The sequence below is a fragment of the Electrona antarctica genome (genome assembly GCF_951216825.1).
Source record: "Electrona antarctica genome assembly, chromosome: 12".
Classification (NCBI taxonomy): Eukaryota; Metazoa; Chordata; class Actinopteri; order Myctophiformes; family Myctophidae; genus Electrona; species Electrona antarctica.
Window position 1 is genome coordinate 33,870,638 of NC_136793.1, and position 61,709 is coordinate 33,932,346.

The window sequence follows — 61,709 nt, forward strand, 5'->3', positions numbered from 1 at the left end:
CACACACACACACACACACACACAAGTAAGCAAACATACAAACATAGTGCTAGATCTATTTATTACAATTAGGAAGGTGGATTTGATCAGATTTGATCAAAATATCACACAAGTGATCTTTATAGTCATGTAATCACGCCAGATCTGTCATTTAATGTATGCATTTTTTTTAAAACACAGCATGCATTCATCTTTATAACATTACTAAGCATTATGAATATACTGTTACGTCACAAACGATCATATCCTGGTGGAGACCTGTGTCCCGAGGGGCACTTTTTCTAGTTGTTTCTCTTTCCTAGTGATCTACTACGGGCGGCTACATACGCTATGAGTAGCGTAAGAGTCTAATCCTAGATTATTGATGTTACCATTGAACAATGTAAGCAGGTTGGTTGGTTGGTCTACAATCAGGCTTTGTCAGAAAGACAGACATTTGAACTTTTGTCAATCAGTAAATGTGTGCGACGTGAACTTGTGATAGAAGTTTGTTCTGATAGGGCTAGACTTGACCTCACCCAGACTGCAACTTTGACCCCACTACATTAGCAGCTAAGTAGCAGATTGAGAAATTGAGGGAAGTATTTATATCGACACAACTCAACACACTAGTTTATCTTATTATTACATTATGCTTAATACCTGTAACCCCCAAAACAATTAATGCAACACAACTTGGAATACTGAAACACTGAACTTTTGGCATGTTTTATAGTACAAAACAAACAATATTGTATCAATTATGTTGTAATGTTGTTTACTGACATCTATTGCAAAATATCCACCTTAATGAGATTCTGCTTGGAAGAATATAGTGCTGATTTTAGTAACTGAACCTTTTACAATCAAAAGTTTTTATTTTCCTGACCATTATCCATTCCTTAGACGGTGTGAAATGTGCTGCTTTATTGGCATGGCCAGCTGTAAAATGAGTAACTGTCAGAGCAGGGCAGAGACTAACCTTTGAAGACCAAGAGAGAGAAACAGAGAGACGGAGAGGGGAGAGAGTAGTTTGTTAGAGGAGAGAGATATTGGACTTCAGACAGTAAACAGGAGGCAGCCAGCAGTCCAGAAACACACCACAGCTTTGTCATCTCAGGCAGCACACTGACATTATTTCACTTTCACACACTCGCACATATGGTATAACACGCACAAAACACAAACATACACACATGCAGGCATAAACAGTGCACACACAAACACCGATATTGATCAGCTAAAATCTCTCTCACACACACACACTCTCTCTGTGCACATTCAGCGTGCCCTGAATTGACTCTTTTCGACTGATAACGATACCATTTCTGGTCCATGCTCCTTGTGTCTATCTGTTACTGTATATGTCACACTGTTAGACCGTGTCTGTTCCCAACTGCTCTCAGCTCTGAGACACTTGCAGAGCCAGCCTCCCTCTGTGGATATTTATTGGAATGCAATGGCTCCTTTAACCTATTCTATCGACCACTGAGTGGCTCCCATTAAGGCAGGCTGGGACATCCCCGGGGACATGCAGTCAGTCCCTCACTGCCTGCATGTGTATAGGCAGTGTGTGTATGTGTTTATCGAAGGAAATCTTTAGGGGCACTGTCTCTTGTGGTTCTTAGGGTGCTTGTGGGTGTTTTGTGTGTATTCTTGTGTTGGACAGGGCACTGTGTATACTGTATGTGTACATGTTGTAGGATGAGCGCAGTGTTAATACGTGTGCTGTGTTCGAAAAGGTCTATGTATGTATATGTCTGTTTCTTTTGTGTGCTTCATTTATGCTTGTCACTTGACACACACTGCAATATGTGTGTGTGTGTGTGTCTGTGCATGCTCAACCTTTCGTTCATGTGTGCATCTATGTTCTGCAAGTACAGTATGTCTCTCCGTCCCTGTTGTGGCCCTCAAGAGACCATCTCACTTCTAGCAGTGTCTTCCAGGGCCCTGCTGGCTCGGGCCCTTTTATTTGGTGTAAATATCAGCTCATTACTGCTCAGCAGACAAGTGCAGCACTGGCACATGCCTCAGTGGCTGGGGGGTGGGAGTGTGTCTCAGGGGGTCCCATCAACCTGACAGGAGTTCAAGGGGACACTTAAGTTTGATGATGTAAAATGTTTGGTTGCACATACTCCAGCTATGGGAACACACAAGGCAGAGACACCTCGAATGTACACACTACTGTAACTCTTTCACTGTCACACATGGCCCCCTGGTGGTGAATACCTGTTAGCAGTGACAGTGAGTTAGAGGGGAGACAGATGTTGAGGCAGTTTTCTCTAGTCAGCCGTTTACTGAAGTTGTGTGTTTCATCTGCCTTCACCATACTCTACACAGCACACATAGGCTATCATAGCTCCATTTGTCGTGGCTGACACCAACGACATTTGTGTCTTCAGTCTTCACTGACCTCTCTCTTCCTCTCAAATTCTCCATCTGTGCTTTTCATTGTCATTACTTGCGCACTGCTGCAGACAAGACTACCAATCTTTACTTGAAAAGTACTTTATTGTATGTCAGTTTTATACTCATTTACATAAAAACCCAAATAGGTCTGGCTTCAGTTCACCGATCGTCTATCCCAACACGATAACTTAATTTCTCTATAAAATGAAACATAAAAAAGTAAAAAATAAAATAAAATATAAAGTTAACCTGAGTCAATTTCAATGTTGATTAAAGGCTATTAATATTGTATAACTGTCTTTTACATTACATTAATGCATTCCTAAACCACATTATTCAATAGAAAATATTCTATGCTGATCAATTGTATGAACTAGTTCCCGATTTTCAACAGTAGTACATGACTAACTGCAACTCTGGTGAACTCATGTTGTTGATATATAACATCATCCTCTCATCCCTGAATCACTTGCAAGGACAGAAGGGGCAGGCCTGGCTTTTACTGGTCTGGAGCCAAACGCTGATGCAGTCCCTGTGGACAATGTGAGGGCAACTCAGTGGATGCTGGCTCTCTGCCTCCACCTGGTTCTGGCACACTAGACATAGCTTTCTGCTAGTGGTGGAGGCTTGCTGAGGGGAGGGAGGCGGAGAGGAGGCGTACACAGGCTTGTTGTGGAGGGTCTGAGGTGGGTGTGGGGGCCTCTGAATGGGCCCAGGGGGGTGCTGGGGTGGTCCAGAGAAGCCCCTGACTGCTGCAGTGGCACTGGCAGTAGGCCTGCTGATGGGGCCCGGTGCCGGTTTGTCAGCCAGTTTGAGCCCCACCTGCTCAACGACCTCGTCCATAGACAGACCCGCCATCGTGCCACGAGAGCTCTTGATCTGCTGGAGCGCAGACATGAGCTGGGCCCGGGTGTATTGTGGGAAGTTCACCCCCAGTTTTTCCAGGAGCTTGTCCAGTTTTCCAGCAGAGGCGGGTGGGACTGTGGAGGAGGATGATATGGAGGTGGGTGCAGGGTGGAGGGTTTGGGTGGGGGACTGGGTAGATGGAAGTGTGGGTGATGGAGTAGTAGGGTGGAGGGTTTGGACAGGAGAGGAAGAGAGTTTGGGTGGTGGGGTCACTCTCATCTGGGGTCTGAATTGTAGATGTTGTTGTTGTTGTTGTAGTTGTTGTTGGTATGAGTGGGCCTGGTTTGGTTGTGGCTGGTTTGGGTTGGGTAGGTTTGGGTGTTGCTGGTTCGGGTGGTGGGGCTGCTGATTTGGGTGTGTGGGGGGCTGGTTTGGGTGCTGGGGCTGCTGATTTGGGTGTGTGGGGGGCTGGTTTGGGTGCTGGGGCTGCTGATTTGGGTGTGTGTGCGGCTGCTGGTTCGGGTGTGGCTGTTGGTTTGGGTGGGGCTGGTTCAGGTGCGGGTTAGGCTGGTTCAGGTGTGGGTGGTTCGGGTATGGGTAGCGCTGGGTGGGGTGTGGATAAGGTTGGTGTGGGTGGGGATACGGTTGGTATGGATAAGGTTGGTGTGGGAAGGGAGGACGTTGCCGAGGCATGAACCCCATGTTAGCCATATTAGGAGGCGGAGGCCCCATTTGATAGGGCAGGAACGGGGGACGGGGCATTGGCTGCGGCCGCATCTGGCTGATTATCAGATCCACCTATGAGAGGAGAGGAGGTGGATGGATTATTTATGCATTTACTCGGACTCAGTCTTGTATCACAATTATCATTCGTTGTCATTGCAACCACATTTTTGTAAATAACACATAAAAATCCTATTTACCTCACAATTTCTCACATTTCGAATGCCATCAATGTATTGAAAAGGACAAAATCACATTTAATCAGAGCATTCAATGCTCCAGTAGACGCGTCTACTGACCTACCAGAGTTCAGTAGACTGCATTCTGTGCGGTTGATCACATCTACCAGCGACAACGCACATTGTCAACTGACTAGTGGCCGGTTAAAACTGTTATGAGGCTAGGGGACTTACATGGCTGGTTAAAACTGATATGAGGTTAGGGGACTTACATGGATGGTTAAAACCGATATGAGGTTAGGGGACTTAAATGGATGGTTAAAACTGATATGAGCTTAGGGGACTTACATGGCCGGTTAAGACTGAGGTTAGGGTGAGATTTAGTGTTTGTAATGTCAGACAATGCACGTCACCGATGTCAAAACAGTAGTGATCAACGCAGAATGCAGCCTACTGAATTTCTCCAAAACGTCATAATATAACGATTTGTGCCTAAATATAACGTTTTGCGTCTACTGGAGCATTGAATGCTCCCTTCCAATGCATTGATGGCATTTGAATCCCCAGGGGGTTTGCAACCCCTAGTTTAATAATTTAATAATGTTGTAGAAGATTGTAGTCAAAACATTTTAACATATTTGTGGTCTTTTGATGTATTATTTATAACTGTATGAAGTTACCATGGGAGTCTGCGGCAGAGTAGGTACTTTAATCTTGGATTCAACCTCGTTGCCCTGTCGGAGCTGCTGCAGGACTTCTTGGAAGGTAACCTGGAGCTGGCCCCGACTGTTCCTGACCAGGCTCTCATGTTTCTCCCATTCCTGTCTCAAATGGCGCTGCGGTGGTGAGGGGTCCATCTTCAGAACACTCAGATACTGACCCACCTGCAACAATATCAGCCACATTTTCTCACAGTGTTGCCTGTAAAGCACTATGAATTGCTGAAAATGTGACTTTGATAGACAAACGGACACATGGTGTGTCTGTTTCCATCCAGTTGTTTCATAAATTAAACAATGTTAACTTGTTGGCCTGTTTGCCGTTGAATCGTACCTCTTTGAGCCAGGCATCGATGCGAGCCATGGTCACCTCTCTGTTTTTTTCCACTGCAGTGATCTCGTCCTGCAAGGCAAGTGTCTCAGCATCCTTCGCATCCTTCTGCACCCTCTCCATCTCCTTCCTCAGCTCCTCCAACTCCTTCTCCCATGAGTGCTTCTCCTCAGCCTGCTCCTCCTCAAGGAGCACCAGCCTTTTATCGCTTTCTTCTAGCTCCTTCGACAGCCTGGCAGCAGGAGAAGAGAATTTTAACCAGATAAACCAGTATCTATATACTTGGCATGTAGGTGAACATTCAGCAAAAATAGCTGATTTACATGCTCACGCTTTGTGAGCTTACAGACTGCGTCCCCGTTTTTACTACCCCGTTTCGCACCAGTAAGAGGAGGGAGGGGCGGGGGGCAAGGCGACCCTAGTTAGTTAGTTATCGTCAAAACTCCTAGATTTGATCATCCATTTATTCCATGAGATTTAGACCATTTTATGGTTTTATCAAAACATTCCCTGAGGTAAATGAGTTAGTGTACATGTCCCATAATAGCCACTATAATGTTTTACTTAATATGCTACTGGCTGTATTATTCTTGGAAAAATATACTCCTATGGAAAGGCTATATTATTTTACTTATATTGACCGTTGTGAATTAGCAAACTGGACATTGTGACTGAATGTTTCCTTTATCCTCGTGTTGGGCTTATGTTTTTGCCAAAGGTTTTATTTGTGTTTCAGCCATAAGCGCAGGTCCGTTGTGCATCACGTTCCACAGCCGTCTGCCTTGACTTCTGTGTTCGCTGACTGCAGCGGGTACGGTGTGGGCTAGCCCCTCCCTCCCCTCACTGGTGCAAAACGGGGTAGTAAAAACGGGGAAGCTTACAGACCAGGTATTTTCATCTAAAGTCGCATTCACACCTCTACTTAGGTAGACTTGATGCGAATGGGTGGACAAGTTGCATCATTCTTGCATTTTTAATTTCCTGCGTTTGCCTTCACACTGGCTGTGTAAACCGCACCAAGGAAACGCAGCAGGGAACGTTATCAATGTGTTCAATTCATAAACTACACAGTGAAATATATGGTGTTAAAAATATACTTTGAGTAATAGTTAGGACTTGAGGGTAACATGGTTGGTTAGCTTATTTCTGGCAACACTGGCAACAACCTTGTGATTGGCTGCTTCTAGCCAATAGGGCGGCAAAGCGGCCTCTGGGCAATGGGAAGCATAGATATATATTATATATGATGGGAAGGGCCCAAGGGGAGAGACATATATCCCTGGCAGCCACGCAGTCTGCAGACTAACACACTGTCTGAGACAGTGCAGACTCACAAGTCGCAACGCAGCAGACAAGCATGATCCCTCACGGCTTGACGGGGAAGACATGTTTGCAATGTCAGAACGTCACTCCATATAACTTCAAACCAAACGCGGCTGCATACACGTTATTAATATAATAATATAAAAATCATACAAATATGAGGGGGAGAACACAACGGAGACAGCGCACACAAACGGCCGCGAGGCGCGAGATTGCGACACACAAACACAAACATACACGATTACACGCTACTATTTAACAATATAGGCTTAGGCTATATCAACTGTTCTGTTCGCATGCACACATGTAGGTGCATGCACGTGTGCGGCACTGTGCGCGCGTGACGCACCACTGCTAAAACAATAATCATACTAATATGGGGGGGGAGTTTCACATTCTCGACTATGCATTTGCTGGTTGTTGAGGTATATTCACAATGGGCAGGATGAGTCTGCCACCATTTTTATTTTGAGCGGCAGAATTCAATAAGTCAACTATTGAAGTACCAGTGTCCAGTCTGGAGCCATGTGGAGCTCCATGCAGAACAGCAGAACTCAATACTCATCATCAAGGTACTTGTAGGGCTGTCACGATTATGACATTTGACAATTAATTGTCAGACAATAATTGATTGTCGTTGAACACTGGGAACATTATGAATAGAATTTATTTCTGCTTGGCTTTTAGACTTAAGTATGCCAGGGGCAGATATGACATAACCAAAGAAATTAGTTGACCGACATTTAATAACTTTATACTTTCAAGAAAGTATATAGTGGAAATAGCCGCAGCTCACAACTGGTTGAATCGCAAGGGGTTGTGAGCTTGTAGATCTGCCATTTTTATAGAATTTTCACCATTGAAACGATTACGACGATTATGCAAAATAATTGTGATTATCTCAAATAATTTAATTAGGCAATTATGTAATGATTGTGACGGGCCTAGGTAATTTACTTGGAGACCAGTATTTGACGTCAGTGATTCATGACATATGCAGTCCAGACAGATACACAGACAGTTTAGAAGGGGGGTAGCCTGCATGGTCAATGGTGATATTATGTCAGGAGTCCAATCTGTTATTTTTGCTCGTTTACCAGAGAAGCTTATAATAATGAGAAACCAAGAAAACACGGACCCCCTCACATATTTTAACAACACTGGGAGGACTAGAGAAGTAATGTCCACTTCTCAGATGAACGAAAAACAGAATAAGATCAGAATTATCATAGACCTGCAATCCTGCATAGAAAAAAACCCACACAAAAAACAACCTTGACATATCGTTGATCGAGTGTTTACCTGTTCCTCTCCTCCTCTGCTTTGGTCTTCTCTATGCTCAACTCCTCTTTCTTCGCTAGGAAGTTCTTCCTGCTGGCCTTGGAGTTATTAAGCTGGAGCTTAACACGTACAGAGTCTAGTTTATCCATCAGGACCTTGGAACAGAGTTGCAACATGTTAGTGTCTCCTCTGGATGCTAACTTGCCGCAGCATGTATGGCAATGGCATGCACATGACAATATGTGTGTGAGAGAGAGAATGGCGTGATCCGTACATGTTGCTGGCGTTTTCCTTCCTCCTTCTTCTGCTCAAGTTGAAGTTTTGTTTTCTGGTACTCTGCCTCCTCCTGCTCCTGCTGTGTGAGCAGTGTGCTGTGCTGTTTCTCCAGGCCGACCCCATACTCCTCCATGGCTTTTATCTGTGCCTCCCAGTCCTCGTCGGTGTTTACACCTCTCTCTAACATTAGGCCATTGACATGGCCATCCTCAGAACCAGGCTCTAGGTGGGGAAATTAAGGAGAGCAAAAATCAAACTACGCCAAGTTGTCACAAATAGTTGAAAGTCATTCGCACATCATCTGCTAAGCCAAGTGATTAACGTCTAAACTTCACACTAGCCGCAGAGGAACATCTTTCACACTTAACGGTATCTCGAAAATACAGCTCCATATGGAACCTCTCCCTCCATTATGTAGCTCCGAGATGAGTTTCCAATGCCCCGGGTACCAGCAGAGCGGAACACCGGTGAATATTTGCCACGATGCTCAATTCTTACCTTTTTTCGCACATCATATCTAAAAAGTAAAGCTCTGGGTACCCCATAGCCCGTCTCCGGACCCCCCGGGTTGAGCTCCTTTGGACCTACCGCGTAGGGTCCGGTCTCACCGGCTTCAAGCGACATGGGATGCAATCTGATTTACCCTGACTTAGCCCTGTGCTGCGGTGTGGGTGTCACGCTGACATATTCCAAAAGAACCATATGAACGCTATAGGAGACAACGAACCTTCTGACCCCCCCCACGAACGGCTCAGAAGCCGTTAAGTATTTTTAATGTTTGTACGACCGTTTTGGCAGCTCTGAAATTCTCTCTTGTTGACATCCCATTGTACCGCCTCCAGCAGCTCGGTTGGCTAGCTGCGCCTCCCTACGCGCCTCGTAGGCGCAGCTAGCCAACCGAGATGTCAACAAGGAGGGACCGAAGAGAGAATTTCAGAGCTGCCAAACGGTCGTACAAACATTAAAAATACTTAACGGCTTCTGTGCCGTTCGGGGGGGGGGTGAGAGGGTTCGTTGTATCCTATAGCGTGCATATGCTTCTTTTGGAATATGTCAGCGTGACACCCACACCGCAGCACAGGGGTAAGTCAGGGGAAATCAGATTGCATCCCATGTCGCTTGAATCCGGTGAGAAGGAACCCTACATAAAGTCATCAAAATGTCAGAAACTTTAACGTAGGGTTCCGAAAGGAGCTAGGTACCCCACTACTTACCCCTTTACTTTTTGGATATGATGTGCAGAAAAAGCAAAGAATTGTGCATTGTGGCAAATATTCACCAGTGTTCAGCTCTGCCGGTACCCAGGGCAGTGGAACCTCATCTCGGACCTACATAGCGGAGGGAGAGGTTCCATATGGAGCTATGGAAAATACAAGGATATGACAAGTGTATCTGGCAAAACTTAGTATGGTACTATGGTGATGCTGCTACAGTACAATGGTTAATGGTTCATTTTACAGCCGCCTGGTCAGGACCTGAATAGAAACAAGACTGCAAGGACTTTTTTCAGTGATCCCTTTGGACATGTTTTTGACTGTACCCTGTACTGATTACATTAATGCCAATAAAGTATTAAATCAATCAATAAAGTCTGTTTCATGAATGGGCTGTGTTAATGGAGGGTGTTGCAACTTATAAACGTAGCTTGGTGCTAGCCTGTACCAGTACCAATGATATATAAATGAACAATAACCTACCAAGTGCCACGTCTCTTGTTCAATAAGCAACGTTGCGTCAAAGTGAATCAAAGGGCCTCCCCATTAAACAAAACGCAGCACGGTGACGTGCATGCAGGCGATTAAACCAACCCATCACATCACATCAGCTCCAAATGCAGCAGTGGTCTGGAGCCAACATGGCGGCCATGACAAACCAAATTCCTTATTTAATTTAATATTACCTTGTAGTCGATTCCCAAGGTTTGGGGCAGAATCGTGTCCATTTCCTGAAGTCATCGCTGTGCCCAGCTCACCAACACCGTCCATACCAGCCTGGTTGAACCGAAACGAAAAGTTATATCAACACAAGAATGGTGATTTGATGTTACCCCCGGTGTAAATTTTAAATCACTCACTCGCCTCACCGAAGTTATCATTTCAGGAACAAGGCCTCAGCGTTCTTCCACGTAGCGTTATTATTTTATTTGTCCGTCGTCTTATAATAACTACTACTATTATTATAATAACACTGTGTATAATCAACTGTGTCGCTACTAGCACGAACAACATATGGAACGGGTCGGGTTTGACACGGAAATGGTTGAAACAGGCGGAACACGGTCCTCCAATCACAACTCAACGCAACTGTTTAAATCCCATAGCCCAGAGTGACATCCGCGCTGTCATTGGCTAGTTTACTGTCACGTCTAATATAACAATGGGATCATATATGATGATCACCACATTTGTTATGCACATTATATTCTGTAGAAAAGTACTAACAACAATAATATTATTATTATAATAACAACAATATTAACAATACAACAACAAAAATAATAACAATAGTAATATATACATATAGCGCTTTTCTACGTGCTCAAACACGTCTTACAAAAACAAAATTAATAATTCAAAGTAAACTAAATTTCTATCACAGCGTGGCTGTCCCTTCGGACACTGGGATCTACACTTTAACCTCCTTCGTCTTCCTGTGAGAAGTCACATGACAGCAGTGGGAGAACCTCCTGACTCCCTCTGCTGCTCTCCTCTCTTCTCTCTCTGTCTGTCTCTATCGACTGTTTTCTCGATCGGGATATATTATTGTTATTAAGCCCAGGCAGGGAGTGAAGATGGCGGACACGGCCAGGGATCCTCCACCGGAGCAGACCGACTTCCAGGAACTGGAAGACGGGGAAGATCTTTTTCCAGAGCCGGCCACAACACAAGAGGTGAGGAGGGGGTGCATGGGTGATGCGAGGCCGAGGAGGGGACCACTCCACTGGGCGTGATGCTTTCATCTGACACATAAACACACTGAAATCCCTTTAACTCTGAGAGTTAACATAATTATACAACCAAATTAACATGGAGGTTCCATTTACCGGTAGTTACATTTATACACCCTCAGAGTTACAAAATGGATAAAATAACACTGGGGGCGTTATACTGTGCAGTGTACGGTCGGTGCACACTGTAATTCTAGCTAAGACTAGCTCAGTGTTTTCATGAAGCTCAGTGTTTTCATGAAGTGCATACTTGCGCATTAAAACGCAGACTGTGTGTATATTTTGCCCTCTTCCGGGTTGCTCAGTGTCAGGTCAGGTGACAGTCAGTCACAGGTAGCCATGCAGGCAGAGAGCCAGCCAGGCAGTCTTCTTACCTCATGTGAACTGGTTTTAAACTCAACAGTCTGTCTGGGCCCAGACTACAGACCCCTGATTATCTCAGAAGGAGAGGGACCCTCCCCAAATTCCTTTTGTCCACAAATTCATGCTCAAGAGTCGAAACAAATACATGCTACGTACCCTGAGAGGCTGAGACCAAGACTATCCAAGTATGAAGTTTAACATAAGCCTGAGAAAAGGGTTAGAATGGTATGAACCTAAAACTAAAATGAGCTTAATACATTTCAGAACACCACAAAATCATATTTTGGTCAGTGTCAAAACAAATACACAAGCAGCTCTCTGGTTATGCAAATATTAAATAAGCATCATATTCATAGCAAAGCAGAAAAAAGTAAAAAATGCAACTTCTCTGTCCTGGACTCCTGAGATAAGTATCGTTTGTGCACAAGTGGCATTGTGCCCCTTTAACCCATTAAATCCGGGAACGCATTCTGTGTCATTTTAGATTTTAACTTCCCGGATATATAGCACATTGATTGGCTATTACAAATAGCAGATATACAAGCTCACAGGCTTGTAGATTTTTGAAAAACATTTGTGATTTTGTTTTACTCAAATCTTCGCTTCTGGAACAAAATATTTTGAGATGGGGGTTCGTGGCCAAATAGGACTATATTGTCCTGAAAAAGTTTATACTTTTATAACAACATACGTTTTTCACATACGGTTTTCAGAAAACTTTTAGGATTTAGAAGACATTTGTAGAGTCAGACAGTTTTAATGGGTTAAAGTACAACTGTATATATATTTTTTGACTTTTTTGTTTTGTTAGAGAATATCTGCAGTCATGCTAGGCAAGTTGGAGACATAGTTAACTAGAAACTGGTGCTCAGCGGAGCACATGTCTCCGCCAGGTTGGTTGTGTCTCGTGACGTCTAGAGTTCTCAATGGGCTGTAAAAGTAAAGCCTGGCCCAGCCTGAATGATTTGAAGCCTGAGTCTGACCCAAGCCCAATCATATCGTACATTTATGAGCCCGACCCATGCCCAGAAAAAAAGAGAGAGAAAACAGAGATGGTTAATGCCAGAAACGGCTGAACGAGCCAACAACTGATCCATTCATTTGTAGTTCATCTTCCCCAACAGCGTCATGGCAGCCTTCAGTAACTAAACTTCCTGGAACTGGCAGCGGAACTTAAAAATACAACTCGCAATGATTGTGCAACTCGAACCCAACTTGCATAAATTGTTGTCTGTAGCCAGCTGAAATTGAGAACTCTAGTCTGGTTTGGAGGTTTCAAAGCTGTGTGCAGTTCCCAACCCCATTGCTGTATAGCGGAGACGTGCACAGCTGCCTTTTTAACTAGCAAATTAAATGCCCTGTACCATTTCAGGTCATCTTTAACAGCAGATACCTATCTGCTGTTAAAATTAAAACATAGGATAGGCTACAGAGTAGTGGTGTGTTTGTTTTCTCTGTTCATTAGTGGACATTGTGGGCACCTACTGCCACCACCATGTGTCTAGACTATACACGGCAGAGATTAAGATTTAAAGCTACAATACAGGAATTATTTAAATTCTTAAACATATTAAACTAGAAAAAGTGCCCCTCTGGGCACAGGTCTCCACCAGGGCAGGTCAGGTTGTAGGTGGCCTCCTGGTGGCGCTATAATAGGCCAATGTGAAAAGGGTGCCATTTCTGAAAAATCCACCTTTTGGTGGTGCTATAACAGGCCAATGTGAAAAGGGTGGGATATATTCATTAGGAAAGTCTGTGAAAAATCTCACGTAAATTGCACGCTGCAGCTTTTTGTTCAAAACGGGCTAATCCTGCAAACTTTGAAAGCCAATGTTAGCCAATAAGGATGGAATATGAAATATCGGACAGATCCGGCTGTTCAAGCCGGATACACACTATCTCTATAGTCGTGTTCAACGACTATAGAGATGGTGTGTAACGATTTGCAGGATCTTTGGAGAGTATTATCCAAAAATGTGTTTTTCAAAAGTCGGCCTCCTGGTGGCGCTATAACAGGCCGTTCAGGAAAATTAGGGGCAGAGGTTCATCGTTGGCATCCAGGGAGTGTGTGCAAAATTTGGCATCGACCGGGTTAATGGTGCCGGAGGTTAGCTGTACACAGACGGACGGACACACACACACGAACCCACACACACGGACAAAGTGCAAAACTTACTCTCTCCCCATGCCTTCGGCCTGGTGGAGACAATTATTAATCAATCTGTAATACTATATAATACAGTACACTGCAGCAGTGGTTGCAGGTGGTCTCCCCCTAGTCTTCAAATTCAATTGAGAGAGATTTTGACCCTGTCAGGTAGGACAGCTGCAGGTTGAAAATGTCAATGAAGTTATTTGAAGAACAGCGGACACTAGATGTGCCACCATTTATTATTGTAGATTTGACATCATTGTAATGATCTTTTATCCTTCGGGAGAGGGAGACAACGGCAATGGAGACAACATCGGTGTAGCTGTTGTTAATGGTAACACACCTTGTAACTAATATACTATCAAAAGCAGAATTCATGTAGTGGTTGCCTAGTCATGGTCATGGCTCCGATCATTGTATCCTGTGCAGTACTGTGCTGTGTTGCTCAGTGGCTAATTACTGATTTATGTGGATGGAAATGACGCTCGCGCGCGGCTGCAACTTGACGCGTCAGCAAAAAAACCACGGAAACGCTTTGCAGACGCGTCAAGTTGAAGCCGCGTACAAGTGCAATTTCCATCTACCAGCTGTTTAAAAACCAGGAAGAGACGCCTGCTCTAGGCGCTTTATTACAGCTTCTTGACCTGTATGTTTGGGTGTACCCTCGTAGATGTGTCGTTCTACTATGACGGAAGCACATTCCACCAGTTCTGGCCTGTGTATTGTGGCAATGAAGATTCTTGTTCTGCCTTTTCCATTCTCTCCCCTTCCTTACTGCCCACTCTGCTTTTCCTCTTTTTGTGCACTGTGCAGATATGTTATGGAAAATAATCATATTGTCCATGCAGAAGGTGAATGCCAAGTCTGCAATCATAGACATGGCCATATCTTTGGATGATGTATGTCACGCTGTGGTCTAGATGTGGAAATATTTGTAGTGCCATGTCCTCTTCTGTACAACTTTCCCCCTCTTCCACAAACACTCTGACAGGTACTGTATGTGTACCTGTCAGAGTGAGACAGGCAAGCTTGAAAAGGCCATATCCATGTTTGGACGTCGTCGTGCAACCTGCTCAGTGTAGGTTTGTGGATTTTAAATGAGCCAGCATTGAACGTTTTGCAATGGGATGCGTGAATGAAAATAATATTGTCCAATATCGCCATAACAGATCCCATAAATATAAAACACAAAATAACAATTTACAATTTAGGTATTTAGCAGACGCTCTTGATCCAGAGCGACTTACAATAAGCAAGAACAGAAAAAGCATGGCAATACATCACATACATAAAAGTTATCTTGAAACATGCGTAAGCTAAGAAAGTAACAGTGGAATATCTATATAATGAAACTATAAGCTATACATACTATACTATATATACTATAAAGTGCTATGACTACATAAAATGCAATTCTAGTGCTGTCTACATAACATGCTATAAGTCTGAAATAAAAGTCTTAAAGTGCATTTGTTTGTAGTCGGGGAGAGGCTGGCCTGGCCTATTCTGATAAGAAAGGCAGGGATGTGAGTTAATCAACATCTCTCTTACTTGCACACACACACACACACACACACACACAAACACATACTGTACACACACAAAGCCTTTTTTTAAGAACGTGTATGTGTGTGTGTGTTCCTGCTTGTGAATGCATACACAGGCAAGATTATGTGTGTGCACTTTGTGTGAGTGTGTGCCAGTGTTTGTATCTCTGTCGTTTGTCAGTGGTGTCATTGGGTCTGTCATCCTCCTTCCTTGTGATCAGCGGAGTGAGTCTGGGCTTTTATAGTTAGGACGCTCCCTTGACTGTGTCCAATAAACACAGAATACATTGGACCGGCACGTGAACTCCTATGACCTTGAAGACCTTCTACAGTCTACCTATACAATACATACAGATGCTGTATGGTGGACTGTTGTACTAAGTGGAGTTTTGCCTACACAGATCTGTAGCGTTAATTTATCGCCAAAGTTAAAGTAACAGCACAGATTTCAGTCTCTGGCTTTAACCTGCCACCTTTCCTCCATGGTCTGCAGCCTGTGCACTGTGTGCAGTGATTTTGACAGATAAATGGAATTTCAGACAGTCTGCTATGTCAGTTAGAGAACTAAAGTGATGGCGGTTCATTGGCAGCTCTGAGGGACAGATGATTATTATTATTTTTTTACGATTTCAGTTTTGGGACCATTCTTCTACTCGCCGCCAAGCCATTCACTTTTCAGTTTGTTTTTCTGTGGGTAGTGTTCACATTAGTGTTAATTTAGTTTATGTAGAAAAAAATCATGTGGCACTGGGCACAAGCTGGTCATCACAATCTAGGGATGCATGAATCAGATATTGCAATTTTGACTGATTTTGACCTGTTATACGGTAACTCTGTACCAAATATGCAGACTTCTAAAAAACAAGCACTGCATTCTTATTACCTGTTTGTTTAGATCGGGTAGAGCGGCCTCTGGTTCCCAGTTCGATCCCGGGCTACCCCAGAGTTTAGTGCCGAAGCAATCTGGGAACCCATTGGCAAAACCCCTTAATTGCTCGCGATGAGCAGGTTGGTGCATGGTTTCCTCCTCCATCGGTGTATGAATTTGTGTGTTAATGGATCTATGTAAAACTAAAAAGCGCCTTGGATAAGGGTGCTATATAAATGCACCATTTACCAATTTGTTTGCTATTATTCATTTTATTTGTTCTACAACAGACCATTTTGAGAGCTTGCCTGGAAAACAGTGATTGAATCTGCAGCCTTCAATCATTACAAAAGGCCTTTTCAGCTTTACATTCAAACACAAATATCGTATTATAAAATAAAATATCGGCTAACAGGATTCTTTTGCCAATGCTGATTTGCCGATAATAATGCATTTTAATTAGTAAATATTGGCCAATACCGATGAACTATGAATTGTGCACCCTTAAATCTATGCCTAGAGTGTAGTACAAACGGTAACCGACTGAGCCACTCTTGAGTCTTGACACTTACCGGTATGTTGCGTTCACATGGGTAGATAGATACAGTGTACCGTTCATTTTCAATGGAAGCCAGCGACGTGGAGCTACAAAGCAAATCCGACGTTTTTAGCTGCTACAAAAGATACTAAGCTACAAATAAGTTGGACTTGCTTCAACTTTAGCTACAAAGATTTGAAATGAGAAATATGCTGTGAATCTTTGTATCTTTGCATCTGCCCGTGTGAACACGCAACATTACACGGTCTGTAAAACCGTCTGCTGCTAGCTGACCAATGATACTAAACTGACCTGAGAGAGTGTGTCCAACGGCCTGTGGTGTCCCTTTCTTGCTCTAGCATACCTGTGGACTCTCATGTTTCTCCTCCTATCGCCTCGCTCTTACATGGTTTTGCTAGGATACCAGGAATACTTCTGAGTACAATGTACTACACAATGGCACCTTCCTGGTTATCTGATATGAGATTTACTGGAAATTCATGCTTGCAGAAGAGATGCACAATTCATTACATATAATACAAACATTATAATCATAGAATATCGTTTTGTCTGCATTATCGAAAGTCCAAAAATGCATTCATGATTTGATTCGTCTGTGATCACAATATCTTGCACATAATTATCATGTTGGACAATCAGTCATCAACAATCCATCACTAATGTGGGCTACACACACACACACACACACACACACACACACACACACACACACACACACTCTCACAGTACACACACCTTCTTTTGCTGAGTAAGGAAGGAGGAAGCGACTCTTTATCATCACTCGCATCCTCTCATTTCCTGGCTACTCATTCCTCAACTCCTCACATCCTTCTCCATTCATGCTTTTCTTTTATTCTGTCCTCTCAGCTAATTCTTCTTTCCTTTCCTCTCCACAGCACCATGTCTTCCTTCCTAACTGTTTACCCCAGGCCAGTTCAACCCGTTCTGACTACTGGAATCCTTATATGAACCCAAGTATTTGGTCATAGGTCACACAACAAAGAAGCAAGGAAACCGAAGCAAGGCATTCCGTTATCCATCCATCTTCAACCGCTTATCCATAGTCTGGTCGCGGGTCGCATTCCGTTATTACATCCTAAAATATCAGAACTACACTAGATCTGCTATTTTCACTATCTTTCTTTGCTTTTGATATAGTGATCTCGGGCAAATATTTGAAATAATCACGATGATTTGAAGTCATATCGCCCAGCCCTACTATCTACGGGTGAAACATAATTGATCATTTTAACTAAGTTGAGTTAAATGTGACGCTCAGAATTATAGTGAGTGTACATTTCTCTTGTAGTGTTTGAACTGTGGTCTGCACCATGGATGTTCTGTGGAAGAGAAGATCAGACGGGCCGATTGTGTTTCCTGTATCTATTAGCTGTCAGGAAGAGTGCCATGATCTGTGGTTAAGTCAGGACGATGAGACATGGCCCGTAGGGAGGGAGAGCATTTCACTGGAATATGCACAATCCAGATGTGGTTGTTGTGCAACTTCTTCTTTTTATTGTGTGACCTGCCTGCACTGACAGTCAAGTTTTTTTTATTTTTATGAAAGTAATAATAACAATCTTCAAACTAGTTTTTGTGTCATATTTCCTGGCACTTCTCTCTTAATTCCTAGAACGATGGTCCTGACCTTTGTATTCTTTACTATTTTGTTGCTGGTGCTGCATTAGAATGTGTTAGTTGGTACAATTCTATAACTTTGGTTTGACTAACCAGGAGGATGCAATTATCCTGTGGTTTTTGGTTACTATCTATCCTAAATCTAAGCTTTTTCCTCAAGCACAGTGTTTTGTTTTGAGTCCAAAACTATTCTAGGATCAAGAAGATCATTTTTTAATGAGATGCCCATATTTGAATTTGGTGGAGGTCATTTGTGTCTGTCCAAAGACTTACAGTTGTGTGTGTGTGCGCGTGCGTGTGTGTGTGCGTGTGTGTGTGCGCGTGTGTGTGTGTGTGTGTGTGTGTGTGTTAGGAGTCAGAGTCTGAGCCTGCCAGTCTACCAGCGGAGGATGACAGTAGCAACTCTAATGGACCCAAACAGGATGCACTCTTTGATGATGACCCCGAAGACCTGTTTGCAGGTGCACTCACTCACTCACTCACGCACTCACTCACGCACTCACTCAGCTATTGACTTAGCTAATATTGGAGAAATTATGTTAAAATGTAACAATACAATACACACTACTTCACAATTAAATACACACTACTTCACAATTAAATAAGTACTGGTAAAACAAACTAGAAGTCCTGGAAGTAAAATAGTATATAACTGTAAATAACATGCATAGCAACAACACAGCAGCCTAGAATTGTGCATATCGTAGTTGAAGTTGAACCACGTTTGGCATCTTCCAATGGACAAACATTCATATGTGACATACATTCAGGGCAGACACACAGAGGGACAGTAGCTTCACACTCGACTAATAAAACCATAAAAGACCAAACCTGATAATTCCAAAAGTAAAATGAGAAATCAGACTGTAAATATTTGTTTTCAGAAGTGATTTAAAAGATGTATAGTCTAACACTGCTTTCTTAAAAGTATTTTGTCTAACTTAAAGTCATCCTATCTGTTTGTGAAATGCCATGTCACTCGCTTCGAGTGATTGCCAATGATGACACTTTGTAACTTCCTCATTCCATCACAGACTCGACTAGACTAAACACACACACCAAAAATGACAGTTGAATATTACTTTTAAAACACAACGTGTGTCAGGCAGATTCAGTTGCCTTCGCCTCCCTCATAGCGAGGCGCCGCATTTTGCTTCACTGGAAAAATCCTAGCCCCCCTGCCACGACATCCTGGCTTAAAGACCTGTTATCCTTTATTCACCTAGAAAATGTTTAATTCTCAACTAGAGGCTCATTGAATAACGTCTCTAGAACCCGGGACCCTTTTCTTTTATATATTAATTCTTTAACTGCAATTGATACATTTCCCTCTCTCTTCTTTAGCTTCTTTTTTATGGTCATTTCTTACCTACAAGTTTCTTTCCCAATTATTTTTTGTAAGTATTATCGTACATTTTTCTACAAGTCTATTCTCCCCTCAGGGCTAGCGGGTGGGTGGGTGGGTATGCGTTATTGTTGGTTTTGTTTTGTCATAGATGTTGTTGTTTTTTGTTTTTGTTTTTTGTTGTGTACCATGTTCCTTGTATGTCTTGTATTTTAAAAATGAAAAAAACAAAACAATAAAACATTATAAAAAAAAAAAAAAAACACATCGAAAGTCAAATTTATATAATTTTAATATACAATATTTTAGCCTAATATGCAGTAAACTGCATATTAAAAAAAATCGAATATTCCTTCAAATATGGAATATTTGTTTGCAGCACTACTGTACACCTTGGCGCATGAACACACATACTCAGGTGTGTGTGTGTGTGTGTGTGTGTGTGTGTGTGTGTGTGTGTGTGTGTGTGTGTGTGTGTGTGTGTGTGTGTGTGTGTGTGTGTGTGTGTGTGTGTGTGTGTGTGTGTGTGTGTGTGTGTGTGTGTGTGTGTGTGTGTGTGTGTGTGTGTGTGTGTGTGTGTGTGTGTGTGTGTGTGTGTGTGTGTGTGTGTGTGTGTGTGTGTGTGGTAGAAGCAACAGAAGAAGTATCTTTGGACAGTCCAGAGAGGGATGTCCTCCTGTCTGATGGCCCCTCCCCTGCTATTACTCCCATAACCCCGCCCATCTCTGTGATCACGCCACGTCTTACGCTGGATCACGATGACCTGTTTACACACACGTCCTTTGATGAGGTACACATACAAACACACGTTGAGATGCTCGTACACTTCTTTTCACAAAGACAGTGGGCCTCTTTCACTAAGCTCGAGTTCCCACATCATTTGTACTCTGATTCGTCAATCTTTTTATTTGTCTGTTGATTTGGACGGACGTACACTCAAACTCAGGACGTCAGAAGTAGAATTACGAGACGAAAGCTTTGCTTACTTGTCATTAGAATGCCTTATACTTCATGCAAAATCAATTACAATTGTGCCAAACCTCAAATAAAATATTTATGTGCCCAACATTTGTCATCACATTATAAAAGATAAAAGATGTCAAAAGATATGCTTGAATGCAAACTGTATTCTAGGCTAGACATGATACACATTCAAACCCATTCTTATTTATTCATCACTTCACGCATTTAGAGCTGAATTATTAGGTGTTTGCCAGTGTGGCCACCCTTTTGTGATAATAATAGTCTATCATGCCTTAATGTCACAGGAGCCAACAGACACACCACCCTATTCATTAATAATATATTTATCACATACACATGAATGCAACACAATAGCCTAATAAGTCTTGCTATCTGATGAGCATACAGTATGGATGAAATATAGCTACAGTTGGGTGCCACCGATATTGTCCCTTATCATTTGACCCATTTAGGCCTGACCTCAAAATTCCTTCTAAATCCTCCAGTTTTCTGAAATAAATATTTTCACGATTTTTCAAAAATAGCAGACCTACAAGCTCGTAGCGCGCCACTCGGTGGCGCGCTATGAGCTTGTAGATCTGCTATTTTTAAATAGCTAAATTATAACATAATGTTTAAAACACCAAAAGGGGTTCCCGCCCAAAATGGGTTAACTGTCCTTTTGCGCAGATCACGCATACCTCAGCAAAAAGAAAAGGACAATATCGATGGCCTCCAACTGTATGTCCAGATTCCCCATACCAGCATAGGACAGTGTGGATGGGATATGTTAATCCAAAAGACAGATTTCTCCCTCAGTAATCAATAAAGCTCTGGTCTATAATCTATGGATAGCAGCATTCCAGTATGCTCTGGATCCCAGCATCATCTTTTTACCTCAGCAAAGGTGAGCAGTGTTCAGTAGAAAAGGCTTAATAGTAATAATATTAATAATAGTGATAGCTCAAATTTATTTAGCGCTTTTCTAAGTACCCAAAGTCGCTTTACATAATATCCTTTCCACGTTGCATTAGCCTATTAGTCCTATTTGGTTCTGGGGTTAAACTTTGCAAACTTCTTATTCTCATTACACGTGAGAGCATTACTTTATGAACGTTCAGCTGGTCCCTCTGGCAATCGAGAGACTTGCTTCTAGACAGAACAGATGGTCAACTTGTCAAAGCGGTGCGACTTCTCATGTTTTACGAGAGACGAAGTTGAATTGGGCATTGGATTTTTCCTGTCTTTTATGGTATTAAATGGGGCGTGGAGCAAATGATCTCCACGGAAACGTGCTTGTTATATGCGATTAGCTAGGAGTCGTGCGGATTCATCATGACATACACCTGTGATCCGCACAAATCAATCGAACTTGAACATGGGCATTGACCATTACCATATGAACACAGTGAGCGAGCCTGTATTTCACTTTCACCAAATTTTAGCTCTTTTTTTAGCATCTTTGTGTAAACAGCAGATAGTCCCTGCACATGCGCGGCCACAGGCTATGGGCTCTGTTGTCATGGTTACAGTCCGCGGAGCCTATGGGATCAGTAGCCGCTAGGTGGACTTAGGTGGTCTTTAGACGAGAACGGTGTTCATAGGAAATGGCAAAATAAAGTATCGTTTGCTGGTAGACGAGAACGTTTCCTCCAGTCTCCGTGTAAACAGGCAAAACGGTGAATCCGCAAAACTCATGACATCATGGCTCACGTTGGCTCACAACGCATATGTTTATTACATTGATGCAGAGCCATATATGATATCCTACAATGAACAAGCCTCCCTACAAAGCGCCGCTCATCAGTGATGGTGAATGTAAAACCATGATGTACTGTAAATAAAATGCCTTGATAGGCGGCAGCAGCGTTTATGTAGCCTAATGTATTATAAAATATATATAACCATCCCGTGGCGTGCTCTGCCTGCATGCTCTGGGCTGCCTGTCAGCCTGTGTGTCACTCGATGCGTTATAGAAAGCAGGCAGCGAGCGACGGCCACAACCACGTTGTGGTCTGAAGCGTCATTCAAAACCCCAATAGGGTTGCGTGAAGGGGGAGTTCTTCTTCTCGTACATGGGTGACTGGTCTATTTGGCAGCCCGTTACCACCACCTAGCGACATTATAGCGTTTTCATAAAGTGTGCGTTCTCGTATAAAAAATGTGAACGCAACAGGACTTTGCCGTTTTATCTGGAGACCGTCTCCGTCTAAAAGAGGCCTTAGCTTTGGGGCTGACAGTATATACACACACACACGCCGATCACACAACTGCAACAGATATCGTTACAAAGATATAACGGTCATCCTTTTATAGGCTGAGGGCCGCTTTAGATGTCCACGATTCAACACCAGGTCATAAACACACCACACCAATGACCACACTCCCAACAGGATGAAATGAACACCTCACCAAAAGTGTAACCAGCCATACCGAGTGCACAACCCAAAAGCCTGTATCTAGTTTTGGAGCACACAATCTTTGGGTATAGATTTGTGTATCTATAATAAACATTTCTTTAACCCAGCACACCCAGCTAGGTATATAATATTTTAAAGGTTTAGGAACGTTGTGTCTCGTGCTAAGCTGAGGTTTATTATCCATTAATTAATAAATCAAAGTAATATGCTGTTATTGTTCTGTGTAGATTGAAGAGGAAGAAATTGGGGACTTGATTGACATGCACATAGTAGTGTCAGACCCAGAGAAAGTCGGTGAGTACACTGGACGATATCCACACTTACAAACTACTTAGCCCCTCTACATACGTATACTGTACATATTACATACATGCATACAAGCATTATGTCTGAGCAATAGGCTATATTCTATCTAGAATCTCCCCTAAGGAGTCTAGTAATCTATGAAATAGTAATGTTTAATTTTGAATCTTAATTACCCAGTGAGATTTGAGTTGCATGGCTCCGGACCCTGAATCTCTACTCTGATTAATATTATGCTATTATCCTATTTGAGTATAACCACCAATTTGTATGTAACATTGTGTATTTGAGTCATATGTGTAGGCTGTGTATGTGTGTGTGTTTACGCAAGAGTAAGATAAACAAGTTGAAGTGTCAATGTTATTTCAATGAAAATAAAAAATGGGGTGGTTTATGTGTGTGTATCTTCCAGGTGACGGGATGAATGCTTACATGGCCTACAAAGTATCTACCAGGGTAAGCTAATGCTTGATTGTGGTGTCCTGTGTAGGATGTCGGAGCAAAAACTACTCTTAACAATGCTATAATAATGACTTGATATAATGGAACTATTCATAGCAGAAAAAATAAACTCCATATTATCTTTTTTGTTCTCACTTAACCGTATCTACCTGTTGACATTGTATGATAATATAGTAAATTTAATAAAATCTATTATGTAATTTAGATTTAAAATGTAACCCTTTCCCCTCCGTCTCTTTGTCTGCATATCTCTGTTTCTATCTCTCTCTCTCCCTCTGTTGCTCAGACTTCTATGTCTATGTTCAAGCAAAATGAGTTCATGGTGAAGAGACGTTTCAGTGACTTTCTGGGCCTTCACAGCAAACTGGCATCCAAATACTTGCACATAGGATACATAGTCCCTCCTGCCCCGGAGAAAAGCATTGTGGGTAAGTCAACATTGTTCATTTTACCTGTATTTTACTTCCTTAAAGCTATTATAATAATATTTAAAAAAAAGTAAAGATAAGAAAAACAGGAAGAAAAACAGGCCAAGTGAAACCTATGGCTGTCCCATTTTTTGGCATTCGGCATTCAGATTTTAGAGGGATGGTCAGTGGCAAAACATTACCCTTTTGGAGGATTAACATCAAACACTAGTTCGGATTGACGCCAAACACTGGTGCTTCGTACATGACAAAACAAAGAAATTGGTTCTGTGGTCAGTATATCACCCCATGATAACACATGTTTATTGGGTGAAAATACCAAGGGGGAATGTCCTATGTTTCAGCTTAATTGACCCTGTACTGTAGATGGACAGCGTACATGCTTAATATGCATTTTAATTAGACATGCTTCTCTGCCTTATGTTAATTCTTTATGTTAATTTGTCTCTAGGAATGACCAAGGTGAAAGTCGGGAAGGAAGACCAGTCTTCTAATGACTTTGTGGAGAAAAGAAGATCTGCCTTAGAAAGGTAATTAAGTCACAATATAAGTGCTGTGATTCTCCAGCTGCAATAGGCTAAGATTTTGCATTAGAGGGGAAGGGGGTGCTCCAGATGGACAAAAATGGATGTTGTGTGGAATCTCTGGCTGATGCAAATTGAAAGTGACTGTATGATGTAGTATTTCCATGTCAAACATAGAAGAGAAAGTTATCACTTCTTAGGGGTCTCTGTGACGTGTTTCTTGGATATGAAAATATGAAGTCTCAACATGAGGTCCGGGGACTCCAGGGTAAAGAACCCCTTGGGTCCCCGGACCTCATGTTGAGACTTCATATTTTCAGCTGAGTATTTGGTAATAAGAACCAAATGTACGTATAGCGTGGGCCTGTAGCTCTGAGAGCAACGATAACTTAATTAGTATTGCTACTGCAACCTTAACACTAAAATAAAATGGAGACAACCTAGCTAAAGTCCCTTAACTGTGTTTATGCAGTTTTAACCCATTCTGGGCGGGAACCCCTTTTGGTGTTTTAAACATTATGTTATAATTTAGCTATTGAAAAATAGCAGATCTACAAGCTCATAGCGCGCCACCGAGTGGCGCGCTATGAACTTGTAGGTCTGCTATTTTTGAAAAATCGTTAAAATGTACCTCAAATCTTTCCGAAAATTGTCATGATTTAGAAAAAAATTTTTTTAAATTTCGACGTCAGGCCTGAATGGGTTAAGGACAACATTCTATCAGGATATTTATCTATTCACCCGTCTAGCTCTTTTTCTCAGATACATGCAGTCTCTTTCTCCCTCTCAGGCTTCCTTTCACTAACACACCTTCCCTCTCCCCGTCTTGGCGTTAGAGGCTAGTTAGAGTGCTGTGTTGTCAGGTTGTCAGCAATAAAGTAGGAGGTGAGATCCTCAGCACCGGAAAGATCAGGCCTGTTCAGATCTTTACTGCTTCAAAGGTTAAACCACAAATATTAGGTACATCATTATCACAACACACACTGCCACCGCAAGGCTGTCAGCGATATACTGACACATACAGTACACACAAAATAATCCATGTGTACACATAATGAGACACACACACACACACGGTGTTTGTTGTGTGTGTTGATATGTTTGTAAACAGCACCCCACTTTTGTGTGTCCGAGGTGTGTGCATTTATCCGCGAGGGGGGGTCCGGTGTGTGTGTGTGTGTGTGTGTGTGTGTGTGTGTGTGTGTGTGTGTGTGTGTGTGTGTGTGTGTGTGTGTGTGTGTGTGTGTGTGTGTGTGTGTGTGTGTGTGTGTGTGTGTGTGTGTGTGTGTGTGTGTGTGTGTGTGTGTGTGTGTGTGTGTGTGTGTGTGTGTGTGTGTGTGTGTGTGTGTCCAGCTTTTGCCCTCCTGATGGATTGAATAAAGATGAGGTGAGGGCTAAAGAGGGCGGGGCTGACATTCTGCTGCCCTTTTCTACGGCAGCAGTGATTGACAGGAAGGTCAGCCAGTCTCCTGAGCCCAGTGACAGCTGATGGGCCTCAGAGCTGGAGAACTGCAGCCTGATGGATGCGGCTGTGCTCACAGATGCACACTGTAAAAAAAATTCACCAACTGTAATGTCAAACATTACACAGTTCATTGTAATAATGAATGTTAAAGTCTTCCTCTCTGGGGTTCTGTTAACGCTGAATGGGCTATTTGCACACAGAATAACTCTTCCTACTTCCGGGCCGCTTCCCTACTTCTTTCACAGGTGTTACCGAATACCAATGATACTAATTAAGGCTCAGTCTGTTCCATATAGTGTGCAGTGGTGCTCAAACTTTTTATTTTTATTTCAAAGGCCCCCATACCTCTGAAATGGAACCAAATGAACCCGTAAGGGTCCATTTGGTTTAATTTACACACTCAGAGTTACACATTCATACAGGGCCATTTGGAACACACTCAAGGACACTTTGAGAATTGAGATTGCCGCAGAATGTTTCCAACACACACAATAGCAGCACCCTGACTCTGTTTGACCAGAATGGAACAGCCTTCATTAGTACCAGGCAGCGGTAACACCTGTGAAGGAAGTAGGGAAGGGGCCCAAATTATTTCCAAAATGGCGTGTGCATAGAGCCCACTGCTTGCTCGGGTATTATGGTTGTGGTGTTGATGTTAGTAAGCCTTGCCGGGCCCTGAGGCCCGTAGGTATTATGGTTGTGGTGTTGATGTTGGTAAGCCTTGCCGGGTCCTGAGGCCCGTAGGGCACGTATTATGGTTGTGGTGTTGATGTTAGTAAGCCTTGCCGGGCCCTGAGGCCCGTAGGGCAGGAGCCTATCTCCTGTTTCCTTAGCGTGAGGCAGCTTGATATACAAAAGTACATGCATGACGCTAGTATGTCGCTGGGTATTGATGGCCTCTCTACCCACTGAGCTACGAGTCTACGACTACCCCTAAATCCTCTAGTATGTCGCTGGGTATTGATGGCCTCTCTACCCACTGAGCTACGAGTCTACGACTACCCCTAAATCCTCTAGTGTGTGTGCCGTTTGGCCGCGTGCTCCAATGGACACAACTAGAGGGAAGCCAGAGTGGGATATCTAGTATATCACTGCATGAGTGACTCCTACAGTTTTGTCAGGCGCCTGTTCAGTGGCGAGCTGAACTGACGTGCGTTGCGTCCTCCCTGTGAAACTCATCACTGTGAGTTGAAAAGAACTGACCTACAGTACAAAGAGGGAATTGGCATAATGACCAATGAAAAATAATTAATAATTTGCCATTCAGTCTGTTCAACCCAACAAGCTGCAGTAAATATAACTTTAGAGCGAGTTAACAAGAGTTACTGTGATTGTCATAAAGGTGCTTTTTCCTTCATCACAATTCACAAACATTACGAGCAACCAGTAGTATGTCTTACAAGGGCCAGAGATTTACTATACAACTCAACATTCATGTCAAGTTAGAAGGTCAGATAAGTGGAAAGTGGGTGTGCCAGATAAGAGATTAGGGGCCCTATTTTGCATGTCTTAAGTACCAGGTCTTATGACTTAACTTAAGACCTGGAGGCGTGGTCAATGCTGTTTGGCCACTCAGAATAGCCAAATGGCATTGATCACGCCTCCAGGTCTTAAGTTAAGTAATAAGACCTGGTACTTAAGACACGCATAATAGGGCCCTAGGTTTACTTTAAAGTGATTGTATTTGGTTGCTAAGATTTTGTTCTGGATGAATAGAAAACCTGAGTATTGTCTCCATCTTGTGTCCCGTCTACCAGATATCTGATGAGAACAGTGAAGCACCCTGTCCTGCTGAAGGACCCAGATGTTCTGCAGTTTCTGGAGAGTTCAGAGGTAGAAACCAGATGTTTTTACTCAGAAAAGTATCTGTGCTGGACTGGTTATGCTGTCATGATATATTGATAGATTGAGCCGGCCAGCAACTCTACATCTGACCTCAAACCCTTAGATCTCCATATATGGAGCCTACCTGTTCTGACATTCCGTATGTTGATCCTTCCCCACCCGTCCTTCCTCTTCGATGTCTCCCTTTTGACTGATACCTGTCCATTCAATCTCTAGATGGGCCCGCCCCAAAGTTATTAGCGCAGCTGCGCCCGGCAGCCGGTGAAAGCTAGAGTTCTCACCAGGCCCGAAAATGAAGGCCCGGCCCTACCTGCGCCCTAACTGGGCTGGCCCGAAGCCCTGTCTGGCCTTAGTAATTAGAACACATTTTATACTATGCTAAATATTATCATTATCTTCTTGCTATTTTGTATTGTTGTATTAGTGCAGTCTTTGTGGAACATGTCCCACCAACATTTTGCTGCTCGTACCTGTTAGTGTGTGACAAATAAACCGCTCATTATTCTTGATTCTACTGTCCGTTTGAACTGTAAAGGTAAAAACACTCCAAACATACGGAAAGATTCACAGAATAGTCCTTGTTTGAGAAAAGAAAACACTAGGAGAAGAATCCGTTTCAGTTTTTCAGTGGGCTTGAACCCTCACTTCATTTACCCGTAACTGGGAGCTGCAAACTTTCCAACAGGGGCAAACAAACAAACAAGGGCCGCTGTTAATGGCTAAAAACTAACTGGTTTTGTTGGCTTCCCAGCTATTTTCTGCCTCATTTTATTGCCGGCCATCGTTTCAACAAACTCTCTCTAATTCTTTGTTATCAGGCCTCCGTTCTCCATTTAAACCATGTAGGGGGGATTAGGTTTAAAGCCAGCCCAGTGTCATTTGGGTCCCAGAATAAATGGCCCGGTGTCACAGCTTTAAACAGATGTATCGGTTGGCCGCCTGACCGAGCGTGTCCTTTCATCCATCTGTCCGTCTGTCTATCCCCTCTTAATGAAATGCAACTAGAGAACCAAGGAGGGGACAAATGGGACCACTCTCAATTGAAAGCTATTTTTGCCCTCCTCCCTCCTCCCCCCTCTGTCACCTCTCCTGAGGGTCCCAGCGCTGTGGTTTTCCCCAGGCTGCGGCCTGCTCTATTAAATGAGATTGTACTGGTCTTTGGAGGGAATTTACTAGTACTGTCAGCTCAGAGGAAAAACCTAGTATCTCCACTCTAAGTAAACTTGGCTAGAATGGACGAAAGGCAAACTTGTTTTTAGAGCTGTTTTGGAGCTGAAGGTTGTCTTTTGTGGGAAGTGGGTGATTGTGAGTTATAGAGTTACACGTTGTTTTGTTTTTTTAAATTAAAGCATTCATGAAAATTGATGGGTGAGAAAACCCAACAATTGGTGCTAGTAGCAGCTACAAAGACAAAGGAAATGATGAAGCGTTAACAGGAGCTGGATTACAGAAACATTGTAAGACCTTGATGATGTGAACAGAGACAATCGGAGAGTATAACAGATTTAGAGCAAGACAGACACATAATTGGTGAGAAACCAAGTTAAAGATTGCAAGACAGAGAAAAACAAACAAAAGCTTAAAGACAAAGACAAATGTGGAAAAAAGGACAGAGACAGAGAGAACCAGACAGAGAATTGAGAAAACTATGCGAGAGAAACTAGAACAAAATAGAACAAAAGAGAAATGGAGAAAAACAAAATGAGAAGTGAAAAGAGAAATGTGGGGTGTGTTGTATCGTAGGATACACTCCATGTTTTTTCCTCTCTCTTTTTTGCCTACTAACCAGTTTGTTTGTATCTGCTAAAACGTTTGTTGGCCCCCATTTGTCTTGGTTTCCAAGCTGCCGCGGGCCGTTAGCACCCAGGCACTGAGTGGAGCGGGACTCCTTCGTATGGTCAACAAAGCTGCGGATGCTGTCAACAAGATGACCATCAAGATGAACGAATCTGACGCTGTAAGAGAAATTAATTAATTAATTAAGAACAACATGATCACTAAAGATGAATGAATAAGATGCTGTTGGAGAGGAACGAATGAATTAATGAAATAATTTACAAGATGGCATTAAGATTAACAAATCAGATGCCCTAAGAAAGATATGGGGAGCGAAGAATGAGTGAATGAATGATTTGGGGGAGGGAGAGATGGGGTGTATGGAGGAGGTGGGTGAGGTTTGGCGGAGATAAGATATGAGGAGAGGAGAAGGTGGAGAAACCTAGCCTCGCATACCCAGCCTTCATCGGCCTTTGCAATACATATTACCCCAGGCAGATTAATCTGGCCCCTCTCAATTGTGGGAGGGCTTCACGGCCAAAGTGGTGACAAGCCAACCAGATTCGTCTGGAACCAGCCTATAACCAACCAGGGCCCAGTATTCAAATATGGGACGGGACATTGCAAAAGAAAATCTAATACTGAGACTAATATCCACGCAGTGATATTCGTATCGCAAGGCTAGGAGAAACCTGGTAGAAGGAGAGATGGATAGAGGGGTGGAGGAAGGGATTGATGAAGGTGGAGATTTGAGACGAGAGGATAGAGGGAGGAGAGAGAGGCAAGAGAGAATGATAACGGGTGTGAGGAGTTCATCAAATCAATTTGTGTGTGTGTGTGTGTGTGTGTGTGTGTGTGTGTGTGTGTGTGTGTGTGTGTGTGTGTGTGTGTGTGTGTGTGTGTGTGTGTGTGTGTGTGTGTGTGTGTGTGTGTGTGTGTGTGTGTGTGTGTGTGTGTGTGTGTGTGTGTGTGTGTGTGTGTGTGTGTGTGTGTGTGTGTGTGTCAGTGGTTTGAAGAGAAGCAGCAGCAGTTTGAGAATTTGGACATTCAACTGAGGAAGCTTCATGCCAGTGTGGAGTCACTGGTCTGTCACCGTAAAGGTAGATAATGTGTGTGTGGCTGTTTTATACCCACCACGGGGACTCCCCGGGTGTTCATCTGTGGATGTCCTATCACCAGTATGGTAGCAGAAAATGCAAGCAGCTGTCAGTTGATAATCCAGCACACATTCATTTCATGCATGCTTTCAATCTAACAATATTTTCCTCTCCTCTCCAGAGTTGTCGGTGAACACGGCGCTGTTTGCCAAGTCGGCGGCCATGTTGGGTAACAGTGAGGACCACACAGCTCTGTCGCGGGCGCTATCCCAGCTGGCGGAGGTCGAGGAGAAGATAGACCAGCTCCATCAGGAACAGGCCAATGCAGACTTCCACCTCTTCTCTGAACTTTTGGGGGACTACGTACGCCTTATCACTGCTGTCAAGGTAAAATTACCGCCAGTTCATTGTGCTCAAAAACAGAGCAGAGTAGAATTTGTAAATTAGACTGCTAAATAGTTATAGGGAAGCTCTCCCTAAAACGTCCAGGACAACGCTCCACACGTCCCAGACTCTTCTCCCTTCTATCTCCCAGACTGTGGAACAAACTCCCCATTGCAGTTAGAACTGCAGACCCACTCCCAATCTTCCACCGTAATCTTCAGACTCACCTCTTCAGACTCTACATTAGCCCGTAGCACTTGCTGTAGCACTAGCACTTGCTCTAGCCTTGACGACCCTGTCCTGCAGGTGATACCAATGTTCTTTACGGCAGCATCCACTGGTTGAGTGTACCCCATGAGTAGTTTTTGGTACCTGATCCCTACCCTGCGAAATATAGCAAGTAGCTCAGTTTGCCTGACAGTTTGAAGTACAGTATGAATGATGATGTATTGACCCACATGACGTCACAGGGGCCTACAACGGTTATACGGAATTAACGGTTTATACAGTATAAAGCCTTTGACAACCACTCTAAATAGAAAGATGCAATTCTGGGAAATTGCAAACGTAGTTGCGATTACAGTAAGTACAGTATGCTGACTACGTCTGATGATGTATTGACCTACATGACGTCCCTAAAATGTTTATACGCAATAATAAATAAATAAAGTCGGACAATTACTAATTACTAACTAGAACTGCACTCTGTCGAGTGCCAATATTAATAATTAATGAAATACTAAAACAACAAATCTTTAAATAAATCCGACATTAATATAAATTGTTTTGTTTAAAACATTGAGAGCCCACGCAAAACTGCCCAAAATCACTTTCACCTAGAAAATCCATTCACATTTTTTATAATTCAGCTGACTGTGGAGACACATGCTGGAACTTTTTACTTTGAAATGTTTTATAGTTTCTGAGTTATTTAATTTAAACGCCAAATGCATTCTCAATGGCGAAAACACAAACTTTGGCACCACGTGTTAAAAAAAAAAAAAAAGTGTTTTGATTTTTCAGATTTTTTTTTAATAAAAAAGAAATCAAAATAAAATAAAATATATATATATATATATATATATATTAATTTTTTTCAAAGACGTCCACAGACGTCTTGGGCTATGCACGTGCGGTAATACCCAGGACGTCCACAGACGTTTTGGGCACAAAATGTGTTTTAAAACAGTTTGTTTTACTTTAGAGAGAAAAAAAATCTTTTTAAAATGATATCTCTCCTCTTCAAAATAATTAAAGAAACAGTAAAGATATCAATATTTTACTTATTTGTCTCTTGAAGTAACTTCTGAAAACCTCCTGAACGATACAAAATAATTAAATACCGTAAATCCTCAAATACATTCCTTCCTTCAATAAAAAGCCGCCCCCCTATTAATTACCTGGGGGTGGCGTTGAATTAAGTATATAAAAAACGTTCTTTTAGCTGGGGGTTTTTTTTTTTTAAGTGCCGTATCTGTTACCTTCGCTGCCCTGGCTGGCTGGCTGTCACTAGTGTCCAAATGCCGGTGGTCGCATTGCTCGCGCTCGTGCACAACGCAACAAACTAACAAACAAACTCCGGGAGAGAACGCCACTATAAGCACTTTTCATGGCCACGGACAATAAAACTAACGAGAGCACTCAGCACAGAGCAGCAGTCTAACTGCAGAGGGAGGAACATGACACAAAACCAAGCAAGTGAGAGCTGTTTCTGTTTGTGACATGAAGTGCTGCGAGCTCGCAGATCTACGCTTCATGCAACGAATGGGGGCCCCCCAAACGGTAGCGGATCTACCCTTTTATAGAACGAACGTACCGATATGCTGTGAGCTTAGCCTGTTGCTAACGTGACCCCCCTCCTCTCTCTTTCTCTCTCTCTCGCGTCTCTCTCTCTAACGCAACTCTCTAACGCGTCTCTCTCTCCCCCGTTGAAGTTGGATCACTGCAGTGTTGCACTGTTCATATTAGCTGCTTTGATATTATAGGAAATGGCCTACCATACATTTTATTTTTATGTTATTATTTGCATCTAAACTGCAGTAAATAGTACTGTGACCAGATTTGACTGGGTGGATAAAGGGTAATGTCTGTATGTGTATACATGTATGTGATCTGAAACCTGTCTTAATTACGTCACCATCAACAGCCAGTTATAACCCGACATTGAAACATATCTTAATTACGTCACCATCAACAGCCAGTTATAACCCGACATTGAAACATATCTTAACTAGAAAAAGTGCCCTTCTGGGCACAGGTCTCCACCAGGAGGATAGGAGTGTGTGTGTGATGCTTGGCAAAATGTTTAGGAGCAATATAAACGTGTGTGTGTGTGTGTGTGTGTGTGTGTGTGTGTGTGTGTGTGTGTGTGTGTGTGTGTGTGTGTGTGTGTGTGTGTGTGTGTGTGTGTGTGTGTGTGTGTGTGTGTGTGTGTGTGTGTGTGTGTGTGTGTGTGTGTGTGTGTGTGTGTGTGTGTGTGTGTGTGACGCGGCTTGGCCTGTTGTAGCGCCACCATGAGGCTGATTTGAAAACTGTCAAGTGGCATTTCTTCCAAAGCCTAGTGGGAATATGCATGCACAGTTTCACCTCACCGGACGCTGCGTTTAGTAGTTGTGGCGATTTGTACAAAACAGGTACAAGGCGGGCTACTCCTGAAAAGTTTAGAAGCCAATTGTAGCCAATGAGGGTGGATTATGAGAAATCAAACAAACCCGTCTTGATCACATGACTATGGAGAGCATGTGTACCGATTTGCGTGAAATTTGGATAAAATCTGAAGGAGTAATATTAGAAAATGTGTTTAACATATGTCGGCCTCCTGGTGGCGCTATAAAGAGCAGATGTGAAAAATTCCAGGCAAAGGTTTTTCCTTGGCTTCTAGGGAGTTGGCATACAAAGTTATCCACAGATCCGTGCAGTTAGAGGTAAAACACTTTTTGGCCAGTTATAGCGCCACCATGAGGCTGAGTTGAAAATGTTCATGTGGCATTTCTTCCTCGGCCTAGTGGGAATGTGCGTGCACAATTTCACGGATATCACACGATGTGTTCATGATTTGCAGCATTTTGTTTGAAACTGAGCACTCCTGCGAACTTTGGAAGCCAATCTTAGCCAATCAGGATGGAGTCTGAGAAATCTGAAACACCCGTTTCGTTGAATGGCTCTAGAGAGACTGTGTACCAATTTGCGTGATGTTTGGACCAAATCTGTAGGTGTACTGTCCAAAAACTTGTTTTGCACAAAGCGGCCTCCTGGTGGTGCTATAACAGGCCGTTCTGGAAATTTTGGGGCAGAGGTTCATCGTTGGCATCCAGGGAGTGTGTGTGCAAAATGTGGCATCGACCGGGTTAACGGTGCCGGAGATTAGCTGTTCACAGACGGATGGACGGACGGACACACACACACACACACGGACACACGGACGGACGGACGGACGGAGTGCAAAACATGCCTTCGGCCTGGTGGAGACAATTACGTCACTATCAACATCCAGTATATATACCCACCATGCATACCATACATACATTCGTCCAGCCGACCACAATATTTGCGTGCTCTGCTTGCGCAAGTAATAATAATTGATTGGCATGTGGTTAGACGGTGGTCAGTCACCACAAATGGTGATGTAATTCTCTGTTCGGCGCTACTATAATCTAAATCTAGATGTGAAGGGCCTGAACATCTATTACAGTAGATGACATATACAGTATGTGTATAGTATATTTCAAGCGTAGCGTTAGTTCATTGCGGCACGGAAGGCAGATGGTTTATATATGTGTGTACTTAGTTCCCCCTCATTCATTCCCCTTAGTGATCTATACTGCTTCTTTAAATCCGCTGCCTCTCCAGGCCACGCCCTCATTCCCACAGTGCAATTCAGGGGGCTACTTAAGCAGCTTCAGCTCACTTCTTTCTCCATGTTGATCTGTCAAGCAGCTCGTGCGGCGTCTGCGTGAAAATTTCCCCCACCTCCCCGGCCTCCTCCCTGTAGTTCTTAGTCCACAGGTTATGGGATATTATTGTATTGTTTGCGATCGTGTAGATCCATTGTGTTGAATCATGTGTTGATGTGTTATTTCTGTGTATTGTTCATGGAATATTGTATCTTTGGCTCTGCTCTGGGGGGTTGTTGATATCAGAGCTGTGTCTTGGTGCACAGATAATCGGAGATATCAAATGTGATATCAGACCTGTGTCTCGGTACGCAGATCATCTGATATCACATGAGCAGAGCCACACCGCCATACTAACATGCAATAGCTTTGCAATAAATGGTCTATGGTCAATCTGAGCTGTGTCTCAATGAAATACAAATACATTATGTTGTTTGTGATGTTATATCACAAACGTAACATGCCAGGGTTTCCTGCACAATGTTATTGGCATGGACCTGCGCCATGCTTGAAATAAATCGCACCATGCTTAGCTGCAAAAAAAAAAAAAGTTTTCTTTCTTTTTTTTGAGAGGGCTAGTGAACCATGGTGTGTGATATGAAATGTCCAGTACCTCCCCAGTGCCTCCCCCAGTGCCACCCCAGTGCCTCCCCAGTGTCCGCCAAGTGCCTCCCCAGTGCCTTCCCAGTACCTCCCCAGTGTCCCCCTGAGTGCCTCCCCAGTGTCCCCCTGAGTGCCTCCCCAGTGTCCCCCTGAGTGCCTCCCCAGTGTCCCCCTGAGTGCCTCCCCAGTGTCCCCCTGAGTGCCTCCCCAGTGTCCCCCTGAGTGCCTCCCCAGTGTCCCCCTGAGTGCCTCCCCAGTGTCCCCCTGAGTGCCTCCCCAGTGTCCCCCCAGTGCCTCCCCAGTGTCTCCCCAGTGGCTGCAGTTTCTCCCCAGTGTCTCCCCAGTGGCTGCAGTTTCTCCCCAGTGCCTCCCCAGTGTCTGCCCAGTGTCTCCCCAGTGTCTCCCCAGTGTCCCCCTGAGTGTCTCCCCAGTGTCTCCCCAGTGTCTCCCCAGTGCCTTCCCAGTGTCTCCCCAGTGTCTTCCCAGTGCCTCCCCAGTACCTGCCCAGTGCCTCCCCAGTGTCCCCCAGTGCCTCCCCATGCAGTGCCTCCCCAGTGTCCCCCAAGTGCCTCCCCAGTGTCTCCAATAGCAATACAAGAGCAATAATACAGATTAATCTTAATTTAATAATCAAATTAATTAATTAATCAAATTAATTCATTAATTAATCAAAATGTTCGCCGCAGGTCCCCCCGTGCCCAGCTCCATGCCAAAGCTTTTTCCTACAGGAAACACTGCAAGCCCATATGGCAACGCTTGAAATTGATTTTCAGGCTGCTTTACATCCTGAGAATTTTGTATTTCTAAAAGTATAAAATATACAGTATATGAGGGCCGATCTGTCCAGTGGTTTGCAAGATTAGCTCTGGATACACTCATCATTGACGGCTACCATAGAGCCACACCTGGTCCCATTCATGCCACATTATAACACATCTCACTACACCATAGCGCCATTGTCTAGTAGTCTCTATTCTATTGGCTCTGTTGTTGCATTTGGCTTTTTAGAGCTAGGTTAGTTGCATTATGTGAGTATAGAGTAGAATAATGCCCCCTGTACTGCTGACTTACCCATCTACCACCCTCTTGTTTAAGCTGCTGGATATATAACACCAAAGTCCAGGTAGGATTGACTCAGTGAAAGATAAAAGACGGGTCTGAGCACAAGACGAGGCTGAGCAACTGGACCAGAGTAGAGCGTAACTAACAATGATAATATATCCTAACTATATTTGCACACTATACCTTGTGCAAACTTACATCCTTGCACCAGGCCTAACATATAGTCAGCCTTATCTAGGGAAATGCACAATTTATTTCTACAAAAAGCATTTCAATACATTATAAATACTGTATGAAATTGTGTTTCTTGTTAGTGTGGTTGCCTATAGAGCGTCGCAGTCCCGCCCCCTACCCTGGACCAGGAAATGATTCTCCGTTCATTTTCCTCATAGACATTTCAGAAAGTATTTATTTAAAGACGTTTACGCCGCGGACAAAGCCAACTCGAGTCGTGACAAATCATGACAACAAACACCATTTTTTGGGCCGAACAAATAATTAGAAAGAAGAAAAAAACGGCAGGTTACAACACTTTTTTTGTTGTTTTTCTTCTTTGTAATTATTTGTTTGGTCCAAAATATTGTTTGTGTTGTCATGAGTTGTCACGACTCGAGTTGGCTTTGTCCGCGGCGTAACCGTCTTTAAATAAATACTTGTCTAATGTCTATGGGAAAAATGCACTGGGATTCATTTCCTGGTCCATGGTAGGGGGCGGGACTGCGACGCTCTATAGGCAAATAATGCTTGACTAATAATTTAGTTAATTATAGAAATGTATGCATTTTATTAATAAAAAAATAAGAAAATATATAGCTTCTTGATGATTTGATTTATAATAGTGTTAGTGTGCATCTCTTTATGCTGTGATGTGTTTTGGCTCATTTCCAGGGAGTGTTTGACCACCGCATGAAGACGTGGCAGAAGTGGCAAGACACCCAGCTGCTCCTGCAGAAGAAACGGGAGGCCGAGGCCAAACTGCAGTACACCAACAAGCCCGACAAACTGCAGCAAGCCAAGGAGGAGATCAAAGAGGTAGGAGAGACACCCAGAGATGGCAGACGGGCACAAGGAGAATCACAAGCAGACCCAATGTACAGTTGGAGGCCATCGATATTGTCCTTTTCTTTTTGCTGAGGTTTGTGTGATCTGCGCAAAAGGACAGTTAACCCATTTTGGGCGGGAACCCCTTTTGGTGTTTTAAACATTATGTTATAATTTAGCTATTGAAAAATAGCAGATCTACAAGCTCATAGCGCGCCACCGAGTGGCGCGCTACGAGCTTGTAGGTCTGCTATTTTTGAAAAATCGTGAGAATATTTATTTCAGAAAACTGGAGGATTTAGAAGGATTTTTTTTTAATTTTGAGGTCAGGCCTAAATGGGTCAAATGATAAGGGACAATATCGGTGGCACCCAACTGTAGGAAAAGGAAAACATTGAAAAGAAAGTGGAGTGATGGCAATAGAAATAAAAGGCATAGAAACACATGTACACTTTGTTAGTAAAATGAATCAAGTGCACAATTTGTTGACCGGAGGCCCATAGAGTTCTATACTAGGCCCCCTCTCTTCCCCTCTAAACTAAATATCTATGCCCCCAGAATAGGGACACTACTACTAGGGTTCATGTGGTTAAGATTATAATTCATACTAAAATGTATAGTACAATTTCCCTTTGGCCTGTGGACTGGAGCAGAATTCCGTATCCAGTCAAACGAGGTAGAGCAGAGGCGAGGAGAGTATAATTTATTAGACGGCTGTAGCTGTCACTATACAAATTCATCCTCTATCGTGCTTTGTCAGGATATAACACACACACACACACACACACACACACACACACACACACACACACACACACACAAACACACACAGTAAACGGCGGAGGAGAAGGGGAACTACCTTGGCAGGGGGTCTGGTATTAAAAGAGAAAAACTGTCAGAGGCATTGTGCAGGGAGAGAGAGCCTGTCAGATAGTGTCTTTAGAGGACAGGCCAGTAGAGTTACAACCAACATTTATTTTTGAGAAAATGAGAGTTTTGAGAGGTTGTCAGGAAGACAGTGTTTTGGTTTGGTGCCTTGACAACAACAGCCAAAGAGAAAACAACGACCCCCCCCTCCCCGCCCTCCCTTCTCTCTGGTGCTGCTACAGACCAGCTACCTGGTGGAATTCCTAAAGTGCAATCTGTGTTTGGCCTGAAATAGAAACACAACCATGTCAGTTGTGGTGTTTTTGGTGATGCTGGCTGCCGTCAACAAGCTCAGGACTAGGTTGAAACAATAGTTCCCATGAACTCTGTATTACTATGGGTCAAAGGCAAAGTGTTTTATACTAAAGATGAGAAAAAAAACAATAATTTAACAAGAGGCATCACAAACACAAATGTGTACTGGTCCTACTTTAAACAATAACTTCTAGGGGTGTGTGTGTGTGTGTGTGTGTGTGTGTGTGTGTGTGTGTGTGTGTGTGTGTGTGTGTGTGTGTGTGTGTGTGTGTGTGTGTGTGTGTGTGTGTGTGTGTGTGTGTGTGTGTGTGTGTGTGTGTGTGTGTGTGTGTGTGTGTGTGTGTGTGTGTGTGTGTGTGTGTGTGTGTGTGTGTGTGTGTGTGTGTGTGTGTGTGTGTGTGTGTGTGTGTGTGTGTGTGTGTGTGTGTGTGTGTGTGTGTGTGGTGTTTTGGATTTGTTTTCATCTCCTGTCAGATCATTAACCCACACTGCCCCCTGTAGGCAGTGAAAGTAACTGCACTCAGGGTTACTTTCACCTACTTTTGTGTAGATTCAGATTCCTGATCGTACTCTGAGCGTTTCCCCAATTAAAATGTTCAACCTATCAATATATTTTTGTCATCATCCATCAAAGTACAACCGTCTGTCATAATTGACATTTCAAAACTGTTGTGTTTCAATCACTTTCACTTTTTTCCTAAATTAATTTTGGCCTGTACCTCTTTTTTGCTGGCTAAACATCACATACCTACCTAGGTTGCTGCCAGCATATCTATCTATCTATCTATCTATCTATCTATCTATCTATCTATCTATCTATCTATCTATCTCTCCTCTCTCCTCTCTCCTCTCTCCTCTCTCCTCTCTCCTCTCTCCTCTCTCCTCTCTCACTGCTTGGCTGAGTCTGTGGATGCAGTGCCTCCACACACACAATGAACCTTTTCTTTCTAACCGCTCCTAACCAGCTAACTGCCTGCCTTAGTAGTAGCACCTGGAGATTCCTCTCTTTATGATTTTGAAGCTCAGAGCGGTTTTTTCTCCCTGCCTTTAAACATTTGTTGCGTTTTCCCTGCCATGCCTTCAACCAGGAGATTGAGGAGGTAGGACCTGCCCCTGTTTGTTTGTCTGTCTGTCTGTCTGTCCATTCTACACCTTTGTTGGCTGGCATTTACCCGTTTAGAACTTGTTTTGTAATTTCCTGCCACTATCACGCAACCATCTGTTACTTTAATTTGTTGTTTTTCATTCTCACTGTTGAAGAGTCCAAAGTCACATGAATGTGTTTGTCAAAATGAACTGTTTCAAATTTCACTTGTTGGACTACTTTAAGTATCCAGTACTAAAAAATAAAAAATATATATATATATTATTCATGCAAACCCCTTCATGTGACACAATAATGGATTTGTTATAGGATAATTTCACTCTAATTTGTTCATCATTGTCTTTCTGCATAACATCACCCACATAACTAGACTAAAAAGGTGTTCATTTTATGAGCCTTTTAAAACCCATATAGCTAGATTGTGGTAGCCAGCACCATTCAGTTAGTATTAATAATTTTAATACACATAATCTTCTAAACTACAAATGATGTGTCTCAGTGTGTACAACCAACTACTGGTACGGATGGGAATGACTAAATCTTATATAAATACAGTATACAGTGTACTGCTTTTCCATGTTTTTCCAGTTTGAATACAAATTCAGAATTCATCTGGTTTCTAAATGAACATTGTGGAGAAAAGTTAAAAATGGAGTGCCATAATTTTTGTATATTTTCCAGTTTTGCATGTGTTTATGAGGTGACAGTACTTCATTAGACCCCTTGGTGTGGTTGTTATGTGCAATGATGTCTTCCCTTTGTATTTAGGGTTTCTTCCTGGAGGCTGAAACATTGACAGTCAAACATGCCAATGAAAAAACAGTGATATAGTGACATCACAATATCATCCACTCCCTTAACCCCTCCCCCTTTATCATAATACAACAACAGCTGTGGGTGCGGCTTCAGTTGCACCAGGCAAACCAGGCAAACTTAATTAACTGGTGGGCGTGTCCACATAAAAACGACATTTTATCAAATACTGTACACTTTAAAAAAAAAAGTTCTTCCTCATTATATAATAACAATACCTGATGATCATGTTATAGGGTGGAAGAAATCACGGCACTCCATCTTTAAGAAAACATCAATACATTTAGTTACTTGTCAGTGAAGTTGGTATAATTTTATTTCCCATCCCTAATCACCGGTATTGAGCTGAGAAACTCGTAAGAACAGTCTGTATGTATGCTTGGGGTCAATTCACTTTCAAGCCAATACGCCAAATCAAATGGGTTCAGATCTGAGCCAAGTCTCCTGAGGAGGCACATCTGAAGCCTGTCGTGGACGGGGTAACCGGACGTAAAACACAAATCCACTGTATATTCAGAATAAAATGGAAATCAGAAGTTAGGTCTGGAGAAACTGAGCTAAAATAACACTCAAATAGAAACACACAAAGAGTTGTGTGAGTTGTAGAACTATTTCAATTCATCTCCAAGGAGGTTTTATTTTTCATAATAACTTCATAATTAAATGTACTATTTTACGTATACTACTTACTAGTATTCTGGCTTGTAGAATATACCATTATGTTTATTTTCAGAGAGCAAATCTGTATTGGCTGTACTGAAAGTGAAGAAACTCTGATTGTGGTGCTGAGAAAAAACTTCTTGTTAACCATTGCCTTTTAAATGGACGTCTCAGCTCTCATCTGCAACTATTCTGTATCCCTCATATCTATAGAAGTCAGTTTAATTTGACAATCCTTCACTTGAATAATCATATACATCTGCTTTGTTTTGACAATAATCTAAAGGTGAGATTAAAACAAACAAGAAAAAATGCTTCTGTTGGGGATGCAGAATGGTGCAACTAAAAGCAACATTTGAATTGTTGCTGTGGTACTTTTGAACTTTATGGTATTGAAAGCATCTATCTGTCTGTCTTTCTGTCTCCTCCTCTGTGTCTATATTCATGTTCAAGTTGGAGGGGAAGGTCCAGCAGGGGGAGAGAGATTTTGATTTAATTTCCAAAACCATCCGCAAGGAAGTCAGCAGGTTTGAGGTTAGTTGACTGCTAAGAAAGTTGTTGAACAGCAATAGAAGAAAAAAAAACAGTTTTACTTTATTCATGTGTCTTAATTTTTTCTGCAGAAAGAAAGAGTGAGGGACTTCAAATCGGTTATCATTAAATACCTGGAGTCACTGGTTCAGACACAACAACAGGTACAGTGTAGACTCAGAGAAACAAATCAAAAACTAAAAACACAGTATTATCCTTCCTATCCAAATCCTACGCTGTTCCCTTCACTGTCTTTATTATGTTTCTTTCTCTACTTTTCCACAGCTGATAAAGTACTGGGAGGCCTTCTTACCTGAAGCAAAGGCTATCTCATAGACTGATGACGAGCTCAAGTCAAATTACACCACCCAGAAGGCACCTCTCTTCCCCATATCTCCCTTTCTTCTGTTTACACTCAGAGGAAAGAAGCAGCGAGGAAGTTAATCATCTATTACCTTTTCATGGCTGCCGTTATTAAATACCACTGTTTTAATTTTACTGTTAATTTCACTCAATAGCTCACACGCGTCTTGTATACTCCCCCCCCCACACACAATCCTCCTCAAACTTTGAGCTACTATATCTACCTTTTGATCAGTGTGATGTCATCAAAAGAGGACAGCGTTTATCTCTTGTATACAGCCCCTGATCTGGTGTCTTGTTTTCCACCAACTAGTGATTGTAACAATACTTTGATATTTTGACTTTCAGGGTGAATTTCAGGGTGTGTTATTTTTTTCTCCACCAGGTACAGTACTTATTGCATGGTGGGAGAAAAGCTATGGTCTTGGCACTTAGCTAACTAATACCCTGTTAGCATTATTGACATTCCTCAATCACCATTGGCTTCAATAGTTGTTTCCATCCAACTGTCAAATAAATTTAAGCAAACGTTTGAAATATACAATGGCAATTGTTTTTTCCATTTGTTCTGTCAAAACAAAAAAGGGCTACGTGAGAAGAGAATAACCTCAAAAAGTCGGAACTATAGCATCTTTGGTTCAGTTATTCCACATTTTATTGACATTGGCCCTTTTTCATTCAGGTTTTCTAATGTGATAAATCATAATGGGCATAAAACATGGAAATCTGGCTATTGTAAACACTACTAATATGGTTATCAGTAATAAATGTAGAGGAAATGTAGTGTCCCCCCCCCCCCCCCATTACGTAACGGTTGCCTGGCAGTGAAAAAGACCACCTGTAGATGGGTGGTACACCTTTTGATTCCTGCTGTACATTTTGTCACCTGGTTAATCTCTTGCGCTCCAGGCACCTGAAAATGGTGAACTGATGTGTTGCTGTATGATCATTAGGGAAGGCAACATTTTTGAGATGAGAGAGAGAGGACAAAGCAACATGTCACATCTTTGTTCAGTGGATTACTTTGGATTACCCCTCCCAGGTGATACGATTGGTGTGTATTTTATAAAATGACCAAATGTATGTTTTTGTTTTATGTTTTTTGCAGATCCAAATCATTGAATTTATTGAACACAAACTTTTTTTGTACTTATTTTAAAACATTACTTCAAGGGATATCTTGGCATTTTGAATTTGATGCTCTAAATATACAGCCGGAGGTAGTTACCGCTAGAATGATGCTCTAAATATACAGCCGGAGGTAGTTACCGCTAGAATGAGAATATACAGCCGGAGGTAGTTACCGCTAGAATGAGAATATACAGCCGGAGGTAGTTACCGCTAGAATGAGAATATACAGCCGGAGGTAGTTACCGCTAGAATGAGAAATCAGTTGGTTTGCACTGCTACAGCACAGTCCTTGCTCGCTTCCTGCTCTTAAAAAAAATCTAATGCTGACAAATTCTAACAGGCTGTTTTGAAGATAAATTAAGTGTAAACACTGAAATGTATTTTGTGTGAAAAGGCGGTTTGTTTTAGGAGGAATAACGGACTGAAATTCAAGAAGACAAAGTATCCCATTAATAGTATTATTAATAGTAGTTATTGTGTGTAGGAGACTTGTAGCATTAAGAGAGAGTCCTGTAACTGGAAATGACTTGTCGGTTCAAAGGGCAGCTTGTCCGTTTTAAGTGTCCTTGAGTAAGACACAGAACACCCTCTCTCCCCAATCACTGTCTGAAAGTTGCTCCAAATACGAGTAACGGGTAAATGGCTTAAATGTAAAAGTGAGTTGTTGTCATGGTGACAGATCGTCCGTCCATCTGTTTCTCCGTCCGTCCATCGATTTGTCCGTCCGTCCATGGTTCTACAGAATGTGTTTATAGTTCTCAAACGTTTTAACACTAGGATTGGGTGTCGCCAGAATAGTTTCAGTACCAAAGTGCTTCCAATATTTCCACTTTGAAAATGGATATGAAATTATAATTTGTTGGTGAAAGTTCACCAAATATTTTTGTCCTTTGTACATGCAGATTCTAGAGATTTCTGATCGTATTCCATGAATTTTTACGAATACACCAAAATCAATAGAACACCATATACAGTAGATCATGGCGAGAATCAGATATTCAGAAGCTTCTTTTGCCAGTTTGAAATCCTAGTGATACTGAAACCACAATGATCTTCGGTACCCAGTCCTCATCAACTTTATTCCGTCATTCATCTCGATTTGCATTTTTCTATCTTTTATGCCATGTTTTATTTTATTTTTGCTACGTAATGATGTGCAATGATTGAGAGATTTCTGTTGATTTTTGTTCTTTTTTTTTTAGATGGATATTATAAAGCTTTGTTAAAGATTGTTTTGGATTGTTTATCTTTGATTTTGACTATGTTCCTGCTTCATTACCGATGGGGTCGGACAACTTAAATTACAAATAAAGGAATGTATGTCACAATATATCGCTGTCATGATTTTTAAGTCTAAATCTAAATTGATAACCTTTGACCCTCAGTACCGAAGTCATTGCTGACAAAAGAAACATTCGCTCCTCTACTTCAGGCATTAGTACTGATAGTTAGATAGTTATACTTTGTTTGTTTTCATTGACTTTGTAGCCTACAGTAATAAAATAGTAGTACAGTGATGTGTTCTGCTTAATCCAACAAAAACTAAAAACCTTGTATTACTGATATATAAAAAGCACTATTTGCAGCATTGACTCACATAATATATTATTGCTTCAAATTATTGCTCAGTATTTGTAGGCGTCAAGCCGCAGTATTGTGACGGCGCATTGTGATTCTGCTTCCTGTGGTAGTACTGTATGTGGTGAATTAAATGTGAGTAAAGGAAATTGTCTGGCAATATGGTAAAGCGGTACAAAGCCGAGAGAGATCATTGGAGGCATACAATACACTTGCACCTCTGATTATCTGCAGTACATGAGGGCCACCACTGGGCTGCTTTGGTCACCTGTATTCCATTATTGTGTGAATTTCCTTTTAGCCGGTGTGAACCGACAGCCCTTTTTCCTCTGTCTTGTCAGTGGGCTGCTGTGTGTCATAATCTCATCCTGATCGCAGAGCCTCAGGCTGTAAAACACTCAGACAGACTGAGCCTTTTAGCAGGCCTCTGCTCTGACACACACACACACACACACACACACTGTCAGGAGACTCTGCATCACTTCTACATATTGCTTCCGGTGCTGAAACCTTGTATGTCCAAAAACGTTACTTTTCAAGAAATGGGATTTATTTTTCAATGGATCCAACGTAGTTATTACTCTTGTTGATACTTTTCATTGGCTCAATATTTATTAAAAACAACGCACGCACGCTCTCGCACACACACACACACACACACACACACACGGCACACAAAAAAGAATGGCCAAAATAGATGATCCACAAACTCACAATGCATCTTCTCGATGCAACATGTTGTGAGCATTTAGCTATTTTTGCTACTCTTGTATGATACTGCAGTTTGAAGTAGGGCATTAATACATTTACGAAAAACACCTACAAAGTTGAAATATTGACATACAAGGTTTCTGCATGCCATATAAATACTGTAGACACTAGACACAGATCCATCTAACATTTTCTCCCTCTCTCTCTCTCTCACACACACACACACACACACACACACACACACACACACTGACAGGGAAACACATGCACACACACTGCACTGCACGTACAGTACTCGCAGGCAAACGCATACACCCAACCTCTCATATTTAAACACACATGCACATGCTCAGACAAACACACATTCACACAGGGCCTATACACAGGGCTGTCAGAAAGTGGGCTGTACATTACTTTGCATTGCAGGGATGACAGTATTGAGTAGCTGTCATATTTAGACCCTGGCTCAGGGTGTCTGGAACAGGAAAAAATTCATATCTGAGTTTATTAACGGGCACTGTGTGTGTGTGTGTGTGTGTGTGTGTGTGTGTGTGTGTGTGTGTGTGTGTGTGTGTGTGTGTGTGTGTGTGTGTGTGTGTGTGTGTGTGTGTGTGTGTGTGTGTGTGTGTGTGTGTGTGTGTGTGTGTTTGTGTTTGTGCTGAGCTTTATATGTGCCTGTAAGCATTTATGTTTCTGAGAGATGATCACTTTTCCCCCCAAATGTGCTCCATGCATATACTGTATATTAGAATCTTTCTATGTGTTTGCTGACAGTACATAATCTCCATAGAGTTGTTGCAGACAGTCTCTGATGGGGATGTATCCAGCTGTCTCTGATCCTGGCTTCTTATCCTTCCAAGACGGGGGGGCAGACTCACCTCCGGTGGGTCCCAGGACTCCCAACACATGGGCTGCAACAGTTTATATATATAAAATACATTTTAGATACCGAAAATTGTGAACTTGTAGATCTGCTATTTTCTGTAGGCCTACTTTTGCTAAGATGGCAAGATACCATTGTATGACAATGTACAGTATAAAATAGGACTTACATAGTTAATCAGACTATCTGTTGTCAATGTTTTGTGTCATTTTGTTACAAATACCACAATTATCAAAATATATTTGATTAATCAGAAAAGCAATCGCTAGAATAATCACTAAGAAAAGAAAGTTGCAGCCCTACTATATTGTATTTGAAATAGCCTGGTAGCCCCATTGAAGAAATGTACTCACCTTTTGTTAAAGGTGCAAAACACAGATTTTGTTTTACCTCAAAAGCACAACTAGCTATTTCCTTCAAATGTCACCTTTTTCATTTACATTAACATATTAAGATGGTTATCATTGATTCTAACGGCCACCGTGTATTGAGTATTACATTTTTTAAATAATGGTGGATGTCTTTCGATGAGTGAGTTTCATTCCATCATTACTCTTTTGAATTACAGTACATTTCCTTCATGATCTATTTTACTAACCAGTCATTATCCATTTGCCTTCACAATCAGTTCAGTAAATATTGTATTCACTTTGAGTAAGCCATACAAATAACTAGTAAAAATAGTATAAATAATGAATACTAAAATTTTAATAGTATCCTTATCCCTCAACTTTGGTTGGGATGCTGTAGCATGGTATTGTTAAATGTTTATTTCACCTAAATCAGTGCTTCTAAATGGGTTCCAGGCCCCCCCCCCCCCCCCCCCCCCCAGCAAAATGCGTTAATATAATATCAAAGTTTTACTTCTATACATTGGCTATTTGAAAATAGCCACAAAATAGCCACCACCACGTGAGCATGTAGATCTGCTATTTTAAACAAATCTTGAAATCTGTTTATTTTATTATTATTATTATTATTATTATTATTATTATTATTATTATTATTATCATCATTATTTATTGAACCACACAGATCTTGTATGGGGGTTCCTGGCACAACATATTCTCAGATAGGGGTTCCCGGTCAAATACATTTAATTGGGGGTCCTTGACATGAAAAGGTTCAGGAACCACTGACCCAGATAACCTCTCATTTTCACAATGACATGAGAATAATGTAGGCACATGTATTATTTCAACTCACTCCAGCCCTCCCTGTCTCAGTCAGTTTTAGTATAATGTACCTACATTTATAACCCGGGACTCACCACCATAGCCTCTCACTATCAGTCCGGGAGTGGAAATAATGGCCGCACGCAGCTGAAACTAGCATTTCCATCTCGCTGCCGTTTTAGGGTCAGAATACATGCAGGTACATTTATTACAGCTCATCAATTACACTAAAACACAGACGTAGTCTCCATATTCTCCTGTGGCTAGTTTAGCATTCACTCGTGTCCCTAGACACACACATACACACACAGGGATGACACACTCTCAGACAAGGTGTGGAGAGGAACAGGAGGGGGGAGAAGGGAATGAAAGCAAAAAGGCGCTGCTATAGCAGATAACAATGTTGTTGTAGCTAACCTCTCTCTTTATTTATCATATCTCCAAATGGCTGTGCTGTGCTGTGTGCTGGTCAGGATACAGTGACCTTAGTTGATCAACTACCCCCCTAGCAGTCTGATAAGAAGACCAATATAATAGAGAACAGAGAGAGGGGTTGTACTGTAATTATTTCTCCGCTGTCAAGGCAACGGACTCTGGACCTCTACGCCGATTCAAATCTTAGCTGCTTCACGGCGCCGTGCAGCATGAGGCACGGTGGTGTGCTGTGCTGTGGTGCGGGGATGGGATGGGATGGGATGGGAGGGCTGGGTGGGGGTAAGTGGGCAGCGGTGCTACAACACCACCATCACCACCGTGAGACAAATATCAGCCGGCCGCCGCGACACGCCTGAAATTGGACCAGTTTGTCATGCACACGGCTGCCAAGGCCAGGCACGCGCACAAATTCCACACACACACCCCCTATGGTCCTGCAGGCAAGCACACACACACACACACACTCTCATGGACATATTGTAAAATATGACCGTTGGCAGGCATAGAATATGTATTTGGGTACGCAAAAGTATTCATTTGAAAAAGTTGGGTCTCTCTCCCCTCCTTTTCCCCTCTAATTTCTGTTTGTCCTTCACCGTCCTCTTCCTTTTCTTCTTGCCTCTTCCACTCTGAAAGTTTCTGACTTTTCTCGTTCTGAGATGAAGATGATGAAGTCTCGACTCAGAGGAGATGACGGTGATTGAATGTGAATTGAAGCTGTATTTGAGAATGCTTCTCAGGCTTCATTCCCATGGATTTTGCATACCGTTCATCTGCTCTGTTTAGAACTTCATATTTCATAGAAGTGCCATCAGAAACAATTGCAACGTTCCAGACAGCCAACATGTAATTATTCTGAAAAGGAATGAAGCTAAATGTTTTCTCAGCTGCTGACTGGGTAATGTTAATCTATGAACCACTTTGCTCGATTCTAAACTGATGGGACTTTGAAACTACAAAGAGAAGAATTTTACCATACACAGCAAAGTCTTCAGTGTTTGTTTAACTCAGAGATTGTATAAATGGACCCAAACGGATCTGTATCCATCCAAGTCCATTTTAACCTCAGAGTTTAAAAAAATGCTGTGAATTTTACTGTGTAGTGTAGTATAGTATAGTTTAGTTTAGTTTGACCTTGGACACAGCATCATGCAGCCCAACACAAAGTAGAAGCGAGCTGGGTAGCTGCTGCAGCAATAATTGTGTATTAAAAAAAAAGAAAAGAAAAGAAAAAAACGTCAATCGTGACTTTTATTGTGAAGCAGGGACGATGTATGGGTCTGTATGGGCCTGGCTGGCTGGGTGATAGATTACATGATATGGAGGTTTCCTGATTTCGCAAATTTCTATGAAATGTGTCCTGAGTTCATGTAGCCACTGAGATAAGAGGCTGAAAGTGGCTTAGCGGCCAATGGGATTCATTCATTTCTCGTCCTTATCTGCTGATAGGGAAGGAGCGTCTCCTCTCCTCCTCTTTCCTTTCCTCTTCTCCCTCCCTCCCTCCTCTGCTCTATACTTTTTCCTGTCCTCTCTTCTGATTTCCTCTTTTCTCCTCCGTTCTTTTTTTCTCGCCTCTCCCCACTTCTCCTCGTTGCTCCATTACTCTCCTACCCTTTCCTCTCTCCTTTATGCTCTCCTCTCCTTTATTCTTCTGAACTAGGCTTTTCCCCTCTCCTCACCTAGATGATACTCCTCCTGCAAGAGAAATTACTCCCTTTGCACACTGTGTGTGTGTGTGTGTGTGTGTGTGTGTGTGTGTGTGTGTGTGTGTGTGTGTGTGTGTGTGTGTGTGTGTGTGTGTGTGTGTGTGTGTGTGTGTGTGTGTGTGTGTGTGTGTGTGTGTGTGTGTGTGTGTGTGTGTGTTGTCTTACAACCCTAATTCTTAGGCTTGCACCACCGAGTGTCTCGGCTGCCAGTGGTAAGGTCGCGCAAGTCAGGAGAGATGAAAAGCGATAGCCAACGAAGCACACACAAACACACACCAGTGTGCTTCCTCTGACTTGTGCTTAAATGCAGAATGTGTGATAATCTCCATTCAGGTGACTGTTAAAGTGATCCGACCGGGGCTCTGCTAAATGAGAAGGTCAATGGAGCTGAGCCACTGCCTTTGCCAGTGTTTAAGCCACAGGCCGGCAAAACAAGAATGCTCCTTGCTCCAAGAAAGCAACACGGACAGTTTTGATCCTGGTGAATAGTTAATTATATTGCCACTAACTGTGAATTGAATAGAATAATAAAATAGTACTTTGTTTAGATTGTAGATTTCCTACGTGTATCAAACAGTGTAAAAGTTGTAACTCCCTAGGTCTTCTTTATTGAGCCTGTCTGTCAACTATCAGCAGTGACACTCTGTATTCCAAATCTCTAGGGCTCCAGCAGTCTAAAATTACAGTGTCTTGTTTGTTCTTTATCTCTAAACACAAACAAGCCTCTTAATCTTAATTGCTTGCGGCAAAAATGTCCAGACGTTTCAGCCATCTAGCAGAGCCAGTAGATCTTCAGGGTCCTCTCAATTCAACGCCACCCCCCCGTTCACTCTTTTCTTTTCTTTTTTCTTCTTTCTTTTCTCTCTTTTTTTTTAAGATTCCTTAAAACAACATTGATTGTTTCCCCCAATGACTTTCTGTCGTGGTGGTAATGATTATGCAGATGTGGCACAACCTTTCCATTTGACGGGCGGCTCCCATGGGTGGGTGGGCGGTGGCGCGGCGGTGGCAGTGACACCATGTTTGTTGCCGCGCCGACAGGACATGGATGTGTCGCCGCCATCCCCCCACCCCCCACCTTTTCCGCTTAGTCTGGTTGGTCTTTGTGCGTGTGTGTGTGTGTGTGTGTGTGTGTGTGCGTGTACATGTTGTTTAATCAGACATTTTTAAACTTCTGCTCAGTTTGTATAAAAAAAGCATTTTTACAAGTTTTTTTACCCTTCCAACATGTTCAAATGTTCAATGTTAAAAACATTCTATTTTCTTTCCCTCCACAGCTTTTTATCGAAAACGTTTACCTCTACAACACAATCATTCTATATAAGATTTTCTTCTATAACCTCTTTTTTGGCAGTGTTCTTGTGCATGTGTGTTTGAGAGAGACACCTGAAGCATTGCTGTAAGGAGAGGAACACATCAGTTGAAGGATGTGAAGTGACAGTAGAAATAGCATAAGAGTGTCCGTTTCCTCCCCCTCCAATCACAGTCCATCTTCATCTATTTTCTGTGAAGATTGGTCAACTGCTTCTATTGACAGTGGTCTTCTAAGTAATATCTCCTCTTCTCCTCCTCTCCAAACTGTTTTTCCTCTCATATTAAGTTTTTTTTTTCTGTGTCTTGATTTTATTTGACAGAAAATATTCCTGCGCTGTGCTGCTGTGGTTGTAGATCTTGGTGGTGGCAGACGTATTGATCCAGCTGATTTACATACATAAATCTATTGGCTATCTGACACTTGCCAATATTTCCTCCAGCCGGGAGGCACGTTGCTGACTCGGCCGGCTCACATTATCATTGGTGATGGGCCTTTGATGAAGTGTGACAGCGCAGAGCACGACCTGAACTAGATGACTGGCTGGCTGGATTGGTGGCTCGCTGGATGGCTGGATGACCGTTTTGCTGACTGGATTATTGACTGAGTCACTGGATGGAAGTTTCACTGGTTGGTTGGACGGCTTACTGACTGTCACAGTACAGCCCAGGACCTTGACTGACTGGCTGATTCACTGGTTGGCGGGGTGACTGGTTAGCTGTGGATAGATGTTTTACTAGTTGGCTTGGTTTGATTGCTGAGTGATTGACTGGCTGGCTGCCTGACACTTCTGGATCAAATGGCTTAGTTTCTAGGACTTGGTTACTAGCTGGCTGGTTGGCTGTGATACTACAGCCCTGGTCCCACGATGACTTATCTACTGGGCAGCTGTATGACTCTATATATATATATATAAGATATATATATATAAGATATATATATATATATATTGTAGATATATATATATTGAAGATAGATAGATAGATATAATACTGCCGTTGTGCATGGAAGGTCATTATTATTACTTTGAATACATACTGTATAGTATGGTGCACAATATAGTATGAACCAAGTTAAATTATTAAAGTTTCAGTGTGTGTGTGTGTGTGTGTGTGTGTGTGTGTGTGTGTGTGTGTGTGTGTGTGTGTGTGTGTGTGTGTGTGTGTGTGTGTGTGTGTGTGTGTGTGTGTGTGTGTGTGTGTGTGTGTGTGTGTGTGTGTGTGTGTGTGTGTGTGTGTGTGTGCGCGCGCGTGCGTGCGTGCGTGCGTGCGTGCGTGCGTGCGTGCACACGTAACAGTGAGGCTTCTAGTTTCTTTGTTTCAAAGGAAAAGGTCAGCGCAGCAGTGGGATTTAATTGAAGACCGAGAGCATGCAGCTGCTACTGTCACCTTATCCAAGCCTGTGCGTGCGTGCGTGAATGACTGCTGTTAAATGAAAACCTCACATCAAGGACGTTATTTCTCTCTTAAGACGAACAAACGGCTATTCATTTGAGAGGTTTATAGGTAAAATGGCCCTTCAGGAGTCTCTATGGTTATTACTGAATTACACAGCACCATTTAAATTCAGTCTAACCCTGTAACCATTCAAATCCATAAAAAGAATTTACAATATGTCATTACATTTCTGTGGGTGTGTGTGCGTGCGTGCGTTTCTAGCACTGTTCCCCGGGTCCTATTGTGCTGTGGGAATGCACGTTGACACCTGGAGCTTTTTAGTATGCAAGAGACCGCCAGAGCAACGAGCGTCCAGTTAATAGCTCCTCCATCGCAGAGCCCTGATCCCTTCAACAGCCATACCTGCAGCCGGCTGCTCGCACCGCTGTGATACAAACACTAAGTGGCACAATTTAATGAAGTTCTGCTCCTTAAAGCAAGTGGCACTGTGGAGGGATAGAGAGAGGTGCGGGGAGGGAGGAGAGGGAGGCTATAACATCTCTGTTCTTCTAACAATCAGCTCATCTGTTTCTTTGAATAGTTTGCACGGCGATCGATGCAGCAGTTTTCTCCTGGCCTTTCTGCGCTGTCACCCGTCATTGAGGGATGCAAATCCATGTCAGAAACTAGCCTGACACTTTTCCTTTCGCCCACATGCGGGAAATTACTGAAGCTCAGCAATAAATGCACAGCTCAGAAGGCCAGGAGAGACAGCGAAAGATGGAGAGATGTAGGGGAAGGGAATTTAAGGGAGGATAGGGTGAGGAATAGAGAGTGAGAAGCAGAGATGTAGGGGGGGGGGGGGGGGGGGGGTAGAGAGTAAAGATGGAGAGAGAGACCTTTTCCATAAAAGTTTTCTCTGTCCATCCTGACAGAATAAATGTGTGAAAGGACTCTTTGTAAAGTTCAACCCTCTCTGTTGACAGCAGAGTCTGAGAGGCAGAACTGTTAAGAGTGAAAGAGAAAGACTTGTTAAATGATTCACTTTTTCTGATACTTCAGGACAAGAGATGATTGTGCTTCCGCCATGTGGCCCTGTTCAAAACACTGGCCACACCTGAGAGGATGTCTGCATTCACATTATCACTGACACATTATTATATATCTAATTGGACAGTTTATACCAATAATAATATTAACCATTTGAAACCAGGAGAGACAGCGAGAATTGTCGGAGAGATTTACTGTAGCACAAAGGATAGCACTTACTGTAGTATAGCAAGGCATAGCTATTAGCGCCTATAGACCCCTGGTTAATACATGGAACTGCTGTTAGCTATTAGCGCCTATAGACCCCTGGTTAATACATGGAACTGCTGTTACATGTATTAACCAGGGGTCTATAGGCTTAGCGCCTATAGACCCCTGGTTAATGTATGCAACTGCTGTTACATGATGTTGCTTGACAACACAATGTTTTGGTATTATTTTGTCAATCACTTGATTCATATTTAATATCCGCTCGGACCGCTCCTACTTGCACAAGAGAGTCTCTGTCTTTATTTCTATTTTATTTTTATTTTTTAATTGCGATGTGGCAATTAACTTGAAGTTGGAGTTGTAGTGTCACCAGAGCATTGTGTGTCTATGCGAGTATGAGGACCTTGGGAACACACTTAGCCCTGCTGTGTGTGTATGAGGACCTTGGGAACACACTTAGCCCTGCTGTGTGTGTATGAGGACCTTGGGAACACTTAGCCCTGCTGTGTGTGTATGAGGACCTTGGGAACACTGCACTTAGCCCTGCTGTGTCCGTATGAGGACATTGGGAACACACTTAGCCCTGCTGTGTGTGTATGAGGACCTTGGGAACACACTTAGCCCTGCTGTGTGAGGGCCTTGGGAACACACTTAGCCCTGCTGTGTGTGTATGAGGACCTTGGGAACACACTTAGCCCTGCTGTGTGTGTATGAGGACCTTGGGAACACACTTAGCCCTGCTGTGTGTGCTGTTTGTGTATGAGGACCTTGGGAACACACTTAGCCCTGCTGTGTGTGTATGAGGACCTTGGGAACACACTTAGCCCTACTGTGTGTGTATGAGGACCTTGGGAACACACTTAGCCCTGCTGAACGGCCTGTCACTCTTGGTGCAATCTGGTGCTGACCCTGCGCATGTCCGAAATTGTTTTACATATGAACTTTTTCTCTTAGAAAACATTCCATGTAACCTGATGTAATGTTATTCCCGCCTGTCACACGAAAATGTATTATTCGTCCGGAATATGATTTCGAACTGGAAAATGCATCGCCTTTTTCAGTTGGTAATCACTTAAGTTTGCAGTGCGGCATGGCCGTACAAAGAAGTGTGAATTTGGTTTTGGACAATGCTCCCTCTCTGCCAACTCACAGCAACGCAAATAGAACCATGCAGTCAGGTGATAACACGAGAAGTTGCAAGAGCTGTGTGTATGTGGAATTGTACCATCTCCTTCTCTCGCCCATCCTCTCTCCTCAGCTTATTAAGATTTCAAAGATACAAACCGAACCAGGCTGATTGCTTTCAGGGAATCTGCCTTTAATAATTACAGGTGGAAAAGCTGGGGCTAAAATTAGAGAGGCAGAGCCTAATGGAAAACGAGATTTTTTCACTGAATTAGAGCAGAGGCACAATCCATATATTGACAATCCATCAGTGACCCACAGATCAGGAAAAGTGTTTGGGACTTGTCGGACGGGACGGCGGCAAACTGGCTCTGATCTTCCCTGGCATCTTCTCTCTCCTCCTTTTCATCCCTCTCTCTCTCCCTCTCCCTCTCTCTCTCTCTCAGCCCACTGCAAAGGATCGTAGAGGAGAGCGAGAGATCACAGAGCAAGAAAGAAAGAGAGAGAGATAAGTGAAAGAGAGAGATCACAGGGGTGGGGGGTGTACCTACAGCCACGCACGGCCAAACCTGGTTTCATCTCAGGAAGGAGATTGTAGCGAGGAGAGGAGAAAGGAGGGAGGGATGGAAGGAGGGGTGTTGAAAGGCCACAGAGTTAACCTTTTGTTTGATGACTCTGCCCCCCCACCTCTTTTCCCTCTCTCCCTCGCTCCTCCTCGTCACCTCCACCCTCCTCTTCCTCCAGAAACAGAAGCTGAATCAAAATGTAAATTTTTTGGTTCCTCTGAGAGCGAGGAGGGCCTTTTGTTTTCTCTGATATTGATTAGAGAAGGTGAGTCGGAGCTCCACTGCTCCACAACAAAACGTGTTCTTTCTACTCGCTCTGTGACATGAATTTACTAGCATTTACTCTTTTTTTGTTTTTCCCCCTCCATTTCTTCTTTAATGAACATTGCGCAGGGGCGAGAGACTCTTTCACTTTGTGAAATTAATTTACTGATATTTCTCTTTTCTGCCAATGTTATTGTTTTAGTAGTTTCTGTTATTTTTTAAGATATTTAAGAGAGAGAGAGAGAGAGAGAGAATATTGCATGAACTATGAAAGCGTAAAAAATGTTCTTGGTACAATTTCAGCATATCATATTTCTTGAGGAAGTTATTTCTTATTATTTAGATTATTAGATACTGTGAGCTATGGCTACTTGATGTAAACTCACTCCTTAGTTTAAATATCCCCACTTAACAAGTGTTGAACATTGGATTAAAGGGTAGTTTTATTTTATTTATCTTTGAAACATGTTTTTCCTTTGTGAAGGTGGAAGGCATTGATATATCGTTGCTGTCGGGCAGAAAACGTGTATCCATATTTCATCTTTTTACGATTTCTTTTTTTTCCGCCACATCACCCTAATTATGACAATACCTGGCAGTGACCAGCAACTATCCGACATTTGTATCTCACTCTGTGGTCACATGCTAGCCTAAGTGTCTGAAATGTGCCGTTGACACACAGGTGTGTGGATTTCAATAATGATAATTCATTCAGATTTCACTTTCAGTGTCAGACAGACAGACAGACAGTTTGTGTCTACAGGTGTCCAAATGTATAGTTTAACTAGAATGTACTCATGTATAAAGAGATCAGAAATACAGAGGGTGCACTATATGGTTTCACGTACAGTTTAACAAAGGCAGGACAGTTGGTGAACTTCCATATCTAGGTCTTTGCGTCTCAGGTGAAAGAATGTTCTCACCTTCTCTTTTTCTTTCAACCTGACCCGCTTCCTTCCTCCCACCTTCTGTGCGTCTGCGTGAAACCAAGGCTACAACAAATGATGTGATTATGATGTATCATGTAATGGAGAAAGTCTCTTTGTTTCTGCTGGGAGAAAATCAATACGTGGTGCCCGTGTCGGTTGTGGTCGGGGGCCCTTCGGTTTCTCTCTCTCTCTCTCTCTCTCTCTCTCTCTCTCTCTCTGTCTGTGTGTTGGACTGACCGGGTAAGGCTACGGCTGCCAGGGGCCCAGGGCCTGCGGCCTCTGGACTCAGGAAATGCTGATTCTACATTTAGACTTGACAGTGATACATGCCTCGCTCGGGCCCCTCACCTCACCCACTCCACCCGCCCACCCGTCCGGTTTGCCCCCCTACAAATGTGCTTCCCCCGCCCACCTCACGAGCCCCTGGTGCATCGTACCTGAGAGGGTCCGAGCAGAGGTGCATCAGCTGCTGTGGAGGGAGGGGGTGTGTGTGTGTGTGGGGGGGGGGGGGGGGGGGGGGGCAGGTGGAGGGATGCAGAGGCCAGAAACCAGTGCTTATTTTTAGACCCTGAAGTCTGGGAGAACAGGAGAACAGGGAGTTGAGTAGAAGGTTAAAAAAAGAGAGAGATTTCTCAACATCTTCAGGTCTGAGCGAGTGCGTGCGTGCGTGCGTGCGTGCGAGTGAGAGAATACTTTTCAGAACACATCTTAGAAAGAAGAGGGGGCGGTTGAAAAGGAATAGAAAAAGTTTTGTTGTGCAGTAGAATAACTGTAAAATCAGCTGGGTGGTGGGGATTCATTATAGATTTGTGTATTTAGATACTGCCGTCTTTTTCATGGATACACAGAAGAGCGAGTGTTTTCTCAGTATACAATACATCATGGTTATTACAGGGCAGTGGGCACAGTGTTTACTATTGAGGCTGTGTATATTATTGAAAATATTTGAAACATTATGACACAGGCACCATTATATGCCCGCCCTCCCTCTCTCTCTCTGATGTTGACCTCTGCACCCTGACCTCACACTGGAGTGTGCTGAGGGTCATCATTAGGCTGGTCGGGAGCCACCTAACTCCCTTAGCACACCTACGTCTCTCTCTCTCTCTCTCTCTCTCTCTGCCAGATGTACTGTAATTGGATGCTGCTAGGCCGCCCATCGGCCTATCGTCTATTAGACCAACATATGATAAATACCTGGCACAAATGGCACTAGCATACTGTATACTGTGCCTTTTAAGCTACAAAATTGCCCAGAGTCTATTAAGAAGAATTAGTCCCATGTTTATTAGGCTGATTTGCCTGATTCTCTTTTTCAAAGCAACTTGCAATGAGTGCAACCTCAGAGTAAGCTTCAGATCCCAAATCAGCAGTAGTAGTGCAAGGCTCGGAGCCAAGGTCCCTTAGGTTGAATTAGATGAGAACATACCGCATATACTGTAGGAACAGTGTTTTAAATTTTTATTTAGCTAGGACCTTCCACGTGCAAACAGAACACATTTGATGATCTTACTACATTAAGAAAAGAAGAGATACGATGGCACACACACACACACACACACACAGTACACATACTTCAAAGGGCTTTATTGGCTTGAGAAAACATATGTTTACATTGCCAAACAAGTGGGACACACACACACACACACACACACACACACACACACACACACATCAATTCTCAGAGGTAATACTGGTAGATGATGTTTTTTATTGTTGTTTGTGTACAACTCTGCTTACAGAGACAATGGTGTTAATGATCCTCACATATCAACTGCAGCACACTCCATCATGTGTACTGTATGTGCGTGCATGTGCACAGGGTCTTCAGTCAGCTCCTTTCTTTTTTCGTGTGTGTGTGTGTGTGTGTGTGTGTGTGTGTGTGTGTGTGTGTGTGTGTGTGTGTGTGTGTGTGTGTGTGTGTGTGTGTGTGTGTGTGTGTGTGTGTGTGTGTGTGTGTGTGTGTGTGTGTGTGTGTTGGGGGCTGCGGGGGGAGAGGAGGGAACACATACCTGCTTGTACGTGTTGCAGTAGGTCAGGGGCTGAATATAATTTCTACTCAGTGTTTTGTTGTAAGCTTGTACCTCGTCTGTTTTTTGGCATAGGACATGCACCATCCATCGTACGATCTAAATACAAATCAGTCGAAGTCTAAATCTAAGTCTAAGTCTTGACAGTGAATGGTTTTTGGTTGTCTTTGCTCTGAAAACGTATTCAGTTTCAGACCAACATAAAACATCTTCCATCTCACATATAGCTAGTATATAGCTTTACATGTTATGATAATGGCTGACACACAGTTAGAGTGGCATGTAGCTGTTTGAAGCATAATGCTCGTAAAATAACAATCGGCAACACGCAGTTGATTTTGTAAGCGCACATACAAATCATCTGCTTAGAATCTAATTTCTTAACAATTGTACGATTTTGTCTTGCCAATTCAAGAAATACATGTCAGTTGTCCTCACGGCAGTGCGTCTCGGTCGTGCTGTCTGTCACTGTGTGGATAATGTAGAAATTCTCTGCTGGAGACTCCGACTCAGCTTTGCCATCTGTCAGGTCTGAACAGATCGATCCTAACCCTGAGGTCACCACGGGCCCTGACCCCATGTCACTGCCTGACACACACACACACACACACACACACACACACACACACACACACACAGAAACGCAGTCATATTGTGAAGATACAAGCATCCAGGTAACATGTGTACAAATAGAAAAACGCAGACACACACACGCACACACGGAAACGGATAAGTGACAGCAATGTGACAGTCCTTGTGTGGTGGTGGAGGTGTGAGCTATGTCACTGTCAGCCTACAGCAGACTATCCTAATCTTTATCACTTACCTCTTTCAAACCTACTGTGTGTGTGTGTGTGTGTGTGTGTGTGTGTGTGTGTGTGTGTGTGTGTGTGTGTGTGTGTGTGTGTGTGTGTGTGTGTGTGTGTGTGTGTGTGTGTGTGTGTGTGTGTGTGTGCGCGCACGCGCGCACTTACTTCATATGCAAATAAGGAAAAGCAGAATGTAATACAGTACCATTTACAGTACAATATAAAAATAGTCTGCAGAAAGTCCAAATATATTAATCTATGATATTATACAAAATAGTATATAATACTATTTTGTATTATACAGTATACTGTCATATACCTGGTATAGCTATTTTAGGATGGCACACAAATTGTGGAATTGTTTATAATTTATGAAATGTTTTTGGTTTTCTTTTTAATATATCAAAACAAAAATTGGTCCGCGGCCCAGTCATGTTTATGGGTAGCTGTGGCTCAGGAGGTAGAGCAGGTCGTCCAATGATCCCTGGGTCGGCAGTTCGAATCCCGGCTTCTCCTGTCCACATGTCGAAGTGTCCTTGGGCAAGACACTGAACCCTACATTGCCTCCAATGAGTTAGTCGGTGTGAGCTTGCCACCATTGGTGTATGAATGTGGGAAGTGAGGACGCTGGCGTCGACTGTTCGCCACTTCACCTCCCAATGTATGAATGAATGAACCATTGTATAGCGCTTTGAGCACTTGGAAAAGCGCTATAAAAATGCAATTCATTTTGGCAACCACTGGTCTAACACATTTGTTTCCCAACCTGGTGACTACCCGGCAGGTAGTCCAACATTTGAAACATGAAAGGTTTCAAAAATGGCAATCTACAAGTACAAGCTCACCAAGTGTGGTGTTATACAAGAAGTATTATGGAGATCTATTATGGAAATGTATATTCTGGAAAGCACAAGTTGGTCTCAGTTTTTTTCCGGTTTAAGAAGGTGCTGAGCATCCAAGGGAAAAACACTTGGGAACCACTATTAAACAGTAGCTATCGCCCCGGCTCAAACAAACAACAAACAATAATGATTATTAGTGGGGAAGCTACTTTGTATATATGAGTGTGTCTGACTGTAATATATAGACACTTGTACGCACATGCAGTATATTATGTAGGCTTATTTCTAAGTTGTGCACACACACACACACACACACACACACACACACACACACACACACACACACACACACACACACACACACAGAGAGAGCACATCCAAGAAGAGGAACCTGCAAGCCTGTGGGATAGTTTTTCTTCTTCATTAGTGTTTGTGCCTGGGAGTGTTAAATAATATTAATGACCTCCAACGCCATTACTTACCTCTCCACTTGGCCCCGGCTCAAGTGATTTTATCGACCGCAGGTCCTGTGTGTGTGCGCGCGTGTTCATATGGGCATGTGCGTGCATGTCCATGTGTGTGTGTACGTGCGTGCGTGTGCACTCACTTGCACGCATGCACAGGCCTCTCTTGCTGCTGTGTTTGCGGTGAGATTATTCGGGCCCGATATTATCAGGAACTTTAATAAGTTGATTAGCGGTGCGACGCTATCTGCTAACAGGATCTAGATGATGATGTTGATTGGAGGGAGCGCAGCGCCATCCATCTTTCTGATTGGCTAATAACTGAAATCCATCACTGTTTCTGTTTCTATCTGGGGGAGGGCTGCTCTCTCCCCCTCTCTCTTTTCTCCTCTCCCCTGTACTTGTCTTTCTCGCTTTTTTTGCTCTCTCTCCTTCCCTCTGCTCATTCGTTTCTCCACACTCTCTTATTCCTGTTCTCATTACCCTCTCCTCTCTCTTTTGCTCTCTTGTGCTTTTTCCCTCTCTTTCTCCCTGAGTTTCCACTTTTTTCCCTCGTCCTTGTTCTGCAACCTCTTTTGCTAATTTCTTCTCTTCTTTTTCTGACTCTTCCCTTTATCTGGTGCTTTGGTGCAGTCTCTCTGCTCCTTTCCTCTCTCCTCCTTTTTCTCTTTCTCAATCATTCTCTCTCTCTGTGTATGTCTGTCTCTT

General features: G+C 42.8%; 2 protein-coding genes across 5 annotated transcripts; one reads left to right on the forward strand and one right to left on the reverse strand.

Annotated features, from left to right (window-relative positions):
* Positions 1-2,471: 2,471 nt before the first annotated feature.
* Positions 2,472-10,595, reverse strand: rnf214 (ring finger protein 214). 3 transcript variants are annotated; one of them, XM_079516411.1, is made up of 7 exons: positions 10,150-10,595; positions 9,967-10,057; positions 8,065-8,288; positions 7,812-7,945; positions 5,190-5,418; positions 4,817-5,020; positions 2,472-4,032 (listed from the first exon to the last, which is right to left on the reverse strand). In XM_079516411.1, the coding sequence occupies exons 1-7, from the start codon at positions 10,159-10,161 to the stop codon at positions 2,854-2,856; spliced, it is 2,073 nt and encodes a 690-aa protein (XP_079372537.1). In that variant the 5' UTR covers positions 10,162-10,595; the 3' UTR covers positions 2,472-2,853. The 3 variants fall into 3 exon arrangements, with proteins under 3 accessions (XP_079372537.1, XP_079372538.1, XP_079372536.1); XM_079516412.1 differs by having other exon boundaries at positions 10,145-10,595; XM_079516410.1 differs by having other exon boundaries at positions 10,141-10,595.
* Positions 10,596-10,724: 129 nt separating this feature from the next.
* Positions 10,725-44,866, forward strand: snx2 (sorting nexin 2). 2 transcript variants are annotated; one of them, XR_013791276.1, is made up of 16 exons: positions 10,725-10,956; positions 18,493-18,601; positions 20,115-20,275; positions 23,096-23,162; positions 23,584-23,627; positions 23,920-24,061; positions 24,513-24,591; positions 27,808-27,883; positions 29,739-29,852; positions 30,678-30,771; positions 30,950-31,155; positions 37,599-37,742; positions 41,965-42,045; positions 42,135-42,206; positions 42,328-43,625; positions 43,772-44,866. XR_013791276.1 is itself a non-coding variant. In XM_079516413.1 (15 exons), exons 1-15 carry the CDS (start codon positions 10,858-10,860, stop codon positions 42,376-42,378), a joined length of 1,539 nt encoding a protein of 512 aa, XP_079372539.1. In that variant the 5' UTR covers positions 10,725-10,857; the 3' UTR covers positions 42,379-44,866. The 2 variants fall into 2 exon arrangements, 1 of the variants encoding a protein (XP_079372539.1); XM_079516413.1 differs by having other exon boundaries at positions 42,328-44,866.
* The last annotated feature ends 16,843 nt before the right edge of the window (positions 44,867-61,709 follow it).

Coding starts and splice junctions, on each gene's coding strand:
- rnf214 (XM_079516410.1), bottom strand. CDS start 10,161: ATGATAACTTCGGTGAGGCGA. Junction 10,058..10,140: donor TGATAACTTCGGTGAGGCGA/GTGAGTGATTTA, acceptor CGGTTCAACCAG/GCTGGTATGGACGGTGTTGG. Junction 5,419..7,811: donor GCAGAGGAGGAGAGGAACAG/GTAAACACTCGA, acceptor TCCTGCTGCCAG/GCTGTCGAAGGAGCTAGAAG.
- snx2 (XM_079516413.1), top strand. CDS start 10,858: ATGGCGGACACGGCCAGGGATCCTCCACCGGAGCAGACCGACTTCCAG. Junction 31,156..37,598: donor GCCTTATCACTGCTGTCAAG/GTAAAATTACCG, acceptor GCTCATTTCCAG/GGAGTGTTTGACCACCGCAT. Junction 42,207..42,327: donor TGGTTCAGACACAACAACAG/GTACAGTGTAGA, acceptor ACTTTTCCACAG/CTGATAAAGTACTGGGAGGC.